Source organism: Castanea sativa, chromosome 1, assembly GCF_040712315.1.
Source record: "Castanea sativa cultivar Marrone di Chiusa Pesio chromosome 1, ASM4071231v1".
Taxonomy (NCBI): Eukaryota; Viridiplantae; Streptophyta; class Magnoliopsida; order Fagales; family Fagaceae; genus Castanea; species Castanea sativa.
In genome coordinates this window covers 29462894-29528755 of record NC_134013.1, presented here as the reverse complement: position 1 = coordinate 29528755, position 65862 = coordinate 29462894, and the positions used below count along the sequence as shown (strand labels likewise).

The window sequence follows — 65862 nt, the reverse complement described above, 5'->3', positions numbered from 1 at the left end:
TTGTAATAAAGAATAAGAACTTTTCGGATCGGAGTCCAATAAAGGTTGTGACCAGGACTTCATCGTTGGCTTCGTTGATTAGTAGTGCCTCTTTGTTGAATCGAGTGACGTACGACCTCAAGCTCTCGTCATCCGGCTGTTTGATGTTTAGGAGGCTAGCCGAAAACCTCTTGTATCGCTGACCCCCAATGAAATGTGTGGCAAAGAACCCACCTAGTTCCTTGAAGGTTGAGACGGAATTAGGGGCTATCTTACTGAATCATACTCGGGTTGTTCCTTTGAGTGTGGTGGGGAATGCTCTGCACATGATCTCATCTGGGACCCCTTACAGGTGCATAAGGGTTTTGAACGACTCCAAGTGGTCGAGGGGGTCCTTCGACCCTTTGTATGATTCCATCTGTGGCATTCTGAACTTTGCTGGAAGGAGGAAGGATGTGACCAATGTAGTGTAAGGGAATCGGTACGATGGACTAGTTCATCCAAGCTAGTGGACACCCAACCTCTCAGGGCATTCATCATCATATCCATCTTCTCTTTCATTGTCTGCATCTCTTGTGCCATGCGCAACGCGCCAACTTCCAACTCAAAGGGATGACCGGTATTTTGCTGGTCTCGTCTACTAACGGTATTGCTTTCCTCTTGGTCATCTCTTTCTTGATGATCGTTCATCGTGGGAACATTGTTGTCGGGTTCGTCCCTATCTTGTCCGTTATTTTGATCGTTTGGCTCTTGACTCCAATTGTTGTTCCAACTCGTGGTTCTGCTAAGTGAGCCATTCAGTAGTTGCGGTGAGAGTTTGCACCTGCCTTTCCAATGTTCTAGGCAGGTTCTCGGTCTCTTGGTTGGTGGAAGTCATTGATTGTGTTAGGACCATATAATTATTTGTCCTTGAAATGACAATATGGCTTATCACTCGTTCCCACAAACGACACCAACTGATAATGCACAAAAATCGTTAGTAAGTTGATCATCCACACACGTGTCAATAGGTGTGCTTGAAGAACAAAGAAGAAGAATCAAAGAGAGAGCACCAGCGTGGTGCCGGCTAAAGACCCTCCAAAGGTTAAATCAATGATAGCAGAATCTCCAAGAACTCAAAAGTGCAAGAATTAGGGAGAATTCACATACCTCAAGAAGGTTAAGGTTTGTGGTTTATATAGTAGTGGAGAGTTGACCCGAATCCCTTGATACGAGGGGAATTTCCTTATAGAGAGAAGGATCCCAAGATATTAGGGATAACCTGCTTGTGCGATAGGATCTTTGGTCATGATGTGCAAGTCATTTCTATGTAAGGACATATGAGTGGACCTCACGCAAGTTCCATGGAAACCCTAAGGTGATAGGTCGTCGAGATTGGGGGTTGGATCGTTACCTTGATCTGATGGCCCATGAGATTGGTCATCCCCTTAGGATCAGTTTAGGTGTAAGGCCGACGATTTATCAATAAAAAATTATCATCATCAATAATAATTATGGACACCTCTGTTTTCTCGATGGACGTGCTTGGGAGTTGGGAGGTTCTTCATGCAAAAGTTGTGCCTAAGTAACATTATTCAAAGGTGAGTGTTTTACACCATATAACACTACAGAGTATTGCAGAGCAGTACAACAGTATTGTGTACATAGTTCTCTACAGTCTTCACGCCACAGATTAGGGGTGTACAGAAAACCCACCAACCTGCCAAACCCGACCCAACCCAACCAAACCCGCCGAGTTGGGTCGGTTTTTAAGGCTTGGTGGGTTGGGTTGGGTTATAAAAAGAATTTTTGTAGTGGGTCGGGTTGGGTTTGGGTCATAAAATTACAAACCCGCCAAACCCGACCCAACCCACCCATATTTTAATATATATTTAAAATATATTATATATTTAATAAATATTTTTTTCTTAAGTTAAAACCCAGCTGTAGAGCACTTCATCAATTCCTACAAACATATATAATATAAAATCCTATTACTTTCTTTAATATATATTTAAATATATTATATAATTAATAATAAAAAAATATGGGTTCAATTTAATAATAATAATAATAAATTGTTCAACCCGACCCAACCCGACCCATGTGGGTTGGGTTGGGTTAGGTTGGACATATGTGATGGGTTGGATTGGGTCGAATTTTTTTGACCCACCATAGTGGATTAGGTCAAAAAATTCACTCAACCCGACCCAACCCGACCCATGCACACCCCTGCCAAAGATCATGTCTAGATTGGTTTGGCTTTCCTCTACTGCTATTCCTATTTCCCCTACTCTAGGGGCAGACCACACGTATCCAAAAGTTCTTCACTTTTGAGTCCATTATTTTTCTTATTAACTGATAAGTTAAAGACATTATAAAATTACAAGGGAAATGAGTAGAATTCTTCTTCTTCACGCAAAAGTGGTGGGCTAGTATGTATTCACAATCACATAACACCACAAAATTATGCAATTTTTGCCGCAACTCAGCGAGTTTGGATAAAAATTATGCAATTTTTTTTTAATTTTTTTAGTATAAGCATTTTTCTACACTAATAAAATGAGCATTGACTGCATTGGGATCGCTGTGTACTCTGTACAAAGATTGATTTCCTCTCTCCCTCACAAATATATATATATATATATATATATATATATATATATATATATATATATATATATTAGGAGCAAATAAACTTATACAATTCTTATTATAATTTGACAAGCAGGGATGAAACTAAGATTCAAAGTTGGGGAGCCAGGCTTTAATATAAGTTCATTGAATTTCATAACATCCTTTAACATCTTAATCTCATATTTGTGGACAAAATCTATGATCATGTTGCAATGAATTAATACTTATTTCATCAATATTGATTCTTCACAATATTGTTTGATGATTTTCAAGAAATAAGATATCAATAATGACTATTTATATTTTCGTTCAAAAAATCAAACATTGTAGTTAATTTTTTCATTATCTGCAAGTCATATAAAAGTTATTCAGATTATAAGAATTTGTTTTACATCTATGTAATATTCAAATAATTTCTTTAACTTTTAAAGTTATGAGATTTACCCAATGTAAAAATCAGGCCTGTTTGGTTGGTTAATTCTAACCAACATTTTCATATTTTAAACAACTTTACACACATTTCAATACACTTTTTCACCCATGTGTATATCAAAAACACCCGAACAACATTATTCAATATTTATTTGGTTTTGTTTGAGTCTAATTTTTGGAACAATGGGATTTAGAAGATAGGGAAATAATGAAGTATTTCAAAATTAATTAAATAAATAGTAAAATGAGTACTTTTCATATGATATTTAGGGTCTGTTTAGTAATGTTGTTTTAGTAATATTATTTATATTTTTTAAAAATATGTGTGCGTAAAAAAATATATAAAAATTCGTGTAATATTATCTAAATACTAAAAACTGTTATTTAAAATATACTACTAAACCCCTTTTAGACATCGTTTACACTTTTTTTTCTTTTTTTTTATATAGAAATTATAGTACCACGTCCTCTGCCACAACTCGTGGCATTGAGTTGTGACTAAGGGTGTGCGAGTGACGAGTTGTGCCAATATTGTGGTCAAGGGTGTAATACAAGATGTGCTCTTTGGTTTTTTTTTTTTTTTTAATGAGTGCACCCTTTATTAGTAGTTACTTTTCTTTTGAACCAAAAGTTGACACATATATACTCTATCTAGCTCCATAGCAAACACGTGCCACAACCCCCTCTACCTAGGCATTCACAAGTTCACCATAATTCACAGTTCACAATACACAACACAACACAACACAACACAACACAACAAAATTTTAATTTTTTCGATGGAAACGATAGCCACTGGTTCACACACTATCAGCTACTAGCATTTATCATTTGACAGCAGGCTTGAATTGACACTCAATTAAAAAATGGATTTGATTTTCCATTAAAATCCGCCACTCACAAGAACACAGCTCTCGCGTCCTTCTCTTTCAAGCTATCAATAAGGGAAATAGGTCTCCTCTTCGCACAAAGTAGAACAGTCTGCGTGTCTGTCACTGTGGTACAGAGCTCTGTTATGCACACAGAATTGATTTCCTCTCTAACAAATGGATCGCACTAAGTGGACTTGAAACCCAATTCAAAACGGTTTACACTGGGGATTTCAAATCCGCCACCTCGCACACCTCCCTTCTATAAATATCCTCACCCCCTTATCCATTCTCCAAATCAAAATCTTCTTCTTCGGAAAGCTTCTCTCTGGTATTGTTAAGCATAAGCCTGCACTCTCTGCTCTACAAATAGTCATAATATCTCTCATTAACTTTATAATAAAGTATGCAAAGCATTTAACTTGGTTCATATATGCTTGTAATTGGTTCATATATGCTTGTAATTGGTTCATATATACTTATTTTATTTTTCTAGTACTCCCCCTAATCAATTAGGCATGCAAATTCTTTAGTTTCTCAGTTAATAGAGTAATACTAGCTGTATTATAAATTTTATTAATGTAATAAAATTTACAAATTGACGTGTTAATAATAAAATAAAATAAAAACAATTCAAGCATCTATTAATTAGGTAGTCATAATTCAACATTTATAATCGTAGTTCATGTAATTATCACCTATATGCGATTCCTATTAGTTAATAAGGTAAAAATGTTTGAAGGTAATTTTTTAAGAGAATTACCTATCAACTTTTAAGTCTTAGCTATTGCATGGTGTAATCCCCAAACCCCAGTCAAAGGCATCTCATCAGGAACCTGCTCCACATTTATTTTTTCGTGTATATATGTAAGTATGATTTATATATCAATATGAATTATTGGTTTGTTATAATTGAAAGTGATTTTGTGAAAGTTGATAGGGTACACGCTCAAAAGAAGAAAACAAAAGAGCAACAATGGCAGAAGAACGGATAATCACAGTCGGATATGTTGAGTTAGCAGGCAGTGGGGGCAGCTCAAACAAAAGAAAGGTGAATGAATCAAGTGACCTGGAGAAGTCATCCCGTATCATCTACAAAGACAAGCACAGTGCATATTCAGAGCAATTTACCAAGCACCATAAGGCTGAAGAGTTTGTGGACAAACATAGTGGAAGGTTGGGGTTCAAAGAACAGGTCACGTACAAATCCACTCACAAGGTTAATGACAAGGTTCAGGGGAGTACCACTGAGTACGAGACCCAAGTCAAGTTCAAGAAGACTGTCTACCCCAACAAGAGTGCCTCAAAGTCAAAGTGCAACTACAACAATGCTATTTGCTATGACTAGATTTCCTGAAGTTCTTGGCTTTCTACAGCTTTCTTGCCTGTTTTTTTTGTTTATGCTTTTTTTTTGTTAATCATGGCGATTAGCTTGAAAATTTGTAATGGGTTTTAACTCTAGTAATATATGTCATGCAATGTTTTGAAGATCTTGAAATAGAAAGTTCAGTATGGTTTGTTTATTACTTTTGAAGCTGTAATTAATGGCGAAAATTAAGGTTTTAAATACCAACATCTTTGGCATTGATGAAGCTTATATATAGGCTTATACAATGAAAGGCATTTTATTGCGGCAACAAGCAAAACTTGTATGGCTGTAGGGTGAAATTGTCACCTGCAACTCTGCAAGTTATGCGGATTAATTGTCCTGTTTTTGGGTCGGTAAAAATTATATTGTGGATTTGTTTGGACTAGCTAGAGTAGCAACAACATGCTTGGTTTCACTTTTATTTAAAGTCTTTCCAAACCCAACTGGGCATCGCATTAGCTTGAAAGTGACGTTTTCCGAGTAATGTTTATGTTGCAATATTCACTATATAAGTACATTCATAATATGTACAATTTTTTTCTATATCACCCTCGTATACGTTCATATAAAATATACAAAGAAAATAGCAGATTTTTTTTTTAATTCCAATTAATTAATAACTCGAGCCAAAAAGAGTTTGGCTAAAAATTTCATATATGCAAGTGGCAAATTTTTAATGGTGGATGATAAAATAATGCTTGCGCTCAAATGTTGTGAATCTGTTGTAAGCATTACTCTTAATTTAATTAATTAATTAATATATACCCACTAACATTGTCTTTTAATGCTGTGCTGGATTGGGCTCCTGACCGCATTAGGGTTGGTGATGGGCCGATCGCCCAGTCTGTTTTTACTTGACCAATGGGTTGGGCAGGTTAGGCCTAGAGGGTTGATGATCAGTCAACGGGCCGAACTGGGTTGAAGTGATATACTCTGGTCTGTGGCCTAGCCAATGCACAATGCTCATTGGGCCTTTAGAAAGCTAGAGCTGGTGGGCATGGCCTAATTAATGAATTTTCTCTACCCATGGACTTTTTATGGGGCTTTTTTGGTCTTTTAACTGGCCTTTTACGGGCTTATAAAATTTGTTCAAAAATATAATTATGTTGTATATTACAAAAAAAAAATGTCAAATTGAACTATAAAAAAACCATTGATTTGCTTTTATTGATTGAAATAAATAAGTTCATTGATGTGTTCAATATTCATATTAGGGTGAGAATAGTTGCACCACTACAAAAATGTGTATATCTCAACTGGGTTGGTACAACACACATGTATATTATTTGCAATTCTCAATCCATTTGTGAAGATCAAATAACTTTCATCTCAAAAAAAAAAGAAATATATATAACTTGTTACATAAATTTTACAACTAATTGCTGTCTATGAAACATAACTTGGTCCATGTCGCACCTGTCTTAGACTGTCGATTCTCAATCAGTCAGTTGTGTACGTGTAAGATTGTGCTTCAGCAACTAAAGGCAGAGTATGTAAAAGAACAATGAACGATCTTTGAAACTTGAAAGCACCACTATGAGCAAATAACAATGGATGATCTTTTGAGCTTATAAACCACCGAAGTTACGAGTAATCACGTGTGCCTTCTGGTGCTACCTATGGTTGATTTAGATGTCTCATTGAATTGAAACCAGTCAATCTATACTCTGGCACTTTGGAAAATCTTTTTTCTAGTACATTAGTACAGAACCAACGCGATATGCATAAACGATATAAAGCTGTCTTGCTAGAACTAGAACAAAATCTGTTGAAAGTTAATGTAATTTTTGCTAAAAAGGTTTGTTTTGAGTTGTACACTTAAGCAACTACATTTTTTCTCTTTTATAGAAAATTAAAAGCACCCAGTCAATAATCCTAGAAAAGGTCTGTTGGCTTACTATAAATATCATATCATATCAGAGAAAATATTATTTACACTAGGCACTTTAAAAAAACAAAAAAACATACTTTAAAAAATATACATCTTACTAAATAAATAAAATAAGGTAGGAAACAAGTTTGTATGATTTGTTGCATGTAAGCTACTGATTGGGCTATTACCAAACTTTATGGATTAGGCATAATCAAATGAGAACAAATTTTTATTTGAATTCACACTTTTTTATTTATTTTTTTAAATCATAGTAAGATGGATTGTGGTACTTGTTGATACTCATTTTTACAAATTTGCATCCAAAAGCCCATGAGGAGAAAAGCCCTAAGAGATGAGTTAGAGCATGAGCAAAGAGATAGTAATTGGGTTATATTCTAAAAGCTCAAAGAAAAGAGAATGCGTAAATAGAGTCCAATGGCCTAAAAAATAAAACTATTTTGAGAATGAAAAAATAAAGCCCAAAGGTAGGCCTATGGGCCCCTTTTGGGAGTGGTGTAATAGAAGGCCATCCTTGAAGGGTAAGGTTGAGAATAAAAATGACTAATAGGAGGTTCTTCTTGAAGAGTAAAATGGGTGTTATAAAAACTCAAAGATAGAGAAACAAATTAGAGCCTAATAAGTGAGGCCCAACAAAATAAATGAAGAGAAAAAAAGGTAAAAGGGTCAGTAGGCTCAACCCAATTTAGTGAATAAATGAAGAGAAGAGAAAGCAAATGGGTCAACATACCCAACCCAATATAATGAATAAATGAAGAGAAAAGAAAGCAAATTGGGTCAGCAAGCCCAACCCAATATATGGCAAAAATCCCATAATTTCCTTGTATAAAGGGATAAGGATGAACACTGATTTTGCAGAAGTAAAGTAAGGTGAAACCGTGCAAAGTCATAGCGGCAAAAAACACATGAAGAAACAAGACAAAGTCATAGCGATAGGAAATGCATGAAGGAGGAATAAGACAAAATCAAAGGCAGCAGAAAACACATAAAGAGGAAACAAGAAAAAATCAAAGGCAGCAAGAAACGCAAAAAGAAGAAACAAAACAAAATCAAAAGTAGCAGGAAACGAATGAAGAGGAAGAAGCCAAAGAACAGGAAGGGGAGTAGCTGGAGCCCTATCAACCTGCAACACAACCAATGCAAGGGAGGCAGGCCCACAACTGGAGAGGAACAGAAAGTGTGGTTTGGTGGAAAGGGGAAAAGACCTAGTTTTGATATTCTACCAAGACTCATTTTGGGAGATGCTTTGCTAGGAAAGCATACTTACCAAAATGGGTAGGAAATTTAGGAGAACCATCTGATGATGCATGTTAGAGACAGGGCTGGCCTTAGACATTTTGGGGCCTTAGGCAAGAATAAAAAATAGGGCATTTTTTTATACTTATATATTAATTAAAATAATATTTATTTAATATTTTTATATTATAATATATTTCATTTAAAATCTATTATAATATATTATCAAGATTTGTTGTATTGCAAAATTGAACATCATTGTTATCTTGCAATTGTATCATTTCATTATCTTCTAACTCTTTTTAGTTAATTTCTTACTCATTTGTGATATTTTCATCTAAATTTTGTATTATATTTTGTTTATTACTAATAACAAATTTATCCATGGATCCTTTTTGCTACTCAATTAACTTTTCTTTTTTTTTTTCTTTTTTTATAAGTTTTTCATATCCAGATGCATATTTTCTAGTAGACATTTCTAATCAAACAATATATTTATAAAGACTAAAATAAAAAATAACTTTCAAGTGTAGAGCAAATAAGAAATGAAACCTGATTTATATAAAAAAAATATTGTTGTAGTTTCACCGAATAATAACAAGTTTTTAGCAATCTCAACCTGCATAAATAAAAACTTATTCAATATAGTACCACTAACTAAAATATATATATATATATATATATAAACACAAGATTAAAATTAAAAAAAAAAAAAATTAAGCACAAGCATAACAAAAATTTAAGCACAGCCATAACACAAGGCTTATTAATAAGACCCACCTACAAAAAAACACAAAACAAATCATATCTAATATCTATAACCAAAAAAAAAAAAACAAAACAAACGCAGGCTTTATAAAAAAAAAAAAAAAAAAAAAATGAAGGCCTAAACAACATGAAACATCCAGGCAGAGGCAGCGGCCCGATCTTTTTTATCTTAAGTCAAGACTCAAGTCTAAGCAAATAAAACGTAGAGAAAGTCTAAAACTTTACTAAAGCCAAGCGCCCTTTCATCAAAAAAGAAAAAAGAAAAAAAGAAAAAAGAAGCCAAGTGCCCAAATAGAAATAATACCTGCTAGTAGACCAGAGATGAGAGAAGAGGCTAGAGGTAGAGCAAAGGCGCAGAGGCTAGAGGCAGAGCAGAGGCGCAGAGGCTAGAGTAGAGGCGCAGAGGCAAGCTTGCTTAAGATGAGAACTTGAGAAGGATTAGGAATCAAAGAGGCAGAGAATTTTAGGGATTTAAGGGAACAGTAAAACTAAAAATTTTAGGAATTTGAGTTGTTTTATTTGTTTTAATGTGTGATTGTTTTGTGGTTAATCTCTTAGACCGAATTTGTAGTTTATTTTGTTGATTTTTGGTTTGTCTAAAGGATAATAATGTTATTTTTGAGCAATGATTTTGTTTAGAATCAATGTTTAATCGGATCTACCAAAATTTTTGTTTTTTGGTTAAAAGGATGTGCTGAAAATAAGACTTTATCTATATAAATATATATATATATATTTGACCCTACTACCCATTTTTTTCTAAAATTTTGGGGCCTCCCTTCCACTTGGGGGCCTTAGGCAATTGCCAAATTGGCCTAGTGGAAGGGTCGGCCCTGGTTAGAGAGTAAGGAGAAGAGAGATTAATGAGGGTTTGCTGTTATGGGAAAGAGAAAGATAGTGGTATTGTGGTCGGATTGGATTTTGCCCAAAAGTGGAATGAAGTCTGTAGCTAAGCAAGTAGTGGGAATAAACCCGCTTCTAGCGACCAGAAGATAGTGGAATGAACCCACCTACATACGGCCAGAATGATTGTAGTGGGTGTGGGCTAAATGCCTACAGTAGACAAAACAATTAATCTTTTTTGGTTTCATTTTCTTAAGATTTTTTTTATTATTATTAATTTCTAGGTTTAATCTTTCTTTATGTAATCTTTGATGATTGTGAATGTGTCCATTTTCTTATTTCTAGGGTATAATATTTCTTTATGTAATCTCTGATGATTGTGAATGTGTCCATTTTCTTATTTCTAGAGATGATTGTGAATGTGTCCATTTTTTGATTACTAGGGTTTGATCTTTCTTTTATGTAAACTCTGCTGATTGTGACTCTTACCCATTGCAGCAATACAAGCTTTTTCTTCAGAAGGTCAAAGTTGACTTTCACAAAAGGAGGCATTGGAGGATCTTAATTACATCTTTAGCTAGAGCAATGGATTAATAATATCCCTTTCAATTTGTGTCCAATGGGCCTATTTAGATATTTGGGAACAGAAATCACATTATGGATGGTTTCACTTCTATTCAAAGTCTTCCCAAACCCAACTTGGCATTGCATTAGTCTTTTCTTTTTTTCTTTTTTTTTTTCAAGAATCAGGCATTGCATTAGTTTGAAAGTGATGTTTTCAGTGTAATCTTTTATATTGCAAACTTGCAATATTCAATATATGCGTACATATATAATATACACTACCATTCTTTTTTTCTTTCTTTTTTTTATCACCCACGTATACGTACATAAAAAATATACACCGAAAACCATAGAATTTTTTTTTTTAATAATTCATTTAATGCTAGAATCATGCAATCATGTAGGCTGTGCTGGATCTGAGTCAGAATCATACAATCCTAGTATTTATCAAATTTTTCTTTCATACTTTTTGCCATGTCACTAATTACTATATCATCATCTTTCATCTCTTCTAAAATACACAAATGAATTTTCCATACACCATAAAAGTATAAGTTGGCAGTAAGGTATTGAGTGCCTGAAAAGAGAGTGGTGATGTCATAAAATAGCTTTAAAAACTTTGCTATCTTCCCGGCCTTATCCCATTCATCATCTGAGGGACAAGTGCGAAAGCTTCCATCAACAATTCTCAAATTGTGAAATGCATCCTGAAATGTAAGAGCTGTCTCAATCATTAAATATGTCGAGTTCCATCTTGTTGGCACATCTTGTCGCACTTTCTTACTAGTTAAATTAGGGAGTTCTTGAAGACATTCGGCAAATCTTAACTTCCTCATATCATTCCTCATATCATTGCCTCTCACATATTTAACACTTTCACGTATGTTGTGCATAGCATGCTCTATAATTTTCAAACCTTCTTGTACAATAAGGTTTAAAATATAAGCACCACAACGAACATGAAAGAACTCACCACTACAAGGCAAAGATGATCTAAAAGAAGGGTTGTTCTTCAAACTATTCACCAAGGTATCATTGTAAAAAGTATTGTCTAAAGTGATTGTAAATATTTTTTTTCTCAATGCTCCATTCTTTTAGAATGTTAAACAATCTCTCTGCCAAAATCTTACCACTACGAGGAGGTGGCGTATGAGAAAAACATAAAACCCTCATTTGCAACTCCCAATTTGCATCAATGTATGGTGCAATGAGAACCATGTACTCATCCGTTGTGGAAGAGTTTCACAAATCTGATGTTAAATAAATCTTGCCCGGGACTAACTCTAAAGTACGTTTGAGATTTTCTCTCTCTCTTATAGATTTTCAAAACATCTGACTTTGTTGTATTCCTACATATAGGCTTAACATCTGGATTCAGAAAGATGTGAATCTCTCTATTAATCTCATGCTCCAAAAATGAAAATGAGTAATTATGCCTAATAATTGCCATTGCAATCTTTTCACGATACATATCTTGATCAAGGGGAGGATGGTAAGGCCCACTATCATTTTCTTGATGACATTTCTTAGCATGATAGCATCAATTACTAGTCCCATTCTCCTTATCTGCCGTTAATATTAGTACATTTTCTGCACTTGACTTTTTGATGGCCATCTTATATAAAGGTAATATTTCTAAATCATTCCACACTTCAGAAGTTCTAACCCTGCTTCTTTTGCTACCACTTGAAACTGTTTGTTCAAATTCATCCATCCCCTCGACTATAGACATGGTTCACCTTAAAAGATAGGACAATCAAAATGACAATTTCTACAAATATATATTTCAAATCAACCAAAATCACAAAAGGCATAAACATAGGTGACAATTTGAACAAAACCCAAAAGGTAAAAGTGGATAGATGCAAATCACCAAACACCCAGAAGAGAAAAATACATTAACTTAGAACTCAAAACCCAATTGAGAGAGGGATCTTAATCTTACCTTGAAAATCTTAACGGGTCCATAGCCACCTTCACTAAGCTTCTGAGTTGTGAAAATCTTTAGCAGCAACTAAGGTCTCAAAGGGAAATAGCTTATGTTCTTGTTGAGCTATCTTCTCCTAGTCTTTTTCATTGCTTCCCTCTAATCAAACCCAAAAAAAAAAAATCATGATCAGCAACAATCACAAAATAATAAACAAAAAATTCGAAAACCCTAAACCCGAAATTTTTTGGTCTCCGAAAACCCCAAACCCAAAATTCTCGAAAACTTTAACTTATAAATCAACCTAAGAATTGAATGACTTACTTGAGAAATATGATGCCTTCAACGACCTTGTACGCCACCGTTAAAGCCCGACCTCAAATCACTATTCAAGTACCTTCCATCTCTCTCTAGAATTTCCTTACTTTTGTTTGGTTACTGAGAAAATCTTAGGAAAAGTGTTTTAAGGAGAGTGAGACTGAGAGTGAGACAGAGGGCCGAATGTTTTGGCTTAGAAATCTAGAGGTTATATTGTTTATTTAAGTTTTAGATTTTAGAAAGGTTTAGCGGGTATTTGTAGCTTTATTTAAATTTGAATTTTAGATGAGTTTAGTGGTTGTTAGTGGATTTATCCATTTAGACCCATCTAATTAAATAATCAAATGGTCTTTACCCACTTAACTCAAATATTCAAATAGGTTAGATTAAGACTTATTCAAACAAGGTGAGTAATGGGTGAATTCATGAATATGAATAAAAATTGCCACCCCTAGATCTGACTCCCCAGTATTCTCCTGCAACCAATTAGATTTAGCTTGCAAAGATTTTTCTTAGCCTAATTGACCACACTCAAGTTCTTTGGACCATAGAATAGCTTTGGATTGGAAAATACAAAGCTCTGATTTATACAAAGTAATATGTGTGCCAATCACTTCAAAATTCATTCCTCACTCTGAACTTCTCATCCTTTTATTTTTCCTTGTTAAATTGTGTGGGTCAGGACCAATTCAAGTTGCACCTCATAAATTAAATCATATGCATGCGCATTGGATCGTTGAAGATACTTTTTTTTTTTTTTTTTCCTTTTAATTTTCAAAACCAAAAAATTAAATAACTAATAATTAAAAGACTGATTCTTGTTTTGCGCTTATAAATCTATTGTAAGAAGCAACTGAATCTTTGCTCATTTGGAGTATTCTAAATAAATCTTAGTGCCAAGTTTGTGTGCTTGAGAGTATGGCTGATTGGAAAGTGACAAAACCTATGGGGGAAAATGTCATCCACAATTTCATGGTGGAAGGTGAATCAGCAAAGGCTTTTTATTCCAATGGGCCTTCCCATTTATCAAAATGCAATATAAAGGAAGTTATACACAATTACTAGTAATTCACTAAAACAAAAGAACATAATTACTAGTAGGGTATGGCAATGCTAAGAAACATCATCGCTTCCCCACATACATCATTGCAACATTGAAATTTCACCAAATTAGCTCAAACTGTTGCTAAAAATTGAGTCATTTTTTGTTGTTCTTATTTTTGTTTAATTATGCCTGACAATTACATTCCAACCCTTTTGAGAACTTCTCTTTCATCACAAGAACCAGTACGAAATGCTATTACTAAGAGGTACAATAAATGCTTAGATTGGAATTGTCAATAACACACTACTATATGGGAAGGGTTCTTCTGTTATTTAACACCCCAAGTATTGTGGAGCTTTTTTTCTTTTTTCTTTTTTCTTTTTTGAAAATGTGGAGCTAATTAATGATTCTTCTGTTATCATTCATGATTCTATTCCCATATTTTAACTGCAAAGTCACCATGCCAATCATCATGTCACACTAAAATGTGCTTACCTTACCAACTATATTCCTCAACAAGGGCCTAGCTTCACTCTCAAATTAAATTAGAATCTTATCCAACCATAAAACAATCATTAGACGTAAGGATTTCCCACAAAGATCTGCCTCTAAGCAAATATCTGTGAACCCAAGCAATGAATTGATATATAACCATGTAAAATCAAATTTCAATAATAAGTTCATATTCAATGGTTTTAATTATATCAAACCACACCAAATCCAATTTCTTCTTTAAACAAAAATAAGTCTTTTTTTTTTAAGTCATACCAATGCTACACACATATGAAAATTCACAAGGTTATCACTTTCATATGGAATTATCACTAACATCACCTTTATTATACACAATGACAAAGCTAAAATTTCAGTTTAGGGGACCAAGATTAAAGGAAAATATTAAAAGAAAAATTAAGTTAAAAATAGTTGTGTGGGGTCCTAGGATTGAAGAGTCTTAATTGAGAAACAATCTTCATAATCCAGGTTAAGGAGGGTAAGCAAATTCTGAGAGCTCCACCTACCTGAGGAGAGCAAGGGAATCAGGACAACAGATATCCCTTAGAAGCCTGAGGAGAGGAGAAGATATGGTAGCATGGACAAACATGGTGGGAGGAAGCTTCCTGGAGGATGTACCTTTCACCTAGGGCTGTCCAGAAGGATCCGGTAACCCGATCCACCCGAAGAACCGACCAGATCCGACCCGAATCCGGCCGACCCGACTACTCCGGCGGGTCGGCGGCGGGTCTTCACCACCAGAAACCGATTTCCGGCGGGTTGGTTTCGGTTTTCCTCCCCTAAAACCCGAAAAAACCGAACCGACCGAGAGATTTCCAGATCTCGGCGAAATTTCCAGAATCTGACAGGTTTTTTCCAGAATCCGGCGAATTTTTTCCAGAATCCGGCGAAAAACCCAGATTTTGGCGATACATTTCCTTAGATCTAGTGAGATTTTGACTGGATCTGGCGAAATCTCATCAAATTCGGTGAGATTTTCGCCGGATCTTGCGAAATCTCACCGGATCTAAGACAAATATCGCCGGTATCTGGAAAATTTCGCCGGAATCTGGGTTTCTTCGCCGGATCTGTGTGTTTTTTCACCGATTACTCGTCGTCTTCTCAGATCTATGATTCCGACCGACCCGCCCACCACCCGTTGATGATCTGAACCGCCCGACCCGATTACTCTGGCGGGTCGGCGGCGGGTGCGTTTTTTCTCCACCCGATTCCGGCGGGTCGGTTCCGGGTTGGGCACAAACCCGACCCGGACCGACCCGTGGACAGCCCTACTTTCACCTCCGCATTCAATACCCTCCACCAACCTTATCAGCTGCATTAATGTAGAAATAACCCCTTGAACAGTTCTTCACAGCTAGAATCTCCTTCTACCACCTTCATTAGAGCCTTGATGGGACAAGTATCCTATGAAATGCTGGAAGACGTACAAGTGGAGGGTCAAGATGCATGGAGAAAGGCTATAAAAGGAAAGGAATCCACCTGAAAATGGGGATGAACATTTTTCAATATCAATAGAACAGGAGAGAGAATAATGTAGAACTTGGTGTAAAACTGATCCTCGAACTTACCTGAGAAAGCCATTATTCCCAATTGCTATTTAAATCATGCCTATCTGTTACTCTGGGCTCTTCGGCTTTAAGCTTGGACTTAGATTAGAATTGCACTTGGATAAGTTTCTCACTCTCTTTAAAAATTCTATTATTTGGGTCTAGTTTGAAGGACAAGGTACCATTGATATAAGTGAGTTTGACCCTTTATTTTTTGAGTCCTTACAATAGTAATCGATAATAACAAAATAAATAAGTAGTGATTAATCAAAGTAATCATTTTTGTGTTTCATATCATTAAAATAACAATCAAAGTAAGAGATTGATTTAACTACATAAAGTTTAAGCATCTAATATGATTATTTTTTTAAAAAAAAATCAATGTCAAAATGTTAGAAGTATAGTTTATATGTATAGAAAAAATTAAAAATATATAATATATGTAAGCGCACAGTTGCACCTGGACCCAAAGATAGACGTGGGCTCAGGCCCAATGAGCCTTAAACAATAAGATTTGTAGAGTGTGGATTTGAAATCTAGTTTAGGGGTGTTGGAAACTTGACAAACAGGCTAGAATGCCACAATCTTTGCAAATAATAAACAAATATGACAAGGGAACCTCCTCGGACGTAAGCCGATGACGATTTATGTATTGTTTCTCTTTTATGCCAGAATTACAGTTCTTAGTTCTTTTTTTTGCTAACCCCCCCCCTCTACCACCTTCTTCAAGTCCTTATATAATAGTTAGAAAGTTTTTATTCTACTGTCCAGGGGTCATTTCCCCATTAATGAGGCCAGAAAGGTAGGTGTAGGGTCTTTAATGTGGATGTAGCAGCCTTTTCATAAGATATTTCCCTCATACCGTTGCGTCTAGAGGGCGCTTAAGTCTCCCTTTTAACCAACAGTTTTTACGTAACCCTGCCTTGATCTTTTTGGCGAATCCCAGGGTCATCGTGGGCTTGTCCGAGGAGATATTCGTCCTCGGACGAATCCTCGGGCTCTCATCTCGTGGGTCAAGCTACAGTTCTAAGAGGCTTTTAGCCTAAAACAAACTAGAGCCCATCAACTAAGCCGAGGCCCAAATACTTGCTTAGGCCCTCTTAGTCCCCACAATATACATGCAAAGTTGTACACACATATCAATGCCTTAATGGTTTTTAAAAAATATTTAAAATGCAGCATTCTTTCTCTATTGTTATGAATATTTAAATTTTGGGTTTATAGCAAAAATTCAAATTGTAAAATTGTAAAAATGTCAAAAGATTAATTTTTTTATAAAAAATATTAAAGAAAGATTTAGGATTTTTTTTGCCAGCTCACAACTAACTAATGAGAATGGTGAAATTGAGATAAGGGACACTTGAGATAAGTTTTTCGAGAAGACATAATGGGACAAAATTGGTATGGACTTTCTCTTGAATGGGGAGTTATTTTTTAAGAAAAGTTATATTCACAATATTTTCACGGCAAATCTTAGATAGTAAATTATTACTGGTTCTAATTAAAAATTTATTATTGAAATTATTCTTTTGCCCACTAGTAATAGCTAATAATAACCTTTCATTTATAATTTATTGTGAAAATATTGTGAACATAACACTTCTCTAAAATTTTTAATACCTTTTTTTAGTGTTAGTAGCTGGTTTTTTCCTTTAAAGTAGGGCAGGGTAGTGTAGGGTGTGCCATTTTGTATTTTTTGCCATTATTGGTTACCTCAACCCTTGTGAAAAGGTTTTTGTTAACAAATACCCATGTACATGTGTGTGTATATATATATATATATATATGTATGTATATATTTATATCGGCTAAACATGTACATTTGTTAAGATGCTTCAAAGGGATTTCACCTACTTGATAAAACAGAACAAATAAACAAATGCCCTTTAAGCTGTAGTATATTTTTGGAGAATCTGATGTAGAATTAGTTGATATATATATATATGTGTGTGTGTGTATGTGTGTGTGTTTATTTTTCTAGTTTTGACTTTGTAATTTGTATAACCCATGTGCATGTAAATACCAACATCATCAAGCCCCCATCACTCACTCTGCCGCATAAAAGGGGGCAAAAGGGTCATTTCAAGTAAACTAGGATGATTAAAAGTGGGGCAAAATGGTCTTTTCACGGTAACCACCACAGGAAAAAGCAAACTGCTATACACTACCGAACAGTCAAGACATGTATTACATACTTGAGTTTCCCATTCATTCCTCATGGTCAAAAGCTTTCCGTGAAGTGAAAGACCTCCATTAGCTTCTTCTTTTCCTTTAACTTAAAAAAGGTCCCTTTCTACATGTACGTGTTTCTCCTTATAATACTTATTTTCATCAAAGTTCTTATCTTATTCTTTTTCTTTTTCTTTGCTAGAAAATCTGCAACTTTTATATATGGTATGCCTATATTCTTTGATCAATCTAAGTTTTTTTGTTTTTTTTTTTCATTAAAAAGAAACATTGTGCTATATGAAATTGTTGAGATTCATGGGATTATTTTATTTGTCGTTATTCATTTGCTGTTGTATAGTTTGCAATTTGATTTGTTGTTGTTAGTTTAAGCTAGTGCTTTTCAGAAAATCTTGTTGAAATACTTGGTGAAGTTTCCAAGGGAGGGTTTTTTTTTGGGGGGGGGGGGGGGGGGGTTAATTTTAAGATTTAAAAATTGGAGAATTATGAAGTTGATTCATTTACTTTTGATGGGTTTGGATTTGTGTTGGCAATTGAGTTCCTTAAACCTTGTTGCAAAGATTCTATATCTGGGTTTTGTAATTAGTCATCATGGAAAATTTGGGTTCCTTTTCGTTTGATTTGTGGGGGCATGGTAGATCTTGTCAAATGAACTACTTGATTTAATGTAATTTGAAATTGATAGTGCAAGAAATATAGTATGGTCATGGAAGGGGCAAAAAGAATAATGATTTATGCACAAATAGATTGTGTGTGGAGATGGGTTTGGGGAAGAATGGGAAGGGGAGATGGGGATTTGCATAGCTGATGGAACGATTTAGGTTGAGTTTGATCTTTCTTGTGTGTTCTTGACTTCTTGGTCTAACTATGTAGCACCTAAGCATACAACTGGATTTCAGCATTAAGGTTTAGTGAATAGTCAGGTAGTGAGATTTCCGAATCCCCTGTGTGTTTATTTGATGCATTTTTGGAGTATAGATTTTTTATTATCAATGCTGAGGTATGATCAAAAGAATCAATGAAGTAGCTAGAATTTTCATCGTCTTTTATGATCTGATTCCATCCATCTAACAACGGTGTCTACTTTTGATTCCCTTTAGCACCTGCACCACTCCCTCAAGAGTGGGTATAACTAAACATGGTACCTTTCATGTTTTCTGACTCACTTTCATTAATTTCTATCATGAGAAGAATTTCTATCATGAGAATGCTTCAGTTGAAAGCCTTTTTGCAACTCTCATCAATTTATGATTTTCACAACAATTTTTCAGATATATATATTTCCTTTATAAGGAATTGCAACATTGAAATTTTGTGTAAGGAGTTAAAGTCTTTGAACAGCATACCTTTAAAGAAATGTAATGAACATTTGATTGTGTGAAGAAATAGTGCCTTATAGTCATACCATTGTCACAGTCTGTTAAGCGGAAAACTAGGACTCTGTTTCACAGCTAGTTCTCTCTCTGCTAGTGCCTGGGGTGCTGATAAAGCATATATATGAAAAAGAAAAGAATCTATACTCCAGCTTTATTTTTTATTGTGGTTATAAGGGGAGAAATAATTATCTGTCACTATCAATAAAGGGTTCTCAGAAAGTGTAGCAAATGAAGAAATGCTAATTTTCTTATGCCTATATGAAGTTATTGTTTAGTGATTGGTTATTCATTACTCTCCCCTCTCTTATATTTGTTTTGCACTGTCTTCTAGAACGTTAAGTTATTGCTTCATGGATGATGGTCTTGGGAAGATAAAGGTTATCTCAAATCACTTTAAAGCTTCAACATCTAGAGTGGATTCTCATCCAAGCTTAACTTCATCTGTTTCGCAACCACAAATTGATGATTCTTCGAGGTACTCTAATTTATTTTTGGAAAAAAGAAGTGTTAGAAACTAAGAACAAGGTTTAGAGATTTTAAATTTAGAAACTAAGAACAAGGAGTATAATTTATTTTTTCTTTATCTGATTTAGCATAGATCTAGTAGCTGGACTCGAAGAAAATTAAGAAGTGCTGCTTACATGTTGAATTTGTTTACTTTACGAAGGATGCCATGGTCTTCTAGCAATGATGGTCAAGAAAAGGTTGATTTAACAGCTTGTTAATAGTTTTAAATTGGTAAAGGTGACATTTCCATGAATATTGACCACCAAAATTTCTGGTTGCAGGTTGTGCTGTCTGCTTTAGAAGTAGAATCACTCAAATCAGAACTTGCTGATTTAGAAGAGAGGGAAGCTCACTTGAAAGCTCAGTAAGAAAGAATTGATGCTTGAGTTTTGGTCAAACGGCTTGGGTGGGGTTAGGATAGGTCTTTATGTTCTAATGTGGCCAAGAAAATGAAACTTATACACAAGTTGATTAGCTTTTTGGAGTCTTACTTTACTTTGCTTGTTCATTCAATGTGTCAGAGCTCATAATCACATCCACACAACCTAAAGGTTATGTGGTTCTCACTTATTAAAAAAAAAAAAAAAGATTATGTGATTCTTACGAGTTTGAGTGATATGTATATATTCGTAACTGCTACTTCAAGTAAAGAAGAAATTTATTTGTTTCTTACCATCATCTTTTCATAGTGAAATAGACAATAGGTTGCAATTTTTCTATTTTCTTTGTATTAACAATAAAATTTTCCTAACATATGCAGGTTGGAAAATGTTGATCAGATTTTGCGGTCTGCTCGTCTGGCTGGTTATTTGTACATTCGAACTGTAGTGACTTTTTTTCACATCAGAAATGTGTTTTTGCATCTGTTCATGCTGTATAATTTTGCGCACCTCACCAGCTTAATTAATGGTTTGCCTACAGAGGTGGGCAGCACTACCAGGAGAACCTCCCCCTTTGGATGATACGGAAGTTGATGACTGGCTTCCTCGCTTTGTTGTCCTTCAAGGACCATGCCTTTTCTTCTACTTATTGTCAACAGGTAATTGATTTTTTTTTTAATTTTTTATTGGTATTTTCTTTAATTTTTGTTTTCCTGGTAATTGGTTGTCCTTTATGTTATTGTAATGAAAGTAAGCCGCATCGAGGTTTCTCTGTTCTGGTTTCTATATGGCATGGCCACGATACTTCATGTCCAATGACTTTGCAAAATTTTCATTACATAGAGTGGGCCACCATTAAGATACTATAGCATTGGAGAACCTCAATGGTTTATATAAGATATAATAACATTGAAAACCTCCCATTGTCAGAAAGATGTTATATAAGGTTTTTTTTTTAACCATCACAACTTGCTGAATAGAAATTATGCTCTATAGATTTGTTACTTCAGCTCTTGGTAGCACCACTTGTTTTGGTGATGCATAAGGGTATCATTCACTGTTGTCCAATTTAAGTTTGAAAGCAAAACAAGGTTCCTGTTATAATATTGTTAGGGTTATCCAATATGATCTAATATGATAAATTTTTAGCTAAGCAATGATTAGCCTTAAATGGGATATCAAATTGGAGTCTGCAGTTGATAAGAGAGGGCTCTGTTTTACTTATCAAAAAAAAAAAAAGAGAGGGCTCTGTTTCAAACCTAAAATAGTAATGTTAATGTTAAAATTTAGTCCAGAACAATTTTTAATTTTCTTCCTAATGAGCTCAAAGAACTTTTATGCAGATCTGAGCCCTCAAGACTCCACCCTCCTGCCTGATATTGTTGAAATAGGTCCTCTGCCAAGCTTTACACGAGAAGATGAGGAGACGCACTATGCTTTTTATATCCTAACTCGCCTCGGACTGCGATATGAGTGCTCAAGTAGTTCTAAGATTCAGGTATGTATAGTAATTTGAGTAAGTCTGGAACTTTGTTATATGCTTCGCTGAATTGACCATTACTTCAGTATCATCTATATATATATATATATATATATATATATATATATATTGATAAGTAAGTATCATCTATATTTATTGTCCACACAATTTCTATAAATGGTTTGAGGTCTGTAAGGTATATTTTCCTTTAGTCTCGAGTACTTGGATATTATTTGGTGGTGTAAGTTTTAACATATGTAAATCTTTTAAGTGATAAGCACACAGTTGCTAACATATAACTATTCCAATTGGCAAGCTACGTAGAAGATAAACAAGCTTTTGGAAAACTTGGGTAGGTTTCTGTTACAGTTGTTGCAGTCTTGCAGATGATTTAGGCAACTGTATCCTAGTCTTGATAATAATGTTAATGTTAAAATTTTGTTCATAATAAAGTGATCAGGAATGCTAGGGAGGAGGCATAGCGGTTAATAGGTCTAGAGTTACAAAACATGGTCATGTGTGTTGCATATGCACTGATATTCTTGCATCAATATGATCATACAGGTAGACTTGCATTTGCATGATCCATCATACAGGATTGTGGTTACAGACATATTTTTGCCCTTTTGTTTCATTTTATGTATATACATAGTTGCATATGAATAACCAATGGCATTTGCAGCCACAATCTGAATATCATGAAAAATTGGTTTGTCATTTGTGAGGATAGGTTATCAGGATTGTGTTTTATGGAATTATGTTGGAGCCCATCGATTGAGCAACCAAGAAAAAACTCCTGTTATATTAAAAATTGAATAATGGACTACCTTTTGCAGAGTGGCATATTCATGGTGCATCTTGCAAATTTTACTTTAATGAACTAAGTATTCTGATATTCTTTTTTTTACTCCCCCCACCCCCTTTTCCCATTTCAGGTGGACTCATGGTTGTCTGCATTACAAACTGACTGTAAATTGGGCTCTGATGCAACAGCACCCAATGGCTATATGTAAAAATAATTTAGGCATTGGTAGCAGCAAGTTGTACATAGATAGAAATTCATTTTATACCTCTAATTAGTATAAAATTGGATGTAATGTCTTGAAATTTACTCATTAATTTTTCTGTACATAACAGTCCATTTGAATAGTTATTTGAATTTCTGACAACTTTCCAGAAGTTTTAACAAAAGTGAATTGACATTGAATCTAATAGGTCTGGACTGACCTTTCTTAGTACCATCCAATCAACTGTAATGATTTTATGTAATAAATATACATTCAAAATTTTTCTGCATATGACACAAGGAATGGGACTGGACTTGGTGATTGGTGTCAGGTCTTCTCTTTGTTAGATATGCAGCTGCATCTTCAGTTTTAACTAGTTCTGTTACTTTAACAACAACCAAGCTTTTGTCCAAAAATTTTGGGTTGGCTATAAGCCCTCAACAGAGAGTAGTCCAAACTCTAAAGAGATACTCAGGGGTGCAAGCACTTTGGATATTTGAGTCAATTGGGATTCAAAGCACCAGCGTGGCTTCTAATTGCTAATTTAAATTTCTAGTTGCACGTATTTATTTCTTCCTCACGAGACACCCTTTTCATAGCTTGAGCACATAAATTAAATGGAAGTTAAACTAATAATTTGATCCTCCAACCCTATCAAAAAAAAAAAAAAATTGATCCTTCAACTATTGGATTAATTTTAATTTTGTTATTAAGCGACTATTAATTGTGTCATTATTCCTCATCTTTCAAAAAATCAATTTTATCCGTAACTCCCCTCTTTGGTAAAATCGTAAAAAGATATATGTTTGCATATTATAAGTGTATTATATGTGTTGATGAAAGTAAATTTTTTTTTTTTTTTGTTGGTAAAGAGGAAATTGCATTAACAACTAAAAGCCCTCTGCAACAGAGGAAACAAAACGATCATACAAAGTTCCAGCAGAATCTAATCTAAGCAAAAAAACAACATCAGTTGGGGGTTCCATAAAAATAGTAAAATCTTGAGCCATAATAGCTCCCCTACGCGCTAGAGCATCAGCACACTTATTTGCCTCCCTATAGCAATGTTGATTCGCACCAAAGGAATTTGTTTTAAGTCCTCTGCAATCAGCTACCAGTACATCAATTCCATTTGTTTTCTCCAAGTCTTTCTTCAGAAGATCAACAACCAGCTTTGCATCAAGTTCAAAAACCACCGCTGGGATTTTAAGGGAGATACATAGGCGAATTCCATCTCTTAAAGCCCATAGTTCAGCTGCAACACTAGTGGCACAACCTATAGCTCTAGCATATCCTTTCACCCATTTTCCCTCTTCATTTCTAAGCAAACCACCTCCTCCAGCCAGGCCAAGGTTGCCTATGGACGAACCATCTGAATCTAATTTAAACCAATTGAGGGGTGGAGGCAGCCACCTAACTTGAATCTTTATTTTTGTTTGATCATACTTCTTGGTGATGCCCAGGTAGGCCATCTCAGCAGCTTTGGCTAAGGTCTCAGCCTTTAAGTCTTTGCAAATGTTTGGTTTCTCGAAAACAACACTGTTCCGATGCAGCCATAAACACCAGACATCTATAGGGAATACAATGGCCCAATCTAACTCAGAAACACCACACTGCTGCTTAGATTTACAGTTTATCCTCAACCAGTCTAGAAAATGGGTGTCATAAAAACTAGAACCAGAAAAAGGGGGAGAGAAAGAATTCCAGAAAATTTGAACCTTTGTGCAGTCCCTAAGAGTATGGCTGACCGTCTCAAGGGCTAAATTACATAGGGGGCACAACGGAGAGATATTCATACCTCTTTCGGTGAGGAGGCCATGCACTGGAATACTTTTATGACAACATTGCCAAAGGAAGCATTTGATTTTAGGAATACTTGGAATTTTCCACACCCACGCTCCATTGAATGGACGGTCCATTGGATAATTATCACTGGCATTGGCTAACCGATATGCATCCTTAAGTTGAAACTCACCGCTGGGAGATAAGCTCCATGATAGCCTATCCTCTCTTGACTTGGAATAGGGAATAGGAGTGGCTTTCATTTCCATAAGAATATCTTTAGGAAATGAAACGGAGATCCCATCCAAATTCCAACCATGGAAACTAACTATATCCTTCAATCTGAAAACTTCCTCTCCTCTGTTAAGCGGGCCATGGATACGGCTTCTAAGGGAACCCATGCTCAACCATTTGTCAAACCAAAGCGATAGATCACTATCTTTCCCAGCTACCCACTTAGCACCCTTACTAACAATGATTTCTCCCTTTTTGATACCCGACCAAGTGGAAGAGCAGGAAGTGGATTTGAGAAGGTTAGTGGTTCTTCCCCTCAATCCACGGTACTTATGGGATAGAACACTGGCCCATAAGGAAGATTTTTCAGTTTTGAACCTCCAATTCAGCTTAGCCAATAATGCATCATTCTTAGGTTTAGCCGCTTGAATACTTAGGCCTCCTTCCTCCTTCGCTCTCGTGACTTTCTTCCATCCAATAAGGTGAAGCTTTTTCTTCCTCTCCGATAAGCCCCATAGAAAGTTTCTATTCAATCTGTCCATACCATCAAGAATTTTAGGAGGCAGGGCCACACATTGCATTGTGTAATTAAGAATGGTAGATGTCACTACTTGGGTTAAAACAACTCTGCCCGCAAAAGATAACAAGTTTGCCTTCCAACCAGCTAGTTTGCTCTGAATGCGATCAATTAGGAAACCAAAATCTTGAGTGGTGCCCTTGTGTTTAATGGGAAAACCCAAGTACTTGTCGAGGGAGGGGGTGGATTGGAAACCAAACACCTCACAAAGCTCTTCCCTCATGTTCTGATCAACATTTGGAGAAAAATAGATCCGAGACTTCTCCTCGCTAATTTTCTGCCCTGATAATGTACGAAAGGAGTCAAGAACCTCTTTTATTGCTACACAATTTTTCCGGTCAGCCTTAGCAAAGAGCATAAGGTCGTCCGCAAAAAATAAGTGCGAAAAGGCGAGGCCTCCTTGCGATGATTTAACCGGGTTCCAAAGCTTCTCATGGCATTTATCTTCAATAAGAGCTCCTAAAACCTCCATGCAAAGGATGAAAATAAATGGCGAGAGAGGATCTCCCTGGCGAATTCCTCGAGAAGGGTTAAATGTCTCTAATGCACCCCCATTGAACAAAATAGATATGGAAGAGGATGAAATGCAGCTCATGATAAGGGAAATCAAGGTGGTGGGAGTTCTAAACAGCTTAAGAGTGTCTCTAATGAAGCTCCACTTAAGACGGTCTTAAGCCTTTTCAAGGTCCAACTTGATTGCCATTACCCCCCCTCTTCCTTTCTTCTTGGCCATAGAATGAACAATTTCCTAAACAATGATTGCATTATCTAGACCCTTTCTCCCTAGCACAAAGGCTGATTGCAAGGGAGAGATAAGTCTCAACAGCAAAGGTCGAATGCGACCCACAATTATCTTTGTCACCACCTTATACACTGTGTTACACAAACTAATTGGGCGATAATTGTTCAAAGTTTCAGGACACTTGCATTTCGGAATAAGTGTAATGAGGGTTTTGTTTAGGTATTCCGGGACTTTCCCAGAATTAAAAATAGCTTTCACCTCCTTTTTCATAGATTCCCCAACAACCAACTAGAACCGTTGGAAAAACCCCGCATGGAGGCCATCTGGTCCAGGGGCTTTAAAGGGCTTCAGCCCCCAAAGAGCAGCTGAGATCTCCTCATTCGTCACTGAGCTGCCAACAGACGTAGCTTCTTCCTCATTTAAAAAAGAGTGCCAATAGGGAGGATTCCAATCTGCTAAAGAGGCCGAGCAATGATCTAAAGTGAACAGATCCATAAATCCCTTTCTAATGAATTCAGCAATTTCTCTATCTCCATGCAGCCAATTCCCTACTCTATCCTTCATACATAAAATACGGTTTCTTCGTCTACGAACCAGGGCAGAAGTATGATAAAATGCAGTGTTTCAATCTCCCTCAACAAGCCAAAGAATCCGAGCCTTCATTGCCCAAAATTCTTCCTCTAACTTAATTACTTCGGCATAATCAATCCGCAACTTTCTTTCTAAATCCACCAAAAAATTATTAGGCTGAATGGAAAGATTTTCTTGGATTCCTTTCAGCCTTGCCACCAATCTCCTCTTCCTATGAAACAAATTCCCAAATTCAGTCTTATTCCATGCGTTGGCCTTAACAGTGAAATTTGACTGAGCTTGCTTCAGAGAATTCTGTCTTGACCAAGCATCACTTACCACACCCGGAAAAGAAGGGTGGGAGAGCCACATGGGTTGGAATTTAAACGGCCTAGGGAACTGGCTGTTCTGGTTATTATCCATACACAACTTGACCAGGCAGTGATCCGATTGAATCCTTTCTAAATGAAACACCGTAGCTTCAGGATAAAGAGCATTCCACTCGGCATTGACAAACACCCTGTCTATTCTTTCTTGAATAAGCCGAGTCAAAGGCCCATGGTTAGATCAGGTGTATCGAGGCCCCGAGAATCCAATATCAATCATTCGACAGTGATCCAAACATTCTTGGAAACGCAGGGCCCTACTTAAATTAACTGGTCTCCCCCCAAATTTATCCTCACCCATTAGGACTTCATTAAAATCACCTGCGATGACCCAAGGCATGGAATGAGCATCAGCTACAGCGTTGAGATTTTCCCAAATGAGACATCTTTCAGCAAATTTGGGGCTGCCATAAACTGCTGATAACAACCAGTGGGGCTTGCTAGTGGAAGATACACTAACATGAATCTCTTGTTCAGTCAAAGATAGCTCAACCACCTCCACCTGATTAGAGTCCCACAGCAACCACATACCACCCGATAAACCAATTGAATTAGCAATGATCGCCCCATCCATATGGATTCTATCAACAATCCCTTTGGCTCTGTCACCACAAACTTTGGTTTCCATAATGATCATAATAGTAGGGGAGTGTACATGAATCATGTCGTTAACAACATTACAAAAATTTGGACTAAGAGCACCTCGACAATTCCAATTCAAAAAATTCATGATTAACATAAAAAGATAAAAAATTAACCCAGCAGCTTAATTGGAAGGATTAAGACTCTCACTTCCCTTAACAGCATGCATGTTTGCCTCTGAGGAAGGCCCTTCTGCTTCCATCGAGACATCGTCTTCCTTAAAATCAGTTCTATATGACCGAGCTAACGGATCGATCCTTTTGAGACCCAGCTTAGCTATACGTAGAGCATCCATCTCCATCAAAGATTTCGACTGGGTTTCCTCCGGTGGTGGACAGTTGAATATTTCGGCCAACTGTTTTCTTTCAGAAGTTTTGCTATGGAGAGCTTGACCCATACCTTCATCTCGACCCATTCCAATCGCCGTATCAAGCGACATCTCCGATCCTTCGCTGCAACCATCATCCTTTAGTTTATCGGCACCGGCCTGGAAATTTCGCTCTATCGGCGCTGAGTTGGCTTCCTTGGAGCTCCCTGCTTGAAACCCCTTAAACTCCATTCCGATTGTGGGAATATTTGCACAGTCAGTGCCGAACCTCAGAGGCGTGCTTGACCCAAATAGGTTCGAATTGACAACCCTCCACTCAGCTGGTGCCTTTTGTCTCACAGCATTTTGTCCACCGGTCTCTGCCTGATTCTTTCTGAATTGATGTCCACAGCTAGGGGCATTTCCTTTCTGAAGTTTTGGCTTGGGAGAAAGCTTTTCACGGTTTGGGAAAGAGTTGTTGTGATCTACATGCTTCTTAATTTCTTCTGTCACATCACAGCGAAGATAAAATTCCTTGTTTAACCCCAGGTCTAACTGAGCAGGTTCAACAGTTGGGCTCAGCATGCAATTGGGTTGACTTGGGCTGGTAAAGGTTTTCCCTATTTGAGAAAAGGCCCTATTCTCTTTACTTGTATTTTTCCTAGGCTTCTTATTTCTTGCAACAAGAACCCAAGGCCCGAAATCACCACTGACACTATCCGCATGGTCTTCCCCCAACCCGTGACTTTTTGAAGCATCAGATTCCCCCACCGTCTTCTCCACTTGCTCCGGGGGTTTAACACTATACGAGCAACCTTCAGTTTTATGGCCAACACGTCCACACGAGAAACATAGTGCATTTATCCCTTCATACTGTACAGGCTAACGGATACCACCATCTTAATGAGTTTGATGATAGGTTTATCAAAGTTCACCTGAACACAGAGTCTCGCAAATCGTCCTCTCACCTCCGTTGCGGTTTGAGTGTCGATTCTGAGCATCGGCCCAATGGCTAAGCCAATATCTCTCAAAATCGATGGTTCGTAGTACTCAATGGGCAGCCCCGGGAGCCTGATCCACACTGCCACAGCCGAGAGCTTAGCGGTCTCTGCCCTGAATTTTGGTTCCCAGCATCTAATTAAGAGATAGTGGCCACCAATAAACCATGGACCACCTTTTAGCACCTTTGCTCGGTCTTCCGCAATGGAAAATCTAATAAGAAAAAATTCGTTACCAAGGTCAATGCACTCCATTCTACCCACTAGTTTCCATAAGCTTACCAGTCTTGACAAAAGAAAATGATAACCTACGGTTCTCCCAAATACTTTAACTATAAGTGCATTAGTCCAGGCTGCTCGGATTTTGCCTTTCCTGTTTCCAGAAAGGTGCACCGTTGCCTCACCCAAAAGGTCTTCATTCGCTTCATTGTCTGACATAGTTTCCATCTCCATAACATTCTCTACATCAAAAACTTTTTCGAAAACACCTATGCTCTCTCCCACTAGTTTATCTCTAAATGATCTCCCCTCCATGACCGAGATAGGGCTCTGGTTTTCTTGCCCCAAGCTATCCTGGTGATTTTCTTTAACTTTCTTAGGGCTTCTTTGCAGTACATCGTCCTCTTCTCTGGACCTAACGCTCGCCTCACTCATGCTCACAATGTGGTGACAAAAACTCTCATGTGTGATGAAAGTAAATTAAATAATTATGAACTTTGCATATTATATGTGTATTTTATTTGCCAAGTCAGATGATCGTGTTAAGAATTTTGACGAGGAAAGTGACTTGGTATTGAAATTGAGAGATGACATTGACAAGAACTCGACATTGGTTTTTGGGGGTTAGGGTTGGGCTTTAGCGAGTTTGGGTCATAAACGGATCGACTTGGATGCAACATGATAAGAAACTTGTCATAAGCGGGTCAACTTGCGTGACTCACAATAAACACGTTTGACACGTCAATTTATTCGTGTTAACCCGAAATGACACATTGAACGCAATCCATTTATTTATATAACAAATAATATTCATTTTATTTTAGATTTTTCAAATAACTTTTATATCCAACCTATATTTTAAACTTTAAAAAAAAATGAATAATTACAAAAACTTACAAGCAATATAATTGGAAATGAAATAGGTTGAAGACTTGAAGTGTATGCACTACTTTTGGTATGTAAAATAAAAATAAAAAAAAATAAAAAGAAAAAGATAGATGTTATATTTAATATTAAGTAAGATGAAATGGGTTGTGTCACATTCGTGTCAACCCAACACAATCCGTTTATTAAGTGTATCAAGTTAGTTGAGTCAGGTCAACCCACCTTATTAACAGGTCGGGTTAGGGTTGAAGGATCATGATACGATTATTAAATGATTCAGATTCGGGTTGAGTCATTTAGTCGAATATCCCTACCTTGACACGACATGAACCCGACACACTAACCCGAATTGACACCCCTAGATCAAACTAGTTATTTAACCACAAATGAAATAAAATAAATGCTACATTCCGCCAAAAAATAAAAAAAAAAATAAAAAAAAGGAAAATGAGACAAGGGAATATTAGTAACAATATTGAGAGACAAATGAAAGACTTTGTACAATAAAAGGAATGCAAAGCATCACCAATATCGGTACACACACACACACACAAAAACCTTTTTTTTTTTTTTATCTATATATATTAATAGCCAAAACTGAGAAAAATTTTAATTAGATTTCAAATTGGAATTTAATTAAAATCTAATTTTGCATCATTGTCTCATCTAATTTAAGTTTTTAAATTTTTTTGCCAAGTGAGTTTATACACACACACAAAGCTTAGAGAAAGTTCAATTAGAATTTAAAATTAGAATCCAATTTTGCGCCATGTGTCTAAATTTATGTGGAGACCACACCATAATTATCCACTTAAATTTGTGTCATGTGTCCACTTAAGTTTTTTAATCTTTATGCTAAGTGAGCTAATGAATGCAAAATACTAGGAATCTAATATTAATAAACTATAAAATTAAATAATAAAAAAACCAATAAATTATTCTCAATTAAAATCACCGCATAACAAAGATCACCACAAGTTCTATCTTATTAAAAATTAGAAAAAAAATAATCATAAGTAATATTAAATTTAGGTAATATGTGACTAATTATGTTTACTTAAAAAAAACACAATTTGACTAATTATTATATTTTTATGATAAAAATTGTGTTTAATTTAAATGTATTTATACGTATGCATGTGTTACATGCTATTTTTTAAAATAATTTGACTAATTATTTATATTTTTATAATAAAATTGTGTTTAATTTTAAATGCATCCATGCATTTGCATGAGTTACATGCTAGTCTATATATCTATATATAAAATAATAGGTAAAGCTGAGAGAAAATCAAATTAAAATTCTAAATTAGAGTTCTAATTTTGTGTCATATGTCTAAATTTATGTGGAAACCACATCATAATTATTATTCCAATTGTTCAATTCAAATATGAAATTGGAGTCCAAATTTGCTCCATCTATTTAAATTTAAGTGGGACCACATTATAATTATCCATCAATGTCCACTCTCATTAAAACAAAATATGTGCTTTTTCTTTTTTTTGCCAAATAACACATTAGGTTAACCTCCCCTGTCTAGAATTCTGCATTTTACGTTTAACGTTTGTTTTGTTTATTTTTTTTACAAGATAGAAATTCTACTTTAGCCTAATCTAAGTGTATATGTGTGTAAAGCTCCCTCCTGGAGACTTAAACCCCGACCGTTACCCCCTATACCCCCACAAGCACTTATACTTATAGAATGACCATCGCACTAATGGTGTGCGATGGTCAAAAAAGTTTTTTAGTACAAAAAATGAGGAGCTAATTGTTTTAATTTTTGTGCAAGAATTTATACCACTTAGAAAACCGAGGGGACTAATGTGTTAAAACTTAAAGACCAAGAAAGAACTGGCAAACAGAAAGATCAATTCCCTGTATATAATAACATATTACTTATAATCTGCTATGGACAAACAAAACAGAAGGCAGCCAAGTACTAGGGACTCTGTAAAACAGTCTTAACTATGAGATCGATTATGGTCTCTCAAGATTCCACCAAGGCTGAAGACATTTTTGCGGCAAGCAAATACTGAATCACTCCCCACGAAGATAGCACTGTTGCGACAAGGTATTTTATAGGATCATTTCTGTAATAATTGTAATGACGTCCAACAAGATACTCTTCATGTATAATGGCATTGTCCATGTTCAAAGGGGGTTTCGTCCATTCTATATATGTCCTGAACTACTCCAACATTCATACATGATGAAAATTTATATTGGTCATATTTTAGTAATTTTACACGATGCCAGATGTTACACCAAGAATTTTGATGGGTGTAGACGTGTAGTTTTGCTTTGTCCCATGTAAGTCCATGGCTCACTTACTAGCTCAATTAATATGCTCACCATGTGGACTCTTTTTAGGTGTGGATGGAATAGCTTCAACCATATTGCTTGATTAAGCTTCAACCATATTCCTATGTAATGAAAGTTATTGCTATTTTCACTCCAAAAAAAAAAAAACCAAAAGAGAGAGAGAGAGAGAGAGAGAGAGAGAGAGAGAGAGAGATCTAAGGGTTACCTATAACGACCCAAAGGAAAGCGCTAGCCACATCTGCATTATACCTCAAAGGGACTAGTCACAATTGAGGCTCCTGTAGTTGTTAATAAAACTCAGATCTACCCAATAAATACCCAATGTGGGACTCATCACACACCCACACATATCACATAATCAATCAAATTGGAGCATCACAATCTCCCCACTTAAATCCCTAACGTCCTCGTTAGGACCCATTTTGTGGGGTAGTGTCTCTGAACCTAAACGGGATTACCGGGCCGACTTTGATTTTATATGTCACAACTCAAGGGAAAGCGCTAGCCACATCTACACTATACCTTAAAAGGACTAGTCACAATTGAGGCTCCTTGTTGTTGTTAATAAAGCCTAAATCTACCCAGTAAATACCCCAATGTGGGACTCATCACACACCCACACACATCACACAATCAATCAAATTGAAGCATCACATTACCACTTATTACCCTTTCGCCTCTGTCAACTTGTTGAAACAACTTTTGGTAAATTTTTAATTTTTACTTTTTAATTTTGGGCATTATATATGATTTTTGTTTAAGTAATTTGTAGAAGCAAGATATTCTTTCTTTTTTTGGGGCTAATTTTGTAAGACCTATTACTTTTAATGTGTCTACATTTCTTTTTCTTTTCTACTTTTACAATGACAAGTTTTTAGCTTTCAATTGTTATGGTTTATGATTGTTGAGTACTCCTACGATCAATGCACTAAATTTTACGATAAATGAATCATTTGGATTTATCATTTTATACTCCCATGTGTTGATAATATATGTTTAATGTATTGCTAAAGCCTTTTCCAAGCAGTTTCCATACTTATTAAGGAGTTGTGACGTGTGAGATTTCAAAAAATGTAATGAAGCATCTAACTCAATACATCTAAGATCAATTATTCAAATAATCAAGCCGTTTTTATTGCTATTGAATGCAATTTACAATATGCATCTATGATTTATTAGGTGGTATTTCTCATCTATTAGATCCAAATAAACATAACTTTAAATATTAGTTTTTGCTTTTGTTTGTATTTGGTTATTTTTGTTTACAATTTTGTATCATCCATTTTAGTGAAGTAGGTTGTAGAAAAGATATTTGTGATCCTTAGCTAATTTAAGGGTTGAGTCTGAATTAGGTAAGGATGGGGTGTAACCCTATGTTTTACACTATTTAAAAAAAATTGTCATGTCAGTTTTTTACTTAAAACTCAATAGATCCTACCACACATTATAACATCTCATTAAACTCATAGTTAAGTTGGATTTTCAAATGGGTATTAGAATTGATTGAGTGTAGTTTTTCCTATTCTTTAATAAATGTAATATGATGAAGTGACATGTTAGGATTGAATGGGTAAAATTCATTTTTACACCACATTCTTATAAAATTCAACCTCTTAAGGCTTCAGCCCCAATGCTATTTTGACTTGTCAAGGCTCCTAGGCAATTGGGGAAAATGAGTTTTTTTTTTAAGAGCAACCTTAAATATATATATATATATAGTTATAGTTATAGTTTTATTGCATATTTATTTTATAGTTTTAACAATATGGCTTTAAATATCATTAATGAGCCATTGGCATTAAGGGATTCCTCTTAGAGATAAGCACCAGCTATTGTAAAAATATGTTATTTTAACACATCAAAAACCTACTTTACCTTTTTATGTATTATCAAAACAAGAAAGCACATAATTTGGCTCTTTCTGATGATAGTTAGAGTTTATTCTCTAATGAGAATTTGAAATTAATCTGTATATTCAATCAAAATTTTATATATTTAGTTGTGATTATTCATAAATGCAACTCTGCAGTGTAGTAAGAAACTTAACGTAACCAATATCATGGAAATTGCAAAAAAAAATCATTTTAATACCTTCAAATGTCTTGGTCGAACTAATGTTCTATATGTTTAATAACCCAAACTAACATCAATAATACCATTACAATTGATAATTCTCGTGCGTAAGCACAGGGTTACATACTAGTTTAGTGTAAAAATTGAATTTCAATTAGAATTTAATTTTGCGCCATGTGTCTTATCTAATCTAAATTTTTTTTAATTTTTATGCCAAGTGAGTTAATTCAGTATAGAAAACGAGGAGTCCAATATAAATAAACCTAGGTAAAACCAAAGTTTAGAGAAAATTTGATTAAGATCAAAATTAGATTTTGCCTTTATTAGTTTTTCATACAAATTAAATTCTTTAGATTTTTGCTGTTATTTTTTTTCCCTGAGCTAATGAGTATATTTTATATACTGTTAATATTAGATATTTTGTATATAAAGATCTTGAACGTAACAAACTGTAATTGAGCCAAACGATCTCATGCATCTATCCCCATTCAATTTAGGAGATACTATTGATCTAATTTATTATTTTATTTTGTGTTGTATTTAGTAGAATTTCATGGATAATGATAGTTGTGAGAGACCGTGCCCCTAGCCCCTTTTTTTTGTTGTTGGGTCAAACCCACGTGAATGGATGAAGTCATATTATTGTCTCTTAAAATGGAGGTTCGACTGATTATATTTTCCCTTTAGATTAAGCGTTTTACATTGGAGTCGCCACTTATATAATTATTGGAATAAATAAGAAAACCAAAATTGAAAAATTCTGCATTTTATTGGTTTGCAAATGAATTTACATTGATCATAACAAATTACATGACTTTGGTCCTAGATACAATCTAAGATAAAATACATGGTTTTATTTCCTAGTTACAATCTAGAAATTGAAAATTATATGAATGAACATTGATCTATCAACCTTTGATCTAAGCTCGGAGGCTATGTTACAAGATGAGAAGGTGTTAGACACCTACCTTGCCCAGTGAAACCGGTCTTCTAGACTGTGGTGACCAACATTCATATCATATCATCCAATATGTTATTAATCAATTTGCATGTAACATGTGTGGCATGTGATAAACCCTGAATTTATTAAGCATTGCATTTGGATTGAAAAATAAATTTTAGTGAATATGTGTGAATGGTAATATCCTAGATTCAAAGATTTGAAAGAATTATGAAACAAACATATTTTTCATATTTTTTACTAGGGGTGTACACAGTTCAGTGCAATCAGTTTTGGAGAGTTTTTTTGCACCACACTTATAGGGTGCAGTTTCACCCTATGCTTAACCGCACCTCACTTTTGGAAGGTAAGAACCTGTCTACACAAGGTGTGGTTAATCTTAGGTGCTTGGTGCAGTTCATTCGGTTATGTGGGTTGGGCTTTTAAAAATTATTATTCTAAGTTTTGGGCTTTTGGGCCTCTAAAAAGTAGCAATTTGAGTCCATTTTGACTTCTTTTTGACTGAGCCTTTTTTTATCAAGTTTCAAAAACAGTAAGACTAAAAATCTCAGCCTATCACAAGATTCACAACATTCCAAATCAAAAACACAATTATAAAGTATCAAGTCTCAACCATAATATAACTTAAATCTCAACCTGTCAAATTAAACATGTGTTTATTGAACACATCAACACATATTAATAAATCTAACCTATCACAACATTCCAAATTAAACACACAATTATAAAGTATCAAGTCTCAACCATAACAAGAGAATTCTGACATGGCAACAACATTAACATTAATATTTCTAGCATAGTAATAATATCAAATATAGCAGTCGCACAGCCATAGGAGGGAGTAGCAATGCAGCACTACAAAGTAGTCAAGTAGTGCTTGAGAAGCACTATACAAATATACATAATGGATGTAGGACTAGTATATACAGTTGGTACACTACAAAACTATATATTTTTCACAAAAAAATGGAGGTAGTTTAGTCTACTAAGACTGATAGTCTAATAATTTTCAAGTGTGCGTTCAGTGCTTGTGTTGTCATGTGTGCATCTAGTAAACAAAAATATAAGAGAGAGCAGCAACAAAAGCATTGAGCCAGCAAACCGCAATAGCCCAAGCACCCAAACACTCCTAATTTGGTCCTCTCCATGATTAAGTCAACAAAATATCCACACAAAAAATTTCTGCAATTAGCCAACCAACAACTCCAACTCCAAGTCATCATATACAAAAAACTTTGTCCCAACAATGTCAATCCCCAAAAAATAATTATAAGTAGAGAGTAGAAAGCATTACATCACAATTAACACCATTACAAACAACAGCCAACAAACATAAGCAAATTACATAAATTTAAGTTATCTTAGGTAGCTAAGTCCAAAAAACAGTTCCACCTTCCAAATCAATCTAGAACAAAATTGTTCTATACCCGTAGTGGGTTTTGGTGCAAGCTCTAAAAGGGAAAAAAAAAACAAAACTAATTTTATATAAATAATAACCCAAAAATAAATAAATAAAAGATAAAATACAAGAGAATTTATAAATAACAAAAGCAAAAGAAATTAGAAAAGAACATAAACACACTACCTAATTCAAGTTCATAGTTTTCCACTTCATCCATTGCCTCTTGTAGGTTAATTGGTTCAATTAAATCCTTGAACCTCAGCCAATTTTGTGTACTGATCAAAGCTTCAACAGTATTAGGAGACAATGAGCTACGAAAAGGATCCAAAACATGACCCCCTATGCTAAATGCAGAATCTAATGCAACGGTAGAGACAGGAATGGCCAAAACATCACTGGCAACTTGAGAAAGGTTCCTATACTTTGAAGAATTCAGCCTCCACCAATCAAGAATATCAAAGCGTTCCGTCTCGGATCTACACTAGCTTCTAACTCATATCTATCCAATTCAAATTCGCATTACACTATCCTCATTTGCTAAGTGTTATTTGTATAAGTTATTATACATCTTCATCCTCTCTTCTGTACTACCAAAGCCACTTAGCATGGAGGACATGACAGCAACATCACTACCACCAGACTCACTAGTCCCACTAGCACCACATGAGGTCCCCATTGCTCCACTATAGTACTTGTACAACCTATTCAAAGCTTCCTAACTCTCAATCCTAACTCATCAGCCTTCTCCTTGTCATACCATTACTTAAATCAAAACTTCATATATTTCAATTTATATTTAGGATCAACCACAACAGCCAATTATCCTATCAACATTTTCCTAATACTTATCATACTTCAATTTCATTCTTTGTGCCATACCTTTAACAAAGGATCACCCCTGCCATTATTACACAATTGATTTAATTGGTCTTGAAGACTAACAAGCTCATGGAAATACACATTAGTAGTCACGAACAAAGAACCAAAAAATCTTAAAGTTGCCTTATAGAACATACCAAGAAACTTTGTAAAAAGTCTTACATTTTCCCAATCTAAAACTAAGGGGGACCACTAGATGGATCCACAAAATAACGAAGGAAATGCCCATCATCATCCTCCATCCTTTCAAATGCAGCCACAAAATTTTGTGCACTTTCTAACATTAAGGCTGCGTTTGGTTCAACGGAAAGTCAATTCCAAGCGTAAAATAATTTCAAGGGAAAATATTTTCCCGTAAAGAAAATGTTTTCAGGTTGTTTGGTTGCACCATGGAAAATACGGCAGAAAACAAATTCCAATGTTTGGCTGCCTCGGAATTCGTTTTACGATATTCACTTTCCCATGTTTGGTTTGTTCAAACATTTTACGAAAATTATGAAATGCCTTACAAAGAAACACCTGCATTGCAGCTAGACGAACCTGTAACAACACAAAAATAATCATCCATTTCAACATCAACAAAGAGCATCCGAATATACCCATAATATTTATATCAAAACACACATAATGTACTTTCACCATTGGCATCACACGTCCATGGTGTACAAAAATGATACCTACACGTGGTATCTAAATAGTACACATGTGCCCTACATGCTTACAATGAACATACATAACTTGGGCAATTGTATCATTCCAATAATACAAAAGACTACACATCCTACAGTCAAGGTACATAACTGGTATCCCTTAGAGCATAACAATTCACAAAATATACGTACCATCAACATATGTCCCAAGTTAGAAATACATACATAGCATGCTTACCGATAATATAATTGTGTCACATATATAATACAATGATAGGTAAATACCAGTACTACAACAGATGACAATCTCTAAAGCTACCATCACAGTCAACACCAAACAAACAAGTCAAAGTCAAGTGAACAAATAACTATCCATCCAAAGCTTCCTCAGCTTAACATTCTTGGCCAAAAATCCCCTAACTGCCTTCTTATTTTCACACAGATGGTCAAAGGCAGTTGCGAGCATATCTTCACTATACCCATCCGCCGCCATAGCCATCACCTCAAAGTAAAGGCTGGTGTAATCAATAGGCCCCCGGTTGATTTCTTTCAAGATCACAGCAATTTCCTTAAGCTGATCAGACAAATCAGTCAGATCACTATCATCAGAGAGAGGTGCACGACCTCTTTTGCTGGACTTCGAAATTGTGGACCCAGTGGTGGATGATTCTACCACATTCTTCCCCTTATCCACCACACCCTCCTCCCCATTGTCAGCCACCATCTTAGTGCTCTCCCCATGGTCTTGCTCTGTGTCAATATCAACATATGACATAGCAAAGCTACATGTGGTCATATCCTTACCCACTACAATTGCCAACTCATTGTACATCTCTATCCTCTTGTTCAAATACTCGGCATGCTTACAATGTGCCTATAAGGGAGAAATGAACGTATAATAACAATGCAATAATCACTTCACTCATAAATTCAATATTCAATTCAATATAGATGCCATTATATGATTTATGTCAATGATAAACAAAAATGTTGTTAGGAAACAAGAGACATAACCCATGATTTATGGGATAAGAACAACAGAAAATACAATGCACAAATGCTAACACCAGATTTTACAATAGATCCTCACTTGAAAGTTACATTTGAAAATTCGTAAAAGCAATGAAATCCTAAAAAGAATGACACTGTAAATTTCATATAAAGAGGGTACTTGAACAACCTTTTCTTGTTCTCAATTCATAGATTATAAAAGCCAAAAAATATATATCATCATTTATATTAAAAAAATTGCGTAAATGCACTTTTAGTCCCTACATTTTGACGTTTTTTTTTCATTTTAGTCCTTACATTTTATTTTTACCACTTTTAGTCCCTAAACCAATTAACGCGTGTTATTTTCGTCATTTCCGTCAGTCAACCGACGAAAATTGCTGAGGTGGCTGCCGGAGGAATTAAAAAATTATAATAAATGCCACATCACCATGACACATCAGCATCTATTATATATATATAATTTCTCAATTTTAACTAAAAAAAAATTAAAAACACAAACTCAAAATTAAAAAAACTAGGAACACAAACCCAGAAAATCAGACCCAATAACACGAATTCAAAATTAAACCCATTAACAAAATATCACTTCTTTCTCTCTCGTCTTTCAATCACACGGTCACTCTCACTCCTCTCTCTCATTTCTCATCATCCTTTCTCTCTCTCTCTCTCTCTCTCTCTCTCTCTCTCTCTAACCCGCTAGATGAGTCTCTCTCAAGCAAGCTCTCTCATCTTCTCGGTTCAAGCCACTGCCACTGCCTCTGACGGCCGAAACTCCAGATCATGAGTTGAACATGGATGACGCCACAGACGGTCGAAAACCCAGATCTTTTATCTTCTCGGTTCAAGCTCTAGATGTATGGTTCATTCTCTTTCTAACTCAACATCTTTGTCTCTCTTTAAACCCATGGCCAATCTGTAGCGATTGGAGAATTTTTTGATGGGTTTTTATAGTTCGAGCATGGGCAATCGAATCCTACATATCTAATGGAGGTGAGATCATCAATGGGGGATTCAGTGAAATGGTACGTTTTGAGGAAGAAGCCGATAGGATTCAGTTTGCTCACACCGTCGATAGAGAGTTTCAGGATCTTTCTTTGTGATTACTTTGGTTGCTAATTTGATCTGTTTGGTCACTCGAAAAACCAAAAACAAAAACAAAAAATTGAAATATATGGGTTTGTTAAGGATCCGAGTTTTCTTTGGGGTTTGTTGAGGATTTGTGGTTTGATGATTTTGGATGGAATTTATGGGTTTTGGTTTGATGATTGAGTTTTCTCTGGGGTTTGTTGAGGATTTGTGGTCAGGAATTTATGGATTTTGGTTTGATGATTGGGTTTTTTTTTGTTGTTGATGTTGGATGATTTAGATTTTTTGTTGTTGATTTGGTTGGGTTTTGATTTACTGGTTTTGGAGATATGTTTGGGATGAAATTCTATGTATTTAGTTGAATTTGTGTTATGAGAAATTCTCATAACACTTAAGTTTATAAAACCTAGTAAGTCATTTCTTTTAATTTTGAATTCGTGTTTTTGGTTTAATTTCCTAGGTTTGTGTTTTTGTGTTTTTATTTTATTTTTTTTAGTTAAAATTGAGAAACTTGAGAAATTATTTATATATAAAAAAAAAGATACTGATGTGTCATGGTGATATGGCATTTTTTAGAATTTTTTAATTCCTCCGGCAGCCACCTCAGCAATTTCCGTCGGTTGATTGACGGAAATGAGGAAAATAACACGCGTTAATTGGTTTAGGGACTAAAAGTGGTAAAAATAAAATGTAGGGACTAAAATGGAAAAACGTCAAAATGTAGGGACTAAAAGTGCATTTACGCCTAAAAAAATATAGTTGGAAGTCATACCATAACTTTCTCTTGGTAAGTCTTCGCATCGCATGTGATCATTTTCAAGTTATTGTCCCAGCCAAACCCACTCTTCTTCCAAAGAGTTTGAATGGTACTCCACATGTTCCTTAGAGTACGCATCTGATTCTCCACAAATGAGGGGTGACACTCGACCCCAAACTGATTAGATATCGCCTTGGCTACAGTAGCAAAGGAGCTGGACTTAAAAGTGTTCGAGGGCTTTTTGCCCTTCACAGCCTCTTCAGCAAGTACAGTTAGCATGGTAGTATGCATTAGGGGCAACCACCTGAATTGCTTACTGCCCACCTTCTTTTTCCTTTTCAACATTACTACATATGATAATTGTATAGTGAGACTAGCATTTAATAATGGGAGTAGCATTTAGTAATTACAGTGCATATGAACAACAAATCAAACACACATACAACCACGCTTATAGATGTGCACAACAAAAATACAGTACATATTACAATCATAGAAATCTAAATAAAGTACTACTCTCCATTCCTGGTATAATCAAACCACATAGCTTGGCATATCTCATCTCTCTTAGCATTCCACACTCTACTGTCTTCAATGGAGTCTTGACGTGACTGTGTTTCTTGTTGGAAGCCACTAGACTCTACTTGGTTCATTGCGGCTTCCATAATATAGTCAACAGGATCAATGCCCATAATGTGATTATGAATCACACAACATGCTAACACTACTTTCACTTAGGTTTCAAAAGATCAAAATAATTCTGCATCCAACACTCAAAAAGGTTTCTTCAACACTCCAAACCCTCGCTCAATGGTAGTTCTCAATGAAGAGTGTCGGAGGTTGAACAATTCCCGTTCATTCTTAGGAGGATGATCACTAAACTCTTTCAAGTGATATTGCACACTCAAATAAGGTGACAAAATTCAATTTTTATTACCATGCCTAGCATCACCAAGATAATACTTACTTACATATATTCAAAAACAAAACCAAATCACTACTATGCTTAGAAAAACGCACAAAATTTATTAAACTAATAAACCCAAAAGATGAAGTAATCCTATAATACCTTCGAAAATTGAAAATCCCCCTGGCCTAGCAAATACATTATTTAACACACGTGAATCATATGCACTGCCTTCCCATCCAGCCAATACATAAGTGAACTTCAAGTCAAAACTAATGGCAGCTAACACATTTTTTGTGGTTCCATTTTTGCGACCACGAAACCTTCCTTGTATTTCAGGTGGCACAGATGCACGAACATGTGTACCATCTATTGCTCCAACACTATCCTAATTTTTGACAGACATAATGGTTTAAAATTACTCAAATCTTCACAATTTACACAAATACACGAGTCACAATATTTACCTTAAAATATGGGTAGAACCTTCTGCTATCCCTTATCTCTAGGGGTGTATCATTGCTAGGCAGTCTTATTAGAGCTCTTTATAATTTCAGGACTCCCCTAAGGACGACCTTGAAGAATCTATGAACAGTCTCAGTCGATCTATGGAAACCGACTACCAATTACACGAAACCTCACACTATGACCAATAATGTGTAAGAAATTTAGCACTTGCTCCGTAACGGACATGTGAATAGTCGGGCGTATGTGCTTCCCCTCAGTGAGGATGTAACATAAGTGGTGGAAAGCTATAGGCTTCATCCTAATTTGACTCACACAAAGTCTCTCACTTCCATGCAGAATACTATTTATGTAATGCTCTCTTTCGGTTGCATGATTAACATAAGGCACCCTAGGCAGTCGTCTACGCTATAATTTCCTTACCAATGCAACCCCACAAGGAGGATAGATGCAACTGAGGCAAGAACTACTGCTTTGGTTTTTTTCTTCATCTAAAAAATCACAATCACTATGGTCTAAGAAGTACGTAAACAAGCATGCTATTGATTACACAATATATAAAAACAGCCATAAACAGAAAACAGTAGAGCACACCCTGTCAACCAACACAACACCTGTGATCTCTAACACAATCAGTATATACAATCATGCTCAAAGTTTGTTAAACCATCCAAATTCACATAGATATTATAACAAGCCCAATTCAAAATCAAGGGAAAAAACACAACCATTGTGGCAATGTGTCCACAGTATTCACAAGGTGCCATATACATTCACCAAAACATCCAAATCACATTGATAACGAGTACCAAAATTTATGCACGTATATTTCTGTATAATTGTAACATCAACAACGTACACAACATAATACCATCACAATCAATATTTACACCAACAAATCACATTGCATTCAATTTCTGTATAATCGTAACACCAACAAAAGTTAATTTCTTAAATCAATAATTAAATAAAAAATGGATAATTAAAAAAAGTAAATAAATAATTAAATATGTATTTAAATAAATAATTTTATAAATAAACATATATAGATCGGATCCGATATAGTGAGAGTAGCATTTGGGTTGTTTATGGGTTTAAGGGTGAATTTTGGCTAAATGGGTTTGAGGGGATGTGGATCGGCTTTTGTAGAGGGTGGGTCGGAGGTGTGTGGATCGGAGGTGAGGTGAGGTTGTCGGACTGAAATGAACTCAAACAGTGGAGGAAACTCATCATGGGTGGATCGGCGGCGCTCGTCGAACTGTGGGTGGAGCTTGGATTGGAGTGAGGGAGAGGGTGGAGCTCGGACTGGCATGAGGGAGAGGGTGGAGCTTGGAGAGTACGAGTGATGTTTGTGAGGAGTGCATGTGAGAACCTTCGAGAGAGTGTGTGAAAAGTGGAACTCAATTGAAGGTAAAATTAAAACGGAAATGGTTTTACAGGTGGGAAGGGGTATTTTACGGTCAAAGTGTAAAACATTTTCAGTTTGACCATATTTTCAGTTGGTGCCAAACACACGCAATGGTGTAAAATACTTTCCGAAACTGGTTTTCATGTGAAACAAACGCAGCCTAAGTAAGTTGAATTCCACCTAGTAAACACATCAAGGCATAACAAACTTTTTCTTTGAATTTTTTTTTTTAACACATGCCTTAAACTTCTCAAATCTATTAGGAGAGGATTTCACATACCTCACTACATTACGAACCTTAACAATTGACTCATTAAGGTCCTTTAGCCCATCTTACACGATTAAATTCAAAATATGGGCGCAACAACGCATATGAAGGAACTCACAACCCAAGAGACTACCCACCCTATCATTTTTTTTACTCCTAAGATAGTCTATGGCCGCATCATTTGAGCTTGCATTATCAACAGTATTAGTAAAAATATGATCTATCCCCCATTGAAGCAAACAAGACTCAACCACCTTACCAATGGTCTCACCCTTATGATCGGGTACTAGGTAGAAATTCAAAATCTTTTTATGATAAACCCAATCAACATTAATATAATGTGCAGTCAAGCAAAGGTAATTAAGGTTTTGAATTGAAGTCCAAGTATCAGTTGTCAAACACACTCTTTGACCAGCCATTAAAACCTTTCTCAAACTCTCATTCTCCCTAATGTAAAGTCTAAGACAATCCCCTGCAACAGTAACACGAAAGGGAACTTCAGACCTAGGCTCTATCTCTGCCATAAAATCAATGAACCCGCCATGCTCAACAAACCTAAAAGGTAGTTCGTTAACAATTATCATCCTAGCCAAGGCCATCCTTAGTCTTTCCACACTAAACTTGCTCAACACCAACTCATTAACACCCTCTCCCTCTCCCTCCCCCTTTTTTTTACTTTGGTAACTCAAAGTGGTTTAGCCTTTAACACGCCTATGGGGATACGTCTTACAACCAGATTTTATATGGGACCACATGGCGGAGGTTCCATTTCTTTTTGGGTGACAATTATAACTCCTTTGACAATGTGACTTAGGGTAAAAGGGGTCACAACCCTCTATTGTAGAGAAATGATCCCATATCTTTGAAGGCTCTTTACCACCATTAATAGTAGCTTGTTGAGTTTCTATTTGTGTTTGAGGGGGTGCCGCACCTGATGGTAGAATGGGAGATTGTGTATTTGGTCACAACCCTCTATTTTAGAGAAATGATCCCATATCTTTGAAGGCTCTTTACCACCATTAATAGTAGCTTGTTGAGTTTCTATTTGTGTTTGAGGGTGTGCCGCACCTGATGGTGGAATGGGAGATTGTGTATTTGGTTGATTAGGCTCAGTACATGGACTAGAAGTGGGCTCAGTAGAGGGGTAGAAGAAGAAGCACGAGTAGCTATGATCTAATTACATCAATATAAATAGCAATCACAGATACATAGTAATTAAGGAATCAACAACAAATAAATTAAGCAAGTAACCTTTAACTTAAACACACGGTCATACACTAAGTTCAATAAAATATTAGTAAACAAAAACTATACAAGTAGCTTTCTCAATACTAAAATCACGACAACATGATAATCAACTAAAATCACAACATATTAGCATGATATAATAAACTAAAATCACAACAATATAATCAATCAATAGGATGATCATCAAATAAAATTACAATCTTTGAACCCTAGAAACAAAATCAAACAGCAAACAACATGAGTGAACCTTAAAAAGATATGTGTGTGTGTTTATATATATATATATATATATATATATATATAATAAACTAAATTCACAACAGCATGATCAATCAATAGGATGATCAAAAAATAAATTTACAGTCTTTGAACCCTGGAAATAAAACCAAACAGCAAACAACATGAGTGAACCTTAAAGAAAAAAAACACTAAAACTAAAAGCAAAATCAAACACTAACATAAAAGTTTGACACAACATGGTGAACTAAAAACAAAATAAAAAATAACACTTAAAACAAAATCAAACAGCAAAAAAAAAAAAATCAAACATTAGTGAACTCAAAACAAATATAAATAGTATAAGAAAATACCCAGGAACTCTTTAAGCCTTTGAAACTTATTCCTTTACTAGAATGAAGCTGAATCTATTAAATTACTCCTAAAATTACAAGAAAATAACCCAAAAAAAATTAAAATCAACAAGAAACATTCAGTGACCACAAAATAAAATCAAAACAAAATAGGGGTTAGGGTTACCAAAGACAGAACTACATAGTGGCAGAGCCACGATGGAGAACGGAGATGAGAAAGAGAGTGACTGACTTAGGGATTAGGAATTCCATGAGACCTTGAGAGGAAAGTCTTTCTTTGCAAGAGAGTAAGACTGAGACTGAGAATCAGAGATAAGTCTTGAGATTGAGACTAAGAGCTTGTACTCTTAAATAGTGTTAAATAGTGGAAGGTTAGGTGGGACCCTAAGATTGAGAATTTGAGAGGGAAAAACTATTGTTTGTTCAATGGGATTAGGGTATGGAAAAAAAATTATGTGGCTGAGAGCAAAAAAGAAAAAGAAAAATGGTTAGGTGGGAGCTTAAGAATCTGAGATTGAAAGGGAAACACTACTATTTTTTTGGCGGGATTAGGGTTTGGAAGAAACATTATGTGGCTAAAAGCAAAAAAGAAGAGAAAAATGGTTAGCTGGGAGCCTGAGATTCTGAGAATGAGAGGGAAACACTAGTATTTGTTCGGTGGGATTAGGATTTGGAAGAAAAATGAAGGTGGCTGAGTCTAAGAGGTGAGAGCAGAAGTCTAAATTCTAAAGAGGAGAAAAGGAGAGTAGGAGACAACTCAAAGTCTCAGACAAGAAGTGGTGGCTGAGAACAAAAAAGAAAAAAAAAATCTTATACAGTGACTCAAACAGTAACCAAATATGGCATTTTTTTTAATTTTAATTTTTTTTCTTCAGAAAACGCTAGTGGCAAGACAAGACCTAACTGAGACTATTCCACAGTCCTCCTAACACACGTTAACGTTATTATATTTATAACAAAAAAAACTATATATATATATATATATATATATATATATATATATAACATACTTAGGTCAATTCGGTACCGATCCGACATCGGTATAGAAGAGATATCGCCGACTACCATGCTAAAAACCTTCAACAAAGCCCTGAGCGGGGCAGGGCGATGCGGTCAAACTGGTTTCTATTGGTGCTGGTAGATCCACGAACAAACCTATTTTTGATGTGGATTTAAGATCAAAGCTAGTGTCATGCATAAACATGTGATGAACAACCAAGAGCATCTGAAGAACACATATGAACATTTAAGAACATTCAAACATATTCAAGGAATTTAAATAACCACTAGCATGCTCTAATCTTAAATTCTCATTATAGCAACATACAAAACAAATGAGGGAAACAAATTATACTTGCATGCAAGATCCACATGATGGAGGAGGAAGTTCTTGGTGGAAGTCCTAAGGGTGGAGTAGAAAAAGAAGAACTAAGAGAGGGAGGGTGAGTCTCACTCAATACCTTGAGTCTCAGGAATATTAAGATATGACAAAACTACTCTACTTCACTAGAACTCAATATGGGAGAAGAAATGGAGTTTTTGTATGTCCTAGAATAGAGGAGATGAGAGGTGTATATATTTGTAGTGGAAAAAATATGAATAGAAGGCCATTTAATGAGAGTTGACAAATGATCAAAAAGAATCATGAACGTAGACCTTATTTCCGACTTTGGGGAAAGCTGGTGCATTAAATGTAGAGATTGGTGGAAGTGATGAGCAAGCAAAATTCGGTTTTTTTGGTAGCTATTGTAACAACCCACAGAACCAATTCAAAAAATCATATCTTACTCAATTCTGATCGAAATTGTCTTGTTCTTGTGAAGCCCTGGATGTCTAGTTTCTTCAAAAATTAACCTCATTCACATATTCAAAATATTATGAGAGATATCAATGAAATGGTGAGCAAAGATCATTTGTTAGAAAATAATTTCAACACAATTAACATTAATAGGTCCCAAATAAGTTTCCAATAAACATTAATTGGCTCCAATCACTTCCATTTCAAACTTAATTAGTTCCAAATTTACTCTAATTAAAAAGATAATTACACAAATTACCCATTGAATAATTAATGTTTGACTATCTAATTAATCAAGTGTATGCAACCTTATCATAAGATGTAGTTCTAGCCAATCAAATTATGGCACATCATTAATTTCAAATTGATTATAATTATAACCAATTGGAATCAATTGTTCATAATCACATATAGTCGGACTCAATTTGTGATAGTGCATCTCGGCAATTAAAACTTGATTTGATGATATCTTTCAATCCGATGATCCAATTAAGGCTTATGACCAGTCAATTTGATCATTACAACATCAAGATCATTTTGTTGAAATGAAATGAAGGATATAGTGGCCGCAATTAAGATGCCTATTTCCAAGGTAAAACTACCCTTTTATCCCTCCATGTGAGGTTAAATGCGGGTTGTAAAATGGGGCATCAACAATAATAAATTGATATCGTATATATAGTGTCCAATAGTGATTTTCAAACTTATATATACATACAACAGTGTTATGAGAAACTTGGCATAACCTTTATCATTAAAATTGCAAGGAAAAATCATTTTAGTACCTTTAAATGTCCTATATATTTAATAACCTAAATTAATATCAATAACACTACTATAATTCATCATTCTTGTACGTAAACTCGAGTTACATTGTAGTTTTTAAAAAGGATGAACTAAACATTATCCGACAGCAGTAGAATACAAATAGTAGGTGCATCAAAGGAGAGCATGGTCACTAGAAGTTTTAGCAATTCATCCAAAATAACAAAAGGCTCCTATTGATAAGGTCTAGCATATCCACAGACTTATTAGCTTCCCAGTAAGAATGATGAATTTGAAATATTATTATTATTATTATTATTATTATTTGAAACCCAAATTAGCTGCTAACTTAAGACCATCTCTAAGTAGCCCACACTAGGTTTGTAAAGTTCTTAACCCAAAGGTAAAAACTTTTAGGGATTGTTTCATTTAACCATTATATTTTTTATTCTTTAATTAAATTTAAACACATGACTACATTTAATATAATTATCATTAAAAAATAATTTTCTTTTGCATTACATTGATTATATATTTATTTGAATTTAGCTGAAAAATCTAAACTATAAAGTTCAAGGAATTGTATTTAAGTTTTTCCCTAACCCAAATAACATAATCATTCTGATCAAACCACCAACCATACCAAGCCTGAATTTATCATCCGTGGGGAATTATATGTTTCACGTCATTTTTCTAAAATTGTTATTAGTACTAGTATATCGAATGATGCATGGATTAATTAAATTTAAATTTATGTGTGAATTAAATAAATATATTTTATACTAATAGTATTGACATTATCTTAATTATTATTAGTGAGTCATTTAAAATCTTAATAGAAATTCACTTAGAATCGTCAATTAATTATCTTAATAATAAATAATGAGACATATAACAAAAAGGACAAAACTTTTTCTTTTTTTTTGAGAAATAAAAATGACCAAATTTAGATACAGTATACTTTTTCTTAGGTATCCCTTCTAAATTACAGCCACATGTCTAATTTAATAACTTATTGATTTTACAATGTGTAATAACATAAATGTTATATAAAGATGTAAGCTTTATTATATTTAGATACAAAGTTATGATGTATTATCAAAATAATTTAAATAAATAAATAATAAAATTTATTTAAAATTTCTTAAAAGTTTTGTGATAGAATTTTAGTTGGAGTATGATTTTAAATTTTTTTAAGGAAAATTTCTTAAAACTTAGTTATTTTTTAAATAAAATTCAATTATTAATAATAATAAGCCATTTGATATATTGGTGATAGAGTCTCATCCAAAGTATACTATCTTCATAATAAAAATAATTATTGGTAGTAGAGTTTAATAATAATAGATAGTGTTCATCAAAATTAGAATTATAGATAGTAATAAATAAAAATGCGTATGTCATTTGGGTTGTAGAGGTTTATTGGCAACAAACTTCTACTCCTCCCAAATCCTAGCTTATGTGGTACTGCTGGACACTGGTCATATAAATTATTGTCACGCAGCCATTATTAATTTATAAAACTTCAAGCCTTCTCTCTAGTATTTGTTAATCTTGATTTCTTAAGTAAGTTTATTTATTTTTTTCCTTTGAGTAATTTGGTTTTCTTCTCTGTTTATCTTGGAGAAATTTTCTTTGCAATGATATAATGGAGGTTTATAACTATGTTATTACCCTAATGGTTCCAATCCTCAGAGTTTGGTTTATACTTTACAATCAATTAAGATCTTTTTTTTAAGGCCTTTAATTGTTTCCACTATACTTTTCTTGAACCTAGTCTTATCAATTTATGCTTGATGTAGGTAACTAGGTATTGTCTTATATAAAATTTATAAATTGGGTCGAATCTTATGGAGTATGATGATGATAAAAACAAAGCAAAGAAAATTCGAAATCTCGGAATTCACCAGGTAATTTCTACTTTTTGTTTAATTTTTGTGATGAGAGAGTAAATGTATATCCTCTTTGGTTCAAAACATTACAAATTATATTTGCATAAGCGTTTCTCAAAAAAAAGAAAAAATTTGCATAAGCGTTAAAATTTTATCAGTTTTACTAAATTTGCCTCCTAAAATTCTGGGATTCTGGGATTAGTTGGATGGCTATCATTATAATAAGCCCAATAACATCATAACAAAAAGCCTATTAGTCAATACTACCATGTGCCAAAGTGAGAAAATTGATTCAATGTTATATGATGATATGAAAAATTGTAGAATTAATAAATTATCATAAAAAATATTCTCTTTTTTTTTTTTAAGAAACCAGACTATCAGTAACCTGGGCTTTTATTCAAAGGCAAAACAAACTTCAATGAATGTCAAATTCTACAAGGGGGACAATGTCCTTAGGAAGGGAATCAATCCACACCCGAGTCTCCCTCAAATTCTTGGCTTTTTTAGCTAGAGCATCTGCTACAACGTTGCAGTGTCTAGTATTAAAAATAAAGTTAGAAGAAGAAACAGCAGCAACTTGGTTTCGGATGTCTTGAATAATGTGGCCATAGGTCAAGTGGTCCGAATGTTCTTGTGAAATAGCTTGGATCACTTGGAGAGAATCGCCTTCGAAAACAACGTCTTGTAGTCCTAGCTCCATTGCAAACTGCACCGCACGGCGACAAGCAAGGGCTTCTAACTCCACAACGGATTGGGCTACGAGAACTGGCATGGATAACTCACCAATGGCCTCACCATGCCAGTCCCAAATGATCACACCTATCCCTGCTTGGTTGCAAGACTTGAAAACCGCAGCATCGAAATTAGCTTTGCACTTACTTTCATTAGGTGGATGTCATTGCTAAGGCAGAGGAGGGGCCGCTGCAGCTGGTGTCTGATCTAGTGTGTCCAAATATTCTTGTAAGTAGCTTCTAGTCAAAGCACTAATTCGGTCGAGAGGTTGGACTGGAAGATTACGTCTCAGAGCATTACGACGATTCCACAGCATCCATGCAATGGTGATGAAGATCTCGGCTCCGTAATCATCCTTAAACTGCATCTGTTTGTCAAGAAAACCTTGGAAGCTTGTCATGTGGGCATTGGCAGAGGACTAGGACCAGGAAAGTGAACTCTAGACCAGTTCTAATGTTGTGCAAGACCAGAGTGTGGAGAGTGTCCTCGGGCTGGGCTGGACAGGCGCTGCATATTTCTGATGTGGCAATGTGTCTCCGAACCAAATTGGACATAGTGAATAGGGCCTCGTTGCACGCACGCCAGGCAAAGTGTTTGAGTTTGTTTGGCACTCTCAGCTGCCACAAACTTCTCCAGAATAGCATTTGATTCTTAGGCGAAGATGTACCTGCATGTTTAGTGGAATTACGAGACACAAGAAGCTTATAAGCACTCTTAGTTGTGAACTTACCTGAGGGAGTGAGGCCCCATATAATTCGGTCAGGGGGAAGTTTTATGCTTATAGCCATGCCACAAATGATAGTAGCTTCATGGGGTAGGAAGAGCTGGTTCACCAAGTTTGAAGTCCACTCTCTCAAATTAGGATTAATTAGAGAGCTCACCTTGGTGCCTGGTGCAACTGTGGGGAGAGGAGAGATGACTGACCTATTGGTTTTAACCAGCGACCACTTGTCCTCCCTTATTCTCTTTTGACAATTCATATTCTATCGAATCTCTTTTCATTTGTATACTCATATAAAAATATCTCATTTGTATATGTGAAATTAATAAATATTGTGTTAATTTCTATAGCTTACAAAGTAGAGATTGATCATCGACATACATAAAATATAAGCAATTTACAAGGTTTAATTTGTGTAGCTTATCAAAATATTTTGTTTCCATGATTAACTCGAAACGACTTCCTGTCAAAAATTTACTAAATTAATTTTTATGCCTATTAATTTATATATGTTATATAATTCATATAATAACATAATATGAATTTATCTTAAGATAAAGATCATATGTACAAACAATTTTTGTTAGAGATATACAAAATATAAGATGATATTATTAAACATGTATTAGAAAAAAAATGTTTATATATGTATTTCCTAAATGGAGAAAATTTATAGAGGAAAAACCTCATAATCAAATCAATATTAAACCTTTTCAAAATTATTATTGCACTTTGATTAGAATGGTCTTCCCCATTCAATATATACCTGGTGAATAAGTGCTATCTCCTCCCTTTAAATTTTCCTTTCTTTTATAAATTGTCCTTGCACTTTTATCAAAAGGTGTGTTTAATAACAAATTGTTAATGGGGAATAAAAAGTTTTCATGGAAAAACCTGCATATCCTTATTATTATTATTATTATTATTATTATTATTATTATTATTATTATTATTATAAAAAATAAAAAAATAAAAAAAGAATAGGGTATATCATATGCATGAGAATAATGCTTGTTGAAATGTGAACAGACTGTACTTGACTAGTTTCCTTAATTCACATTTTAAAAGCATCTTTGCATTTGATGCTTTTTGACAGAGAAAACTAGCAGCAAAAGTGAGGATCTATTTCTTCGTTTGCCAGATGATCTTGTAGAGTCCATCGTGTTCATTTTACCCATCAAAGATGCAGTTAAAACTAGTATATTGTCAAAGAGGTGGCGGCTTTTTTGGATGAAGACTCCCGTCCTCAATTTTGACCATAATTTGATTGAAAGTACTCAACTTAAGGGGTGTATTTTCTCTGTACAGACTGTTGATGAAGATCCACTTCAACAAGAAAGGCTTTTATTTGTGATAAGAGTTAACAATTTGATGAGTCTTTGGCATGGCTCAAAGGTCAATGTTTTCAGGGTCCATTTTTCACTTGGTAAAGAGTTTACTCCTCAGTTGGATCAGTGGATCACTGATGCAGTCAATATGGGAGCCCTTCATAGTTCGTACACTTGATACCAACTTGTCATTTGGGTTGCACCCTTATTGTGAAGCTTATTATGGAAACACGAAAAAATTTATGACTTTCCTTCTAGGCTTCTTACTAAAGAGAAATTTTCTACCATAAGGCATTTGACTTTAAAGTGTTGCAATTTGACACCATCTTGTAGCTTTGATGGGTTGGTTTCCCTAAAATCTCTTGCACTAGACATTGTAACACTGACAGGAAGTTTTTTAAAAGATGTGCTGAGTCATGGTTTAGAACTTGAACAATTAAGCCTCAAAAGATTGACAATGGACCGTGATTGTAAATTTAATATTGACCTCTCTAAACTCAAGTATCTGGCTATAGTTGACTGCGAGAGATTGAGGGGAATTAATATTAATGGTGCTGTGGAGCTGAATGAGTTTTTCTTTGCTGGCAAACATGAATATTTCTCTTTCAAGAATGTTCCAAAACTGGTGAACGTGAGCTTCAATTGCAATACTGACGATGATTATGGTGGTGTTTTAGATGTCCTCTCAAAATTTGGACATCGTCTACCTCAGTTGGAAATTCTAAACTTGCATGGGAGGTGTACACCTTATGTAAGTGAATGCTTACACAAGTATTATATATATATTCTACAATACAACAAAACATAACAAATTTCATAGAACAATTAATTGCACACATTTGCATGGATAGTGTACAATATTGTATATTGTTCATGCAAAATATATATTATAATATCGTACACGTTTGTTTAGTTTACAAGGTAAAATATACATGAATAGTGTAATGTAAAACATAATTTTTCAATTTCACAACAATTAAAGTGGTATATTATGATTAGTATAATATCACTCTAATACAAGACTACTATTGGCATCACTTTTGTTGTACACCAATCATAATCCCTTGTCTCAACCGTAATTGAATTTGGCATGATTCAGATTTATCAATAAATATCATATTGTTTTTGTAGAGGATATTATTACCTTATTAATTTATTCCTTTCTTTTTGGCTTTTCAGATTATCCGTTCTGATGTCATACCACAATCGTTCAAAGTATTTCCTAATCTGAAGTATTTAGAGTTGGTAGCTAACTCCTTCGATAATGATATTCTTTGGATAGCATATCTGTTGAAATTCTTGCCCTTGCTGGAAGAACTGCATCTGGTGGAAAGAATTATTTTGTTATGTGCCTTTTTTTTTTTTTGTTATTAGGAGTTGGGTAAATCAATAACATTTTTTTAAGAAAAATATTTCATAATTGCTTATATATATTGGTGTGAATCTTAAATCCATGTAGGTGGTGAAAAAAGTTGTCCCTAACATTTTAAAAACTTTTTTTTCACAATTGATGATACAGTGGTGTGAATCTTAGACCCAAGTAGGTGGGGAAAAAATTGAGTCCCTAACATTACTCTTTAGTAAATGGATAAGACTCTATTTGGTTGTGTTGGTGGAAAACGTTGAGAAGATAGGAAAGTTAGAGAATAAAAAGAAAATATATAAATTTCCACCATGAGTATTTGGTTGAGAGAAAGGAAAATAAATATAATTTTTTTTTGTTTGGTCATCAACAAGAAATTGCTGTGGAAAAAAAGGGTAGGAATAGGACAAAATGATATAGGTGGCGGCTAGTAGGGGTGTCCACGAGTCAGGTTTGTGCCCAACCCAAACTCAACTTGACAACTTCGGGTTCTATAGAGGCAAGCCACCGTTGACTGTCAATTTAGGTTGAAATTGACTAACAAGTGCTTGAAACTCCTTCAACCGGGTCAATTGAAGCTTATTTTTTATCGCACTTAGCAAATCTAGTGAGCTAGTGGAGATCTCATAAATTTGATGAGATCTCCACCGGATATGGGGGAGATCTCCACTAGATATGGTAGAGATCTCACATAATCTACAAAGAAAAGAGAAAAAATTCTTGCTCATAGCAAGGGGAGGAGGAGGCTAACGGCGAAGTCTACGATCGGTTTAGGTTTCTCAGGTCTCAAACAACAAAACCCATCACTTGACCCACTGTCGACCACCTCCTTGCTTGGAATGAGTCGATGCTAGTTTGGGTGGCTTTGACTAATTTTTTCGGTGTTGAATTCGGTTCGACAGCCCTAAAGGTTGGTAGGGAAAAAAAAGGTAATACTTAAATTTTAATTTAAATATTATGTTTGTTTGGTAAAATTTGATTTTTGACTGAAACTGTGAGGTCAATTTTCCTCAAATAAAACAAATTGCTTCTCTCTTTTTCATGTTGTAAAAATTTATCAATTTGTGAGTTGCCACACATAGCATATTTACAATCATCTTAGCTAAATCCATAAAGTTTAACATATGGTGGCCTTCAAATATGCTTATTTTGTTGGGAAAATGCCTCAAATTCCAGATTTGACTTGGCAAGTCAATTAGATTTCCTAGTTGAAGAAAGAAAAATTAATTTGGGTTTTCGTGTTATAGAAGGAAAGACTATTCCTTAGTGTGGAAGAAAGTCTATTCCTTATTAAAGAGATAATGTATTCCTAGTCCAAAAGGAAATAGACTCCTTGTTAAAGAGGTAATATATTCCTAGTCCAAGAGGAAATAACAAAAGAGTCTTATAAATAGACAATGCTACAAAGAATTTGATGGCTTTGGCCCAAAGGTCTTCCCTTTGGGGAGAGGGAAAATAGAGCGTGAAACCAAGCGAGAGAAAGTGGATTTTCGCTTGGGAGGAACATAAGAGAAAGGAGAGAGCAAAGGATTGCCATCTTTGAGAAGATAGCCCAAGAGGAGAGAGCAAAATGTTGCTGCCTTTAAAAGAGATAATTAGCGTGTGTGTGTAAGAGTAAAGAAAAATAAAAGAGATTTTTCTTTAGCCGTAAGACATACACAAGAATTATTGTAATTGATTTGATAAAAGTGAAATTATTCGGAGTTTGTCTCGTAGTTTTTTCCCTTCAAAAGAAATGGTTTTCCTCGTAAATTTTGTATTCTTATGTGTGATTGTTATTTTAAATTGCTAATAATATTATTTGAGACCCAATATATTTTCTTTATAGATCTTCTTTGTGGTTATAATTTTTATCATTCCAAAATGTTGGAAAGTAAGTTTTTTTTTTTTTTTTCATGTAGCTAAATACACAGGCTGATGTAGCTAGACAAATTAGGAAGCCTACCAAGTCTAACCATAAAAATTTGAGGATCTTACACCTTGAAGGTTTTTGTGGTAACATTATTGAGTTGGAGCTCACATTGCATGTGCTTAAGCGTTGTAAAGCACTAGAAAAGATTGTAATAGACCCATCATCCAAGTTTTTGTTCGGTGGTGACACTAGGGAGCAGAGGGAAGATAGAAAGCCATGGGAAATCTGCAAGCCAATGGAGATTCAACGTTGGTTATCTACAGAAATTCCTAAAGGTGTTCAGTTGGTAATCTTATGAATTTATTAACATGACTATTTTCTTTTCTTTTTCATCCTTTAATTGTTAATGGTGAAATCTCAAATATTTTTTGACGCACTGTTTCATGAGAAATTTGGTCTCACAGTTGAAAAGCTAGGGGGAGAAAAGCTCAACTGACTTTCATGGAAATGGTTGAGTAAACTTAAAACACAAATTACTATCACCAAATGGGCATTTGGTCTAGTGGTATGATTCTCGCTTTGGGTGCGAGAGGTCCTGAGTTCGATTCTCGGAATGCCCCATTCATTTAATCTATTTAATCTTCTTTAGAAGGTTTTTAGTTCAGATTTTAATATTGTTGAAGAATAAATTGAGCAAAGTCAAGTCATTAACTGCAAAACCAGTTTTCATTAAATCCACATGTATCTTAGATCTGATAAGACTAGTTATTTTATGACTAAAGTAATAAATTTGGTTTCAGAAGATGCTGAAACAAGGAAGGGGATACAGGAAACAAACCCAAATTGATCATCCTTTATTCCTTTAATGCAACCAGAGGCTATATGTATTCAACTCACTGCCCACACATGCAAAAGATTCAGTTCTTTCTCAAATGATGGCATTTTGTGGTGATATGCATTTAACCATATTGTTCTCCTTACCTTAACATTTTACGAATTAGGCCAATTACTCTCTACAAAACCCAACTACTTACCCGCAAAGACACTTCATCAATAGGTAAACAGCGAGAAGGCAATGGCTTCATCACAGTTGAAAAGCTAGTTATACAAGACAATACAAAGATATATTGGGTTTTTTTTTTTTTTTGCTGAATAAGATATATTGGTTTATATCTATTTAAAGTGTCAATACATTTGCTATCTCCATCTGAAATTTTATGTATTCTGGCATATATGTCCAAAAATAGGGTTGTAAACGAGCCGAGCTTTGTCGAGTAATACATGTTCAAGCTTGGCACGTAAAAAAAAATCAAAAGCTTAAGCTTGGCTTGAGCTTGTGACAAGCCTAAAAATAGTGTTTGAGCTTGAGCTCGTGGGAAAGCCAAAAAGTTTGAGCTTGACTTGGCTTGGCTTAGCTTGATTAAATTAGTCAAGCCAAACTCAAGCTTAATATTAAGCTCAAATTCTAGCTTAGGTCAAGTTTTTGAGCTTGAGATTTTTAAAAAAAATTACATTATTAAATGCTTAAATCTCTAAAATTAAGAAAAAAGAAAAAGAAAATAGTATACTCATTTTATCATGCATCTAGTCCTACTTATGATTAGCCATTATTCAAATTAATAATTTACAAAATTAAATTCATTCATTCATCATTCCTTGTTTACAGCTTCAGCAATTGTTTAAAATACAATTTTTACATTCACGTTAGATGGTGAAGGACAAGAAAAATATCTGTTTGTAACTATTATGAATGAGAAGATACTAACATGTTTCATAACTTTACTTTAAATGATTGATAGGAAGGATCATATGTGGCCTATTTAATTATTTATTTATTTTTAAATGTAACTATAGTCTAAAGTGGTTCTTGATCAGTTTAAAGGAAAGGAAAAAATTAAGGTAATATAGGTAGTGGTCTCATATTGGCCATGTCATTATTAAGATATGTGTAATAAGTATTTAACTAACACATATAAACTTATAAATGAGCTTATACTTGAATTGTTGTGTATCAAGCCTAATAGTTCACGATCTTGTTTGTGAACAATTTTTTTTGCTTGAGCTCGGCTTGTTTATTAAACAAGCCTAAAACTAAGGCTCAATTTTGGCTTATTTATAAACAAACAAACATGAACAAGTTTTTTATTAAGCCGAACCCAAGTTGTTCATGATCGGCTTGGTTCATTTACAGACCAAAAACAAAATTACCAACTTCCTCGGGCAAATTAGATTTTGGGACAATGGGCTAGCTTCCACGAATTCTTTTACTGATTTATTTATGATGCTAGTTGTCCATTGTTTTCGCTAGATTATTATAGCATTCATGTCAAAGTTTTAAAAAATTTAGCATTTAACGACTCAAAAAGTCACGTTATAGCATTTAACACTTTACTTTACAATACACCTAACATCAAAGTTTCTATTTTTTTTACCACTTCTTTTAGATATTTTTCCTTTATTATTTTTTATTCCTTTTTTTATATATTTTTTATTCTTCCTCTATTATCTCTTCTCTCTCTCCCTCTCAACCCAACAATACACACTGCCAGCCACCAGCCACCACAATACCAATAGCCACCACACTACCAATAATCACCATGCCCAAAACTCAAACATACCCAACAACCTCTACAAACTCACCACCCACCAAAAACCCACCACCCATACAACAATCACCAAAGGCGGAGCTAGAAATTTTGGTTCGGGGGAGCCGAGGTTAAATTATCTCGTAGTGAGTCACAATTCACAAAAAACTCAAAATGCCACATATATGTTTTTGTGCATTGGTTTAATCAATGTAATTCTTATTAGCACTTAAAAAAACTAAATGACCAATTAAGTATCTTAAGTTCATTTTCCCTTCTAAGTTTCTCTTAGTCATTTTAACAACCATAAGTTCAAACCATTCAAGAAATTAAATATAAATATAACAATTACATCTACAAGAAAATATAAAAATTTTAGAACTAAAACTAATAAAATCCTTATAAGCCAATATAAAATTATATATAAAAATACAAGATGACTTTGTATTTTGAATAGAGCTTATCAATTGGTTTAATAATAAATAAATAAAAAAAAAAAAAAAGAAGAAGAATACTCTAGTACTTCTCAAGATCTTAAAGTCATTTTTGCTAGTTTCAAATAAGCTCAGCACTCTTTTTTGAGACAAAATTATAAATTTTATGCAAAGAAAAGAAAGAATACAAAGCCAAAAGAATGGCCACAGCAAAATAGAGCAGAAAAACAGCAACAAGTATATTCAGCAACAGAGAGCAACATTTACTAGCAAGTAGCAACAGATGTGGACATCAATCTCAGCTTACAACATAGAGCAATATAATAACAATAAAGAGCAATATCAGCTCACACCAAATCAAAAAAATATATTGAAGCTTGGAAATTGAAAAAGTAAAACTTCTAATCAAGTCAATGATCTGACATATGAAGGAGTTTCAACGGTAAAGACTAATAATAAATGAGGGAAAATATTAAAAGATGAAAGCAAGTTTGTAAGGAACACTAAACGTGGACAAATGGGGGGCCAAATAATTTTTCATGTGGGGGCCAGTTCTTAGAAAAATAGTTCAGGTATGCAATTTTACCTAGTCTAATTTTTTTTTTTTTAAACTTTTGGGGGGGAGGGGGGTCATGGCCCCCACAGTCACCAACGTAGCTCCGCCCCTGACAACCACCACAAACCCACCACCCATGCCACAACCAACAAAAACCCACCCACCATACCCAAACCTAGCAAGCCACAAATCACACATCACACAGTCCAAACCCAAGAAATCCAAACAACAACCACGCGGCCACACTGATGACCAACAGATCTCTAAGCTGATGCCCATGCTAATGCCCATGCTGATCTCACCTCACCGCCGATGCCCACGACAGTTAGAGAGATTCAAGCTTGGGTTCGATCTTAGGCGTGGGAGAAGGGAAGGATTTATGGGCGAGGTGGTTTGAGGGAGAACCAACGAAAAAGAAAAATGGAGGAGCCAGAATGAGGAAAAGAGAAAGAGGGAGAGGCAGCGTGAGACAAGAGAAACCCGGCACGTGTGTTGAGGGATTAAAAAAATATTATTTTCATTTAACATTCAGCTAAAATGAGCTACTAGTGAGTATAAGGCCTGTTTGGTAGCTTAGTTTTAACACACATTTTCACATTTTAAACAACATTACACACTTTTTCACCCACACGTATATCAAAAACACCCAAACAACATTACTCAAACTCCTCTACCAAACAAGCCCTAAAAAGTTTTAGCATTTTGAAAGCCTTGATGTAGTAGGTATTTTTGTGTGTTGGTGTTAAAATTGACTTTTAAGCTTCTTCTTTTTTTCTTTTCTTTTTTTGTGAATGCTCTATTATTCCATTTTCACTAGAAAATTAATGTAAAACTTCTTTAACTAGAGGCCTAGAGTCAAAAAAGCATTCCAAAGGAGGAAGCTTATCAATATTAATAAATAAATAAATAAATAAAATACCCGTACAATCATAGTGCCCTTATTTTCCTTATTTTCTACCTCTTTTTCTTATTTTATAGAGGACGACGATGACAATGGCAAAGTAAGTAATTACCCATAGAGAATGCCATCAGTTTTAATTTTTTATTTTTTGGATAAATAATGCAGTCAATTTTCAACATGTACCAAGTGAAGAAAAAAACTAGTTTTGTATCTCATACAAAACACATAGCGGAAGCAACAAATAAGGATCTATTTCATTCATAATTGATAACATGTACTATGTAAATTTCAGAATTTAAGAACAAGATAGCCTACCTTAGTATGGAGAAATTCAAAACAAAGATTAGAAGCACTTGGGAACACTTTTAATCTTCACTCCAATTCCACTTTACGTCCAAGATGTGTGGTCTCTCAATCAGTTTTCAAAGGGAGAATGAAAGTGTGTGTCTCACACTCACATACACACCGTTTCTTATTTCACCCATAAAAATTCTGTATGTTTCTCCCTTTATAAGTAACTGATTATCTAATTGGATTGGCCTATTGGGCCTTTCCAATTGGGCTTTAGTGTGTGGCTTGGAGTGGGACCAAAAGGGACCAATAAGACACTAGCTCCAATGGGCCTTGGGCTTTTCCGTCAACTCTTGACAAGTCCAAAGTTACCATTAATTATATTTAATACCACTATATAAATATAATTGCACTCTAGGCCTTATTAATAAATTATATCCCAAGACTTTATTATGCATGCAACCCCTTCATTAAAATATTCGTAGTAATCCAAAGTCATGAATATAGACTGCCATTTTGAAGATTACTACATCTTAATCCTTGAGTACCCGGTTTAATCCTTTATGTTATTCATCATATATTTATGAAATCCAATTTCATAAATATATATTTTAGTAACTCCTTACTAAAGTGGTTGGGTCCAACACTCTGAATAACTAAACCTATTAAACTTATCTCAAGAGAATATTTTGTATCTCCGTTAAGAGACTATGAATTCCATCTTGAGAATATATGTTCCATTAACACTAAATGCGGATGCCCAACATACTGAGGTTTTGACCGTAACTAATAGATCTCACTCCTGATATATCAAAGTAACCTACATCTCATGATCAGGTCCATTATTCTCTCAAGATTTAGAGTTGATGTAAATAGAAGTCGTGAGATTTATTATTCATTTGACAATCGTTAGGAGAATAATAAATCTCACAGCGGTCCAGTTCAATATGTCTTAACTCTTAAAACATATCAACATACCAACCAGAAGTCTCCACTTCCATGATCAAGACAAATCATCTTAGTTGATATGTTATAGTCTTCGCAGATAAAACGCCCAATTTCATCACCGACTACGAACTAAACTTCTGAGTTTACAAAAAACTTGTGATTTATATCTTCTGTGACTTTTCACATAAATCACATACAATGCATCTCATGGACTATGATAATGTCTTAGTTCATTTATAGATAGTCTCATATAATTAAACAATTTAATTATTATATACATGCCAATAAATTGGGTTTTAGGGCATAAACCCCAACACCAAGTTTGGCTATAAACTTAGTTATAGTCATTATTTTGAACATAGATAAAATTTAACTACAAACTTAATTGTAACCAATGACTATAACTCCCATTATACCTATTACATGACTATATATTTTAAAAATCTAACTATTTAATTGTATGTTCGATATATTCTTACGCATATTAAATTCTTTGCCAATCCGAAACAGATTATTATTTGATTTATAAACTTATTTTTTATTTATAATTTGATTGATGACATAGTTATTAATCTTTGATATTATGGAAAGTTTGCAAGCATAAAGAATATAAGAAAAAATTGTAATTCAATGATGAATTTTTCTAAAATTTACATCCAATAAAAAGATATTGAGTGAAGTTATAGTATTGACTATAACCAAGTTTGCAACTAAACTTTTTTCCTTTGAAATTAACCTGCACAAATATGCAGATTATAGGCCTATATGGTTTTATCCATAGTGGCATGATTTGTGTGGTATTCCTTGAATACCACTAATTAATCCATATGGCTTTATCCATAGGGATTCTTTTTGCTTGAATACCACACTAATTAATCACGCCATGTAAATTATAAAACATTGACAAATATAATGCATGTGATTTTTCCCCCTAAATAACATTAAAATTTTAAAACATTTTTTGGATGATGTCATTAAAAAAAAACATGTATTTATATTTAACTCTGTTCAAGTACATTGAACTCAAGAAAATAGTTGAGATTTTTATCTAGTTGCATGCAAATGAATTGAAAAATGATGATTGAGACATTCTTCTTGCTTAAATAATGCGATAAGAAAAGATTTTTAAATATCAAATGATAAAGTACATACCAAAATAATCTAGTTGCAATAAACTTAAATGCAAATATTTTAAATTATAGATATGTATGAGAAATAAAATAAATATGAAAAGAGTAAAACCAAAGTATATCAATGAAATTGGCATAAATTATGGATGCTTAAGCCTATTTTCTAATAGTCCATAGCCATAATAAAAGGCTTTTAAAAATAGAAGATGATATTTTCTAAAGTGTATATTGCTTAACAATAATATGATATTTATATAAAAAAAATACCTTGTAAAAATAAATAAACAATCAACCTTTGATGTATATTCCCAATTTGAAATAGAGTGTCAACCATAGTGCATCTAAAATTAAACACAAGTATTAGTTTTTTTTTTTTTCTCAAGATATTAGATTAAGAAATTAGTTTTCAAGATTTCAAATTTTTTATATGTTTTATTATTCTTTGTCAAATTAGTTATCCAATTAAGCATTTGTAATTTTGCTTTATATTTTGGGATGCAAATACTATGTAGTAGTGAGACTTGTGTGTGTGTGTTTTAATTAGATTTTCAAAAGGTAGATTAGACTCTTTTGTGTTTGTGTTATTTATTTTGATTAACAATGTTGGGATTCGTATAATTTATAATTATTGAACAAGTATCAATTTTTTGAGCTAAGCTCTTTTTTGATATGGGTGGTGAATTCAAAGTAATGTATTTCACACCAAGTAATTTGTTACATGACTCACCAAGTGGCAAATATATGTTTTTTTATTAAAAAAAAATCATGTGAAAAATACACAATCCAACTCACAACCTAATTGACCCAACCTGTTTTCTAACTTGCTTGAAATTACCTGTCTTTTTACTAGAACATGTTTTCAACCCAAACCCAATTGATCCAATTTGATTCGCCCGCTTTGTCACGTCTATTTGGCACCTTCTAATACACAAAGTACTTGAAGATTTAGAGGGAAAATGGTTCGACTTATGGGATTAGTCAACCGTATATATATTGTAACTATATCTCAAAAACAAAAATGGAGTCATCACCTCTTTTAAATCACTGGTGTATGTGTGCCTCAATGCAAGCAGAATTCAGAAAAAATAAACCAAAAGCCAGTTGCAAAGCATAAAGGATTTGATGTGAACCTTTTTAATGATCATTATGTGCGTGTTATACCCTCTTGAAGATACTTTAAATAGTCTGCTTGTGGCCAAAGAAATCATTGATGTGTTGTGAATCCTAACGTCAAAACGGGCACAGATTTAATCCAATTTGGATTTAACATGGTAAGATATGGTCGTTTGAACTTTGACGATGCTATAATAATGTTGAATCCAAGAATCTTGCTGGAACAAAAAGCAACGCAATCACTCAAAAATGCAGCAATATTGAAATCTTAATAATTTGTTAATAAAAGTGTTTCTGCTAAATTTCAACCCTATTTTGTGCACTTATATAAAGCACAATGCTCATTATACATGACTTTCAAAGGTGAGATAGTAGTTATACCAGAACTAAACAAATGTTAATTTGTTCATTTCTTCTTAAGCATAAACAAAAAAAAAGGAGCTTGTGCTATTCAAAGAGAAAGCCTTATACCTTTTATCTTAATTTGAACTTTATAGAAGAATCTTTGTTTTTTGACCACTCATCTTATGATCTTAAATAGGGAGTTTGATTGTGTGAAACATCTTAGCTATATTCCATTGAGGTTTATTGCAGAAAAAATGTTCAAGAAGGTATCTTGGAGTGTACCAGAGGTTCCAGTTCAGGCAGAGGACTGTCTATCCCTGGAATGGTTTTCCATTTGAAGAGTTGCTTCATCAAATTTTCACTACATCATCAAATCATATATTATTACTTTAATATTTTCTTGCTTAATAGTATGGTGCATGTTGAACTGTTAGGGGTGTCAGTTCGAGTCCAGTTTGTGCCCAACTCGCACCTGACCCGATCAAATCGGGTGGAGAAAGATTAGACCCACCACCAATTGGCAGCAAAGAAGACAGGTTGGAAAGATCGGACTCTGGTTGGGTGGCAGTTGGTTCAGTCAAAATCAGTAACGAAAGAGGGAGGCCGGAACACTCACTAGATCTGGCCGAGACCTTGTTAGATCTGGTGGATCTCCGCTAGATTTGTTGCTAGAATGGGCTAAAAACAACACCAAAGTGAGTGGATCTTGCACGATGGATTTCAATGGAAACATCACTGGAATGCTTGGGTCTCGCAAGATTTTAGTTATTCACAGTCAAGTCGAGTTTGTTAGGTTTTAGAGGGAGAGTACTCAACCCGTCAAAGTTATTTTCATAATATTTTTTACATCTACAAAATTTTTAAAAGTACTAGCCTCA

At 34.6% G+C, this 65862-nt stretch overlaps 4 protein-coding genes, 1 long non-coding RNA gene and 1 other non-coding gene across 8 annotated transcripts; 4 read left to right on the top strand and 2 right to left on the bottom strand.

Moving 5' to 3' along the window:
* The first annotated feature begins 3880 nt into the window (after nucleotides 1-3880).
* LOC142606889 (uncharacterized) lies at nucleotides 3881-5422 on the top strand. The gene is made up of 2 exons (XR_012839195.1): nucleotides 3881-4227; nucleotides 4830-5422. It is a non-coding gene; the product is annotated as an uncharacterized LOC142606889 (long non-coding RNA).
* A 12672-nt stretch (nucleotides 5423-18094) lies between these two features.
* LOC142644372 (uncharacterized) lies at nucleotides 18095-23059 on the top strand. Of its 3 annotated transcripts, none has more exons than XM_075819002.1 (8): nucleotides 18095-18216; nucleotides 19812-19955; nucleotides 20079-20184; nucleotides 20269-20351; nucleotides 20748-20811; nucleotides 20909-21026; nucleotides 21711-21865; nucleotides 22783-23059. In XM_075819002.1, the coding sequence occupies exons 2-8, from the start codon at nucleotides 19831-19833 to the stop codon at nucleotides 22858-22860; spliced, it is 729 nt and encodes a 242-aa protein (XP_075675117.1). In that variant the 5' UTR covers nucleotides 18095-18216; nucleotides 19812-19830; the 3' UTR covers nucleotides 22861-23059. The 3 variants fall into 3 exon arrangements, with proteins under 3 accessions (XP_075675117.1, XP_075675125.1, XP_075675120.1); XM_075819010.1 differs by having other exon boundaries at nucleotides 18135-18216; nucleotides 20074-20184; XM_075819005.1 differs by having other exon boundaries at nucleotides 18195-18311.
* Nucleotides 23060-26813: 3754 nt separating this feature from the next.
* LOC142624437 (uncharacterized) lies at nucleotides 26814-27809 on the bottom strand. The gene is made up of 2 exons (XM_075798005.1): nucleotides 27467-27809; nucleotides 26814-27220 (listed from the first exon to the last, which is right to left on the bottom strand). Exons 1-2 carry the CDS (start codon nucleotides 27807-27809, stop codon nucleotides 26814-26816), a joined length of 750 nt encoding a protein of 249 aa, XP_075654120.1.
* A 23291-nt stretch (nucleotides 27810-51100) lies between these two features.
* Nucleotides 51101-52205, bottom strand: LOC142624427 (uncharacterized). The gene is made up of 2 exons (XM_075797995.1): nucleotides 52085-52205; nucleotides 51101-51510 (listed from the first exon to the last, which is right to left on the bottom strand). Exons 1-2 carry the CDS (start codon nucleotides 52203-52205, stop codon nucleotides 51101-51103), a joined length of 531 nt encoding a protein of 176 aa, XP_075654110.1.
* On the top strand, nucleotides 52204-65644 carry LOC142624416 (uncharacterized). Its single transcript, XM_075797985.1, has 7 exons — nucleotides 52204-52347; nucleotides 53447-53634; nucleotides 53725-54217; nucleotides 54646-54792; nucleotides 56731-57023; nucleotides 65181-65309; nucleotides 65419-65644. The coding sequence occupies exons 1-7, from the start codon at nucleotides 52204-52206 to the stop codon at nucleotides 65642-65644; spliced, it is 1620 nt and encodes a 539-aa protein (XP_075654100.1).
* On the top strand, nucleotides 57230-57301 carry TRNAP-UGG (transfer RNA proline (anticodon UGG)). The gene has a single exon. It is a non-coding gene; the product is annotated as a tRNA-Pro (tRNA).
* Nucleotides 65645-65862: the final 218 nt, after the last annotated feature.

Bases quoted from the DNA above. Each gene is read 5' to 3' on its own strand.
- LOC142624416 (XM_075797985.1), top strand. From the start codon at position 52,204: ATGCCACAAATGATAGTAGCTTCATGGGGTAGGAAGAGCTGGTTCACC. The intron at 54,218-54,645 runs GTAAGTGAATGC...TTGGCTTTTCAG, and splicing joins ATGGGAGGTGTACACCTTAT to ATTATCCGTTCTGATGTCAT. The intron at 57,024-65,180 runs GTTGGTAATCTT...GATCTTAAATAG, and splicing joins GAAATTCCTAAAGGTGTTCA to GGAGTTTGATTGTGTGAAAC.
- LOC142644372 (XM_075819002.1), top strand. From the start codon at position 19,831: ATGGATGATGGTCTTGGGAAGATAAAGGTTATCTCAAATCACTTTAAA. The intron at 21,027-21,710 runs GTAATTGATTTT...ACTTTTATGCAG, and splicing joins CTTCTACTTATTGTCAACAG to ATCTGAGCCCTCAAGACTCC. The intron at 21,866-22,782 runs GTATGTATAGTA...TTCCCATTTCAG, and splicing joins CAAGTAGTTCTAAGATTCAG to GTGGACTCATGGTTGTCTGC.
- LOC142624437 (XM_075798005.1), bottom strand. From the start codon at position 27,809: ATGATTCATGTACACTCCCCTACTATTATGATCATTATGGAAACCAAA. The intron at 27,221-27,466 runs GTGATTTTAATG...TGTTTCATTTAG, and splicing joins CATGCCTTGGGTCATCGCAG to AAAGGATTCAATCGGATCAC.
- LOC142624427 (XM_075797995.1), bottom strand. From the start codon at position 52,205: ATGGCTATAAGCATAAAACTTCCCCCTGACCGAATTATATGGGGCCTC. The intron at 51,511-52,084 runs GTACATCTTCGC...GCAACCAAGCAG, and splicing joins TAATTCCACTAAACATGCAG to GGATAGGTGTGATCATTTGG.